Here is a 72,089-nt window from a genome sequence, read left to right as displayed (position 1 = left end):
CTTAAAGGGACCTCAACCCATACATCACTAGGAAATTATAAGGATTGTAGCAATACATTGTGTTCACTCAACATATCTTTTTCTCAACACTCTCCAGAATCTCTGCTGATTCCCTAAATAAGAAAGAAAATCTATAGAGTTGGATACTATGATAAATCTATATATTTAGATATATAGATCTAGATCAATTGAGCAATACATATCTCAAAGTAAGAAGATGAATGAGATAGAAGGGAATATTTCAAACTATTTTAATCTGGCTAGGAAAAACAAACAGATGAGAAGGAAATAAAAGAGAAAAACTACATAGGTTGTTGAAGTATATTGGAAAGCTTTTTAGTTCAATTGAAAATTTAAAAAATAATATATGTACATGTATAACATATCAAAATGCTTGCTGTTTGGGGGTGAGGGAAAGATAAAAGAGGGAAGAAGAAAAAAACTTGGAACTTAAAATCTTAGAAAAATAATTGTTGAAACCAATCTTTACACATAATTGGAAAAATAAAATACTATTGAGTAGAGAAAAAAAAAAAAAGAAATAATACACTCTCTAGGTCAAAACCCCTTCCCTTTATTTAGGTGAGTAGCACAAAAGATTAATTCATTAAATGGATCTCCCAGCTTGTTTAAATCTGAAGTGATTGACTACCCTAGGATTTAACCAAGGATAAATCTTATTTACCTATCTTATTATTCAGAAAGAATTATGATACTGATCTTAGGGAGGAGGCTCTTTCAGACTTTGAGAAGAATGATCAGGGAAGGAGATAAGGAATATGAAAATGACTCACATTTATAGAGCTCTTTAAGGTTTACAAAGAGTATTTTCTGTGGAAATACAGTAATAGAATTAGAAGCAATAGAATCTGAAGCCATCTAGCTAGTCAACCCCCTTTATGAATTCTGACCACAATTTCCACCAATTAGAAATTAGCCAGTTTCCAATGACCTTCAGTGGCAATGTAGAAGTCACTACCTGTCAATACCATTCAGCTCTTGGACAGTTCCCGTTAGTAGGAAATTGGTTTTTAAAACCCTTTCCAGAGTTATTTCATATTCTCTTTTATCCACCTTTGTTGTTCATCCTTCATTTTGAAAAGAACCAAAGTGATGTCTTCACTTACCCATGAACTGGATTTAAATGAGGCTAAGTTGCACAAAGTCATCAACCTCACTCCCTTTTTCAGTCATCAAAGTCCTATGGCAAGACAAAAGTCAGGATGACTGGCAATGGCCCAAGAGGCAGTGGATGACCTTGGTCTTTTTAATTTGCTGACCAAGCTCCAAGTGATCTACAGCACCTGCTTCAGCTGCCTTTGAAACAAATCGTTCTCTTCCATTCATTCCTATTAGTTAATCTAATAAGCTCCACTATGAATTTAGTGTGTCTGTATATGGGGTACTCATACCTCATAGGAGAAGCTTTCACATGCTTAGGGTAGACACTAATGGGTTTGAGGCTTATTGATTACATTCAACTAGGTTCACCCATTTGATGAGTTCTATCTGGTTTTGCCAGGGTGTGGTCACTCATGTTACAGCTTCTTAGAGCCACAGGTAAGAATTGGATGCCAGGTAGACATGCAAAGGTGGATGAGCAGCCCAGAAAAGGGTTTGACAAGCCCTTACACCAGAAGTGCTGGTCTTCCTTGAATACCCATTACCATGTCACACCCTTGCTCAAGAAGCTTGAGGACTCTCTGTCAAGATAAAATACAAATGCCTATTTGGTATTTAAAACCCTTCACTATCTGGTTCTGATCTAGTTTTATAAATGGATTTCATATCATCCTATTTCACATACTCTACATTCCAGTCCAACTGGTCTCGTTCATCACACTTATCTCTCCTGCTTATTTGCCTTGCTACATTGTCTTGAATTCACTTCTACCTCATCTTTACCTCTTAAAATTCATAACTTGACATGAAAATACATTTTACATGTAAAATATTAAATTAAATTAAATTATTAAAATATACACTGTATGTGTATAATCATTATCAAATTGCTTAATGTCTTAGGGAAGGGAGAGATGAGAAGTGAAAGGAAGAAAATTGGGAACTCAAAATTTAAAAAAAATGAATGTTAAAATTTGTCTTACATGTAATTGGGAAAAATAAAATCCTGTTTAAAAAAAAAGAAAGAAGAAATGCATAATTCGCTTTAAAAAGCTATTCCATGTCTTCATATGAGAGCTTTACCCAGAGCTATTAGTACAACTCCCTTCTGATCCAGTCTTGGAATCTTTCTAGGTAAGGGACCCTGGGGAAGTAACTCAATCTTTACTTGGGTCAGTCTCCTTATCAATAAAATGAGTATAAGAGTAACACCTATCTTCTAGTGCTATGAAAAATAAACTGAGATGATGCATGTAAAGTGCTTCTATAATACAGAAAAATTGGCTATTTGTACTAACTCTCAGGTTCAGTTCTTTTGTCATTATTGGAATCCTTATCTGATTCCCTCATTTCTCAGTGTTACTTTCCTCTTCTTCCAATTATCTTGTGTGAATGTGTGTATATGTATATATGTATATATATATATATTGTATATATCTTGTATATTGTATATGTTGCATCCTAACCACACCTTCCTCTCTCTTCCCACTGCTATTCTTTAAGAAAGAGAAAATAAGTTTTTTGATGTCATATGTTATTTTTTGTCCTTCAAGAAGACCATGACTTCAAAGATGATGACATGACATGCAAGTGAGTTGGTTTTAAGTGAGAGAGGATTATGTAAGATTACTTCCAGAGCCATCTGGATCCAGTAGCTGGAGATAGATCTGGACAACCTGATATGGTGCTAGATGCAGTGGGAAACCTTGGCCTTTGTTTTCTCCCCTAAGGCAATTGGGGTTAAATGACTTGCCCAGGATCACACAGCTAGGAAGTGTTAAGTGTCTGAGATCACATTTGAACTCAGGTCCTCCTGCCTTCAGGGCTGGTGCTCTATCCACTGCGACACCTAACTATCCCTTTGGGCTTTTTAATATAAGGTCTTCAACAGATGTCAGTTTAACTGAAGCTGCTCCCATTCAGTGCCTTCCCACCTTTCTTCTCTCTCTGTCCAGATAAGGATCATGCCCTTTCCTACAACTGCTCTTAAAAATTACTTTATTTTCTTTTAGATCTCTGAATCCTCCCAAGATATCTAAGGATTTATTGGCTATATTTCTTTCTTAAGGACTACGGCATAAACCAAAACCACTCAAATTCTCATTGATTGGCCCCATAGATCCCAGGCTAAGCCCCATTTGGTCATTGTTTAGATCCTGATTGACTCAGATTGAATGTAAATAGTCATTTCTGCTTTGGACAGAAACTTAAGGGTCTTCCCCTCCAAGATTTTATTTATATATATATATATATATATATATATATATATATATATATATATATATATATATATATATATATATATTTGGATTAGGTGAAAGAAGGGATTTTTTGCCTCACTTGTTACCTAATCTTAATCAGTGATTGCTGGAACTCTATCTTTCCAGAAATCAGCAGGAGTCAGGATCACTAAATGTCTTTATTCTAGATCTTTACTGTCGCCTCCAACGCCAGGTCAGGAGTGCAAGTGAGCGTGAGTTCCACCACCCAAGTTTCTCTTGCTCCTCCCACACAAGTCACTTCCCTCTCTTTGTCCCACCAATCAAGTCAGCACATAACAGCTGGGGAGGGTCAACCTTAAACAAGTTAATAGGGAACCATCCAATTGGCAATTAGTCTCACGTGCTTCATCATCCAAGTGCATTGCTCAGTTCTAGCCCTTTACATCTCCCGCTTTCTTTTGTTTTAGACCACAGGAGGTCGCGCCATCCCTGACTTTTCAGGGAGATGAGAACCCCAAAAAGGAGGTGATCACGCCCCCCCTGACTTCTCAGGAAGGGAGATGAGAAGCACCAAAGAGAAGTAGGGATTTGCTAGCGGGTTTCTGGATTGAAGGGCCTTATTAGAGACAAGTATGCACAAATCCATCAGCATGGGAGTTATTACACAAGCACATAGCAATAACGCAGAGGCAGTGCAGACTCGATGTGGTGTAACAAACAGGAATTGTACATGCAAGTAGTGATATAACAAACAATATAAATCAACATGGTATTGTAAGAGATTTCCAGAAGTCCTAGAAGGAGGGTATGTAAACATCAGACACACATACCCCTTCTTCAGCAACCAAGAAATAGTCCAAAACCAATCTATTGTCCATTGCTTCACTGTTAGGGAATCCAATGATCCCCACAAGTTTTTGAAGTCCCACATCAGTCTTTTTATATGTTAGGGAATCCAATGATCCCCACAAGATTTTGAAGTCCAGCAACAGTTTTATGATGCCTCAGAGAATCCATTGATTCCTGAGGACTTTCAGTCCTACAATAGTCTTATGATGTCTCAGAGAATCCAATGATTTCTGAGGATTTTCAAGTCCAACAGTTTTTGATGTCCATGGGTCAAACGCCATAACTGCCAGGTTCTTTCAGTGGTGGGCACAGTCAGCAACGGAACCACCCGATGTTTCTTGGGCCTTCTCCTTCGTTTCAAGGGTCTGCTCTGTCTCTCTCCGATGGACAAGGCGAATACGGCTCATTGGCACCCATCTGATTCCTTCTCCATCTGTAGAGATACAAGCAAACCCTCTCCCCCAAGCAGTTAACCTATCTGGTCCCTTCCATTCACCACTTTCTGGGTCTCTCCACATCACTTGGCGATTATCTAAAGACAGTGGAGCTGCTCGCACTGGACACTGCCCTTCTGGTGGGTTATAAAACCTGTCTGCCGGAGCCAGTGCATCTTTGTCAAAAATTAAAAAATTAATGGTATAGAGAACTAAATTTAGAAGTTCTCTAGGGTTACCCGTGGCTCCCCCTTTCTTTTGTTTTTGGAGGAGTGTCTTAATATCTCTGTTTCTTCTCTCTACTATTGCCTGCCCTTGAGGATTAAAGGGTATGCCCGTGGTGTGTAAAATCTTATACTGTGCACAAAAGTGTGTAAAATGTTTAGAAGTATATGCAGGTCCATTGTCTGTTTTTATTGCTTGTGGCACGCCCATAATTGCAAATGCTTATATAAGGAATTCAGTGACCACTCAGGCTGTCTCTTTTGCTGCTGGCATTGCAAATGTGAATCCTGAAAAGGTGTCTACCACGACATGGATAAAAGATAGACGACCAAAAGATTTATAATGGGTCACATCCATTTGCCAAATTTCATTAGGTCTCAAACCACGAGGGTTCTTCCCTGGAGGGAGTGTAGGAGCATGGAAAGGAAGGCAAGCTGTACAGGCTTTTACTATGCTCCTAGCTTCTTCTCTTGTTATTCCAAACTGCAAAGGTAAAGCTCGGGCAGCCTGATGATATTTAGAATGAGACTCTTGTGCTTCTTGAAATAAAGGAGTACTGGCCAGCATGGTTAGAAGGCTATCTGCCTTTGAATTACCATCAAAAATAGGACCTGGAAGTCCACTATGGGAATGGACATGCAAAATATAAATCTTACCTGGATGCTTTCTCACTTGCTCTTGAAGCTCTTTAAAGAGCTGATATATATTGGAGGCTACAAATTTTATTTGGGCTGTGGCAATTCTTTGTACCACACCTACTGAATAGGCTGAATCAGATATTATATTTATGTCTCCCGGATAATAAGCAAGAGCTAGAATGATTGCATACAATTCATTCTGCTGAGTGGACTGAAAAGGAGTTCTGATTACTTTCTTTATAGTTAAGTCACGAGAATACACAGCGCAAATATTATGTTTGGATGCATCTGTAAAGATAGTTGGTCCTTTAAGAGGAACTTTAGAAACCTTTTCTTCAAGAATCCATTGCCAATTATGTAGCAGTCTGGTTATCTTTAATGGAGACCCGTGTGCAAAATTTGGAGCCATGGTTAATAAAATCTGCCACTCTGGGATGGTTTTGCAGCACACATTAACTTGTGCATTAGTATAAAAGGTATATATCTTGTCAGGTCTTGTCCCAGATAATTGTACTGCTCGTTTAATGGCCTTTAATAAAATTCTAGCCACAAGCACTGGGTAAGGAATAAGGCTTTGTTCTGGTTGTGCTGGGAGGTTCACCCACTCTATCACACTGTCTCCTTGATGAAGGACTGCTGTGGGGGCCTCTTGTGTAGCAAAAACTGATATTTCCAAGGGTTTTTGAGTGACTCTTTCAACCACATTGGATAAAGCCAGTTCAACTTGTCTCAAAGCCTCTTGAGCTTCTTTTGTAAGCTGGCGTGGTGAATTTAAAGCACTGTCTCCCCTTAAAATGTCATATAATGGTTTCAATTGACAGGTAGTCAAGCCTAGCACGGGACGCATCCATTGGATATCTCCTATCAATTTCTGGAAGTCATTTAAGGTGTTTAGCTTCTCTGTTCTTAAGGAGAGTTTTTGTACTGTAAGCACCTTAGGATATACTTCATATCCTAAATATTGAAAAGGAGCATGTCTTTGAATCTTTTCTGGAGCTATGTGCAATTTATAATTCCTTAGTGTTTCTATGGTTTTTTGTAGACATGCTTCTAACATTTGTTCCTCAGGTGCACATCCCAATATATCATCCATGTAATGTAATAACATTACTTTTGGAAATGCTTTTCTTACTGGACTAAGAGCAGCAGCAACATACATTTGACACATAGTAGGGCTGTTTTTCATTCCCTGTGGCAAAACTGTCCATTCATATCTTTTATAAGGCTCAGCTAAGTTAACGCTGGGCACTGAAAAGGCAAATCTTTTCATATCCTCCTTATCTAGAGGGATAGAATAGAAACAATCCTTAATGTCTATAACCCACAGAGGCCATTCTCTAAGCAACTGAGTCAGAGATGGAAGTCCAGGTTGAAGAGTTCCCATAGTTTCCATCTGTTCATTTACCTTTCTTAAATCAGTCAACATCCTCCATTTTCCAGATTTCTTTTTTACAACAAATACTGGGGAATTCCAAGGACTTAGAGAAGGTTGTAAGTGTCCTTGATCAAGTTGTTCCTGTACTATATCTAGTAAGGCCTGAATTTTATTGTTATCTAAGGGCCACTGTTCTATCCACACTGGTGTATCAGTTTTCCACTGGATAGGAACAGGTGAAAGTGTTGGCAGGCCTTCAACAGCAGCCCTGCCTAAAAAACCGAAGTACTCATTTTTAACCCTAATTGTTGTAAAATGTCTCTTCCCCACAGATTGATGGGGATTTTTTCAACTATAAAAGGAGTAAAAACTCCTGTTTCACCTTCAAATATCTATCTTAAAGGGGTAGCACTAACTTCAGCTGCTATTGATCCTCCTACCCCAGACATGTAGGTGTCTGCCTTAGTCTTTGACCAGTGACTGGGCCAGTTGGCACCTCTAATGACTGTGCGATCTGCACCTGTGTCCACCTTAATGCTATGCCATTTATATAGATGGTGAGCATAGGTCGGTCAGCTGTCACAGCTGCTGTCCAGTATATTCCTGGATTTTTCTGCTTGGAGTCCGAACATGGGTGACTGTCACCAGGTTGCTTATTAGGGATCTGTATCAATAAACCCGATGCTACTACTTCCCCTGGTTGATAAGTCACACATTGTCTCCCTGTGTTAGTGACTGGGATATTATCTACACATTCCCCAGTTTCCCACATCAGTGTATGAATGAACACTGTCTTGTAAGTACTCTCAGGAGGTGAAATGGTCAAGCCTACTGTGCCTGGAGGCAAGGGATCCATAGGTTGGAGAGGAACAGATTTCACCTCTCCAGGGGGTATCTCAGTTGTCCCAGCTACATACAACTCTATCCTCCCTAATTGTAGTCCCTTTCTCCCATCATGTTGCTTCCTGGCTGACTGATTGTGTAATCCCTTTCTCCCCTCAGATGGCTTCCTGGCTGATTGGTCATGTCTGGGTATTGGACTTGGAGGCACTCTCTGGGTGTGGCATCGGCTGCCATCATGCCCCAAGTGTTTTTTGCCTGGGGCCTTGGAGCTGGGCCCCTCATCCCGTTTCCCTGAATCAGTCTACACTCTGAGGCCCAATGGAGTCCTCTGTTGCATTTTGGACATGGGGTTTTTGGGTCTTGTTCTCCCAGCCTGTTTTCTCACTCTGTCTCTATGCCAACATTGAGCTTTCAGATGCCCTACTTTACCGCATTGAAAGCATTGACGAGTCTCTCTGGAAACCCCTTGCCAAAAGGGATCCTGTCTCCCCATGTTGGGATCTTGGGAAGTCTGCATCATAGCCTGGCTATAAAAGGTATTTGTGCCCATTGTGGCACGGCGTCTTATGATCTCCTCTAAAGGAGCATCCTTACGTAGTCCTAGTATAATCCTTCTACAAACCTCATTGGCATTGTCTCTAGCAAGTTGCCTCACCAAAGTGTCTGTTACTTCATTTTCACCATTGGCCTGTATGACATCTGTCTGCAAACGTGCCACAAAATCAGCAAAAGGTTCATTTGGTCCCTGTACAATTTTTGTGTAGGTCTCACCCTTGTAGTTTTTACTGGGGAGAGAAGCCCATGCTTTGATAGCAGCAGCAGCAATTTGCTCAAATGCTGTTATGGAGTAATTAATCTGTACCAAAGCGTCTGCATAAGAACCTACACCTGTTAGTAGGTCATAGGTGATGGAAGTATTAGCTGCACTTTGACTATTTTGTTGGGCTTGAATTCTACAGAGCTCAGTAAATTCAGAAAACCACAACAAATTTTGTCCAGGTTCTAAGCACAACTTTGCAATGAGTTTTCAGTCACTGGGGTTAAGGTTTCATAAGCCAAATTGTGTATTAACATTTTAACATAATCTGATGTAGCCCCAAAGACAGTGCAAGATTTTTTCAGGTCTTTAAGGACATCCATATTAAAAGGAGCATATCTTCTACTCTCTTGACCTGCAGAATTACGCTGTTGAATCACGGGAAAAATTTGAAGTTTGAAATCATTATCTACTTCTTTTCCATTTTCAATTGCTTCAATAAGCCCTCTTTCTAATCTAGTTACAGGAGTGGGCAGTTGTTGGGAGGGGGGGCTCTGTGTGGGAGGAGGGGGGGCGCTGATGAGGTCACCGCCCCTCCCACTACTCCTCCTCCCTCCGTCCCTGAAGGTGGAGTTGATGTGGGCTGATCAATAATCTGTTCTCTAGGTGGGGTTGAAATTTCTTCAGGACAATCAGAGTCTACACCCTCAGATTCCTCATTCAAATCCCCTTGCCCTCTGGCAATGTCCTGAGTTTGCCTATCTTCTATCTTTTGTTCCTCACGCTTCCTTCTCTGTGCCTTTTTAGAACTCTTCCTTCTTCTAAACTCTTCTTGATAGCTTAAGTCCAATAGAATCAAGTTGTATAGATAAAATACCTCTGGGAAAATTTGACAATTCCCATTTTTTGAGTAAAATTCTTTCATTTCAAGTCCCACTAGCTTCCATTTATCTATACGTAGTTTTTCTTCATTTAAGAACCAAGGGGACGTGCAAATCAATGAGTGTAAGAGATTATTCATTTGTGGGATGGGAACAAGTAAACTTTTCTCATCAGTTATCTTAATTATATCCTCTATAGCATTGCTAGATGAGGCAGGGGCTGGGGTTGGAGCAGGGTCAGCTGAGGCCCAGGATTTACCTAACATCTGCCCCATCTCAGTTACTAGAGATTGCTGATTTAGTCCTTAACAAGGTAAGTTCCTTATTTCTATTAGAATACTCACCTAATCTCCTGGTCACAGGAGGACTTCGGTGGAAGTAGGGTGCCAGCCACACGTTGGACGCCAAATGCTGGAACTCTATCTTTCCAGAAATCAGCAGGAGTCTTTATTCTAGATCTTTACTGTCGCCTCCAACGCCAGGTCAGGAGTGCAAGTGAGCGTGAGTTCCACCACCCAAGTTTCTCTTGCTCCTCCCACACAAGTCACTTCCCTCTCTTTGTCTCACCAATCAAGTCAGCACAGAACAGCTGGGGAGGGTCAACCTTAAACAAGTTAATAGGGAACCGTCCAATTGGCAATTAGGCTCACGTGCTTCATCGTCCAAGTGCATTGCTCAGTTCTAGTCCTTTACAAGTGATGTCAGGTGATAAGTCAGGGTAGCAATTCCTAATTTGAAATAATGTCAAATTCACAAGAGCTTTCTCTTTACCAAAGGGTACATATATTTAGGAGAAAAAGTTGCAGACAAAATAGGCTCCAGAAATGGTAAATAGATGTAGGAGAGCAATAGGGTTACCATGGAAATGATTTAGAAGAAGCCATTAAAGGAATATGCCATGAAGTGTGAGTACCCATTTACTGTGACTAAATCCATAGTGGAACTCATAAGACTAACCAGTTAACTATAATAAAATGAAAGATACCATTAAAGGGAAGAAGCTATTAGGAGGGAGAGAATACCTTATTGGGGGCTTGGTCCAAAGAAGGATTTAGCAAGATCTTCATCATAAGCACATCTTTTATAGGGGAAACATAACCTTAGGGTCCCTCAGGCGAGAAGGAGAAATAAAAGTGGGAACAAGGATGTTAAGATATCCTTAAAGTTACTAACAAAGGTAGTCTGGGAAAGCCTAGATTTCCACCAAAGGTATCTTAAAGCTATAAATCAAAGTAGTCAGGGCATATTATGATTGCCTTATCTATGGTAATAAGACAATCTGAGAAACTAAGTTCCCAGGATAAGCATTTTAACATTTCCTGAAAAAGGGAAAGAATAAGCTGATTTCATGATTCACGTCATCAGGGACTATTTTATATTTGATTTTTGTATCTGTACTAGTATAGGGCCTTACACAAAGATACTAATAAATACTCCCCACACACTCTGGCACAGTGACATTGTATTCTTATTGGATATTTTTACTGGCTGTCCTTTATCATGGAATGCCATGTCTCTTTCTAACTCTTAGCTGATCTTCCTAAAAGGTTGGTCAGACCCTTATTCAATAAATCTAGTGCCTCCTCATACCTTCAGGATCAAAATGTAAATCTTCTTTTATGAAGAGCTTTGAAAGCCCTTCCTAATTTGTATCTTTTTTATCTTTCTAGTCATCTCATACCTTATTTCTTTTCATGTGAGGCATTTTGCCAATTACTAAGTTTACAAAAACAAGCAAAAAATAGTCCTGGCCTCCAAAGAACTTATAATTAATAGGACAGACATGAGACAAATAAATATATTACAAAGCAAACTACCTAAAGGATAAATAGGAAATAGTTAATGGAGGGAAGGTACCAGAATTAAGAGGGGAACAGTTCCAAACACTTTGTTCTACAGTTATCCCTTTCACATCTCAACTTTCCCCATTGCAATTGTGATATATATTGATATATTTGACATATTGTGATAAAAGTGGGTACATGATTTAGGCATAAAGTAAATGAATATAAGCAAATTAGGAGAGCAATGACTAGTTTACCTGTCAGATCTATACAAAAAAAGGGAAGAATTTATAACCAAACAAGAGATAGAGAGCATTTTGAAATGTAAAATGGATAATTTAATTTTGATTACATTAAATTTAAAAGGTTTTGTGCAAACCTGATTCAATAAAATTAGAAAGAAAGCAGAAAGCTGGAAATCAATTTTTACAGTCAGTGTTTCTAATAAAGTCCTCATTTCTAAAATATATAGAGAATTTAGTCATTCCCCAATTAATAAATGGTTAAAGGATATGAACAGGCAGTTTTCAGATGAAGAAATTATAGCTGTGTATAGTCATATAAAAAAAAAAAAGCTTTAAATCATTATTGATTAAAGAAATGCAAATTAAAATGATTCCAAAGTCCCATCTCACACCTATAAGATTGGCTAATATGACAGAAAAGGAAAATGATAAATATTGAAGATGTGGGAAAACTGAAACAGTGATGCATTGTTGGTGGAGTTATGAATTGACTCAATCATTATGGAGAGCAATTTGGAGCTATGCCCAAAGGCCAACTAAACTGTGCATACTCTTTGATTCAATAATAACACTAGTAGGTCTGTATCCCAAAAACATAAAAAAAATGAGAAAAGGACCCACATGTACAAAAATATCTATAACACATTTTGTTTGTTTGTTTGTTTTTTGTTTTGTTTTGTTTTGTTTTTGTAATGGCAAAAAATTGGAAATTGAAGAGATGCCCATCAAATGGGAAATGGCTGAACAAGTTGTGCTATATGAATATCATGGAATGCTATTATGCTATAAGAAATTATGAGCAGGTGGATTTTTAGAAAAACCTAGAAAGGCTTACATAAACTGATTCTATGTGAAGTAAGTAGAACCAGGAGAACACAATAACAACAACATTGTATGACTGTTGACTTAGCTCTTCTCAGGAAATCAATGATTCAAGATGTTTCCAAGACTCATGATAGAAAATGCTATCCACATCGAGAGGAAGAATTGTGGAGTCTGAATGCAGATCGAAGCAAACTATTTTTACTTTTTTTGATGTTTTTTAATTTCTTGTGGTTTTCTTTGTTCAGATTCTTTCATAATATGCCAAATGTGAAAATATCTTGAATATGATTGTATATGTATAATCTCTATCAGATTGCTTTCTATCTTGGGGAGGGGAGAGGTGAGGGAGGGAGAAAAAATTAGGAATTCAGAATCTTATATAATGTTGAATGTTGTAAAATAGCTTTACAAAAAATAAAATACTTTTAAGAGGGAGGAAAAGAGTAGAGTTGGTGAGAGATATACTACCCAGGTATAGCCAGACAAATCTATAATGACACTGCTGGTCAGCCCATACTATCTACTAGCTAAGACATAGGATCAGAGGTATCAGAGAGTGATAAAAAAAAAAAAAAGTATGTATATCTAATAGATTCATCCCTAGGCTAATTTAGACTTGACTAGTAGACTGGTCCTTAGACTAATATATTATATTTTGCATGTGTACCTGAAGAAATAGTGACACATACATATTTAGGCAATAATCCTAGAGATTGCTCATTTGAACTATGCTCTCTGTATAATTACATATGTGTGTTACTAAATTTTTAAATTATATAATATTTGAGTCTATTATTTCTGCTATTATGCTTATATTACAATAAGTCTCTTAATTGCTTTGTTCATTTTTTTTTTACATACATAATTAATGCTTCTAATTCAGCTTCACTTTTTATGTTTAGATCTTTTGATTGTTATAGTTAGCTAACTTTATTTTTTTTTTTTAGCTTTCAAAAAAATGAGTAACACTATAAATAAGCATGTAGGAGAAAACTAGGTGTTTCAGTGGATAGTCCACCAGGCTTGCAGCTAAGAAAATCTGAGTTCAAATATGGTCTCAGACACTTACTGTCAATAGTCAATTAACTGCTTTTTTGCCTCAATTCCTCATCTGCAGAACCAAAGGACCAAAGTCCATGGGATCACATAAAGTTGGACATTACTGAAGAAACTGAACAACAAAAAATATATCAAGTTATGTTACTTAGTTTTCCTTGGCTATAAAATAAGGAACTAAAGCAACTCTAAGATGACTTTTAGCCCTAAAATCTTATGAAGTGGGTGAGTACAGGCCTAAGAAGTGTCAAAGAACAAGATCTCATACTATTGATGGCCTATTGTTGGAGAGAGGAAAAGAGTTCTGCAGGGACAATTCCTTTACGAAAATCCGGAGCCAGATTGGAGTATGACCACTTCTTGGCCTCATGATAAGGGGAAAACAAGCCCCAAACAAAATAAACCACAATGAACTGAAGTCTCTTCCCAAGAAAGTAGATCATGTAATAATGTAATACCAGGGAAAATCTTTGGAAGGAAATAGTGTAATTGAGGAAGGCTTCATCTGCTCCAGAAGGAAATCTTCAGAGACTTTCTCATTGTCATATATCAAGAACAAAAGGGGACTATATCTTAAAACTAATGAAAGATAACTAGTATTTTCAAGTTAGTTTAAAGGAAGGTAAACATGAATCAACAGTATGAGACAGCAGCTAGAAAAGCTAAGATAAATTGCCTTGAGAAAGACATAATGTCTATGAAGGTTTGTGCTCTAATCAGCACATATTTGAAGCACTGTGTCCTGTTTTAGGAAGTATCTTTTAGGAAGGATATTGAAAATCATAGAAAAGAAGCCAAGTGGGTAGAGGGATTTGAGACTATACTATAAAAAGAATGGTTGAAAGGACTGAGAATGTGCAGCCTTGAAAAGAGAAGCCTTAAGGACTGGACAAACATTATATATCATATGCCTACTTCACTAATTAGAGAAAGAATAGGATCCATGTATTTTCAAAAACTATTATACTGTAACATCAAAATATGTTTCTAACTGAATCTGAATAAAATTAACCTTTCATTTTGTCAGACTCCAGCAAGTCCCCATACCAACGAAAGTATAAATCAGGACATAAACAAAACAAACACCCAATGTAAAAATCAAACTTAAAGCATTACATAAATGGGGAGCTATGATCTAGTCCAACTCACTAACATTCTTTTTGTATCAATGCTTTTTCAAAAGTCACACCATTTTCCAAATCTCTTGTCCTATTTCCCTAATTGAGCTCTCCTTTATAACAAAGAAAAATCTTATAAGCAAAACCAATTGACACAGTAACCATATATAACAAGTATGTGATTTTGTACTTAAAATCCAGCCTCCTACCTCTGAGAGTAGATATATTCTTTATTAAATGTATATACATTTTTTCATTACAATTTAGCTGAGTTTGGCTGCTTTTGAACACTATTTTTATTGTTTTTATTGAATTCATTGTGCATGGGGGCAGCTAGGTGGCGCAGTGGATAGAGCCCCAGCTTTGAATTCAGGAGGACCTGAGTTCAAATCTGCTCTCAGACACTTAACACTTCCTAGCTGTGTGACCCTGGGCAAGTCACTTAACCCCAGCCTCAAAAAAAAAAAAAAAAGACAAAGAAAAGAATTCATTGTGCATGTATTTCTCATGTTTCTATTTTCTTCACTCAGAATCAATTCATGTAACTATCAATCAAAATCCCTCATTTATTTTCTCTTATAGCATGGTAATATTCTGTTACATTCTCCTGTGATTAATTGCTTTTCATTTAGCAATTGATGGGCATCCATTTTACTTCCAGATGTCTGATATCATAAAGTGTTGTTTTTGGTAATATTTTGGGATTCTTTTTTTCACTGACCACTTTGGGATGTATGGCTAGTAGTAAGTAAGATTACTGGGTCAAAAAGTTCTGAATAGTTTCAACAGCATTTCTCACATCATTCCTAATTGTTTTCCAGGACCCTTGGAACAAATCACAATCCACCAGTTCACAATACGAACAAGGCTTAGGGGTAACTTCACAAAGTCCCTCCAGCATAGATTATTTTGATTTTATCTTTTATTAGTAGTGATTAGACAGCTATCTCATTAGACAAAAAGACTTAGGAGGTGCCCAGGGTCATAAAGTAAATTAGTAAGTTAGTGGTAAAGTCCCTTTCTTTCTAGATGGCATTTAAAATATCTAAGATATTGCTTGTTGCTTTGAAGTTAGTGCCAAAGTCCTCCCTAGAAAACTGTCCCCTGCAAGTGAATCAAGTTGAAGTCACAAAGACAAAGGGCATGTCATTAAGACTGTCTGGAATTTCAACCATGATTTCTTTTCTGGGCCTTAGTGTCCTCATCTGTCAAAATAAAGTAACCCCCTATTTGATTGTTTGGTTTTTTTTTTTTTTTAGATTTTTGAGATTTATCTTTTTATTTGAAATCCTAAATTTGCTATGCCTTTTTATATGATTCATCATGGTTCATTGAAAGAAGAAATGGAAAAAATTAGAGTGTAAATCCCAAGTTGGATGCTTTTGTAATTTTGGATAAGTAACAGATCTCAAAACTTTGTTTTTTATAATTATAAAATAATGGGGGACTGAACTAGGTGGAAGGATATCTGAACCTGGTGTCTGGAAAATGTGTTCATAGATATTTTGCTTTGGGTATGTAATTTGGGGCAATCATTTAACCTATGTTTGACTCAATATTTGTAGAATGCTTTTCAAATTTTTTTTTTTTGAGGCTGGGGTTAAGTGACTTGCCCAGGGTCACACAACTAGGAAGTGTTAAGTGTCTGAGATCAGATTTGAACTCCAGCCTCCTGAATTCAGGGCTGGTGCTGTATTCATTGCTACACCTAGCTGCCCCTGCTTTTCAAATCTTAAAAAAAATCCAGACTATAAATGCTATCTAATTGTAAGGGCCCTTTAAATGGGCGGACACAGTGCATCGGGAGATTGAGGCCCAGAAGTAATTTCTGTGGATATTAGGACTGCCCTTGGGCGGGATCCTGGCCATATTGAGATAGCTTCGTAATGGGTGACTCTCTCGCTGATTGGCTGTGTGTGTGACCTCACAGGCCCTATGTAAGCCCACTGCAGGCAGCAACTGCCCTCTTTAACCTGGTGCTCTTCACTCTGGCTCCCTAGCCTGGGTGGCCAAGCCAAGATGGGTAGCCAAAAGAGGTAAGGGTTTTGGTAGTGAACACATGGGTCTTCTGACCAGGTGTTCACCAGGGAACCAACAAGTCAGGGCATCAGTTAGGGCATTATGTGAGTAGGTATAATAAAGGCTTTTAAGATTACATGTGGTTGTTCTTGAGTGCGCTACCGGTTATTAAGCTATAGATTCAAGAGATTGTGGCCAGAGACCTTAGAAGGCCTCAGAGGAGGCGAGCCAGGTAGAGTTCACACTGCAGAGGACAGTGGTCAAAGGTGCTCTGGTGGGTCTAGGACAGACTAGTAATTGTAACTGCCAGGAGAGCACGTTACAAATGGCGCCCAACGTGGTGGACGCATCAGAAATTATCAGGTTTTGAAAATATTTAATATTCAGAATTAAGATTCTGAAAGATCCGGTAGAAACGCCACTTAAGAGGGAAGACAGAGAAGCAATATGGACCCAGGTAAATCTGGGATCAGACTCAAGGACACAGCTGAACATAATGCTTATATCAAGAGGTTAAAGAGCCAGATGGAAGATCTTTTAACAAAGATCACCACTGAAGAACAGCAGGAAGCTTGTAATCAAGCTCCCAGAAGGCTATCCCCACACCTATTTGATATAGCTCCGAGAGGGAGCAACCTAGAGCTAATGCGTATGTATGACAGTATAGAGTATAAAATGCCACAGCAAGAGTTGCTGGAATTGCAGGTTAAACTACAGATGGAGATAGAGAAAGAAGAAAAAGCTAGGTTACTACAGATAGAACAGGAAGAGTTCAAACCAGTGGCAGAAACTAAGGAAGGAAATAAAGGAACCACATGGACTAAAGTTGTAGAAATTCTTCTTAGCATTTTGTTGGTTTACCTCCTGCATTGTTGTTTTAAGGAATTTATTGATTACTCTTCCATTGAGAAGAAGTTTAGTTCTTTTTATGTGCAAAGCTCAGGTTTGATTTGGAATCAGCCTTTGGGGGATTTTCCAATTCTTCCCTCTGCCTCACCTTCTTGGGCCAAGGGAGAAGGGGGAGGAGGAAAAGGAAGGGCGATAATGCTATCAGCACTGCCCATTAATCCATTCAAAACTCCTGTGTCTTCTTTTCAAAGGACAGGAGTAGGCTTTATGCCCCAAGGCAAAAAGGAATTGTGGGGTATTGAGTATAATCAGAAAAGTTTTAAAAATACAGTTCAGTTAATTTCTAAGAAACCTTACAGGGACAAGACCTTGCAGTTAGAGAGAGTGGAGTTTTATACTTGTAAAACTGCTAGGATAGTCTTTGGAGAGTTGAAACTCCTCTTTTCTTACCTCGTGGATTTTCCACTTCCACAGGTGAGCTTGATTTCCCAACCCCCTACGGGTACTTATAAAACAGTGTTTATGTCTAGAATGGGTTGGAAAATTGTTGTTTTAATCACTAGAATAAATAGACAGTGTGTGATCTTTGACCCAGGAGGAAAAGTAATATCAGATTTATTGATTCACACTCCTAGAGTACAATTCGGTATCAGAAATTCAAACTTTGATTTTTAGGCAAAAGAATTCAGGGATATAGCCGAGTGTTCTAGTAAAGTCATTACTGCACAGACTATCCCCAAGATCTTCTCTTCTAAACAAGAGAAGGGAATTTTGGGATATGTGATTGCTTACAATTTTAAATTTTGATTTTACATTTTAAAACATTTTTGATTTTACATCTTCAAAGTATTTTGATTTTACATTTTAAAGTTATTTTGGTTTTATATTTTTAATCTATTTCGGTTTTACACTTTTAAATTATTTTGGTTTTACATTTTTAAATTCTTTGCATTTTACCTTAGCAATGCACTTCGGGCATACACAGAAAGTGCAGCTAAGTGACAGACTGACTTTTGTCTGACTTGTTAATCTTTTTGACAACAACTTTGTTTCCACTGTGATGTGGAAAGGCCTGGATGGCATTTGGAAAGGCCCAAGTTGGGCCCCGGGGACATTCCTTCCTAGGTGCAGATCCAGCAGCAGAGTTCATCCCCACCAGAGACATTTGTAACCTGGGGATCCAAGAGAAGGACCAGACAACTGGCCAGAGAGACCAGCCAGATGTCAGCAGCCCTTCAGACGCTGATGGCAGCGATGCCCCTCCTGACCGTGACACCAGAGACACCAGACACAGTTCCAGTGTTGCAGCTGAAATGGACTGTTTTGGGTGATACGCAATATAAAGACTGTAAATGGACAATGGGCCTGCTTGCTTCTCCCGTGGCCACTTGCCATATGGTGGCCTGGGAAGAGGCTTTGCCCTATGCTTTCTATTGAAGGACTATGCTTTTAAATTAGTGGGTGAAAAACCAACACACCCACCTGCCATTGTTATTGAGACAATGTTACTGGACATGACTGCTTATGTGCACCTGTGAAACTAGAATTGTTCTAGAATTGTGAAAAGTGCAATAGAGAATTGTGATAAGCTAGAATTGCTCTAGGATTGTGAAAAGTGCAATAGAGAATTGTGATAAGCTAGAATTGTTCTAGAATTGTGAAAAGTGCAATTGAGAATTGTGATAAACTAGAATTGCTCTAGGATTGTGAAAAGTGCAATAGAGAATTGTGATAAGCTAGAATTGTTCTAGAATTGTGAAAAGTGCAATTGAGAATTGTGATAAACTAGAATTGCTCTAGGATTGTGACAAGTGCAATTGAGAATTGTGATAAGCTAGAATTGTTCTAGGATTGTGAAAAGTGCAATTGAGAATTGTGATAAGCTAGAATTGTTCTAGGAGTGTGAAAAGTGCAACAGAAAATTGTAAGAAACTAGAATTGGTCTAGAACTGTGATAAATGTAACTAGAATTGTGACAACCTACCTACTGATATTTGTTAACTAGAATTGTGATGTTTTACCTTGTTGACTTCCCACCTCAGTGTTGACATCCTACCTCATTGGCATCCAACCTCTTTGGCTTATTATCTCGAGTATGACTTTGATGAATGGGTTGAACATTTGGGCCACTGTTGAGCCTGGTTCTCATTGTCATACTTCTGTTTACTGATCTGCTGCTTTGGACCTCCTTGGGCATAACACTGTCATCTCATGGATCAAGTGAACTACAGCTGGTGCTAAAAGTTTAGCTTGGTGAGATGTGCGGTTCCCGCAAAACAAGAGAAAGGGAATTGTAAGGAGCCTTTAAATGGGCGGACACAGTGCATCGGGATTGAGGCCCGGAAGTAATTTCTGTGGATATTAGGACTGCCCTTGGGCGGGATCCTGGCCATATTGAGATAGCTTCGTAAAGGGTGACTCTCTCGCTGATTGGCTGTGTGTGTGACCTCACAGGCCCTATATAAGCCCACTGCAGGCAGCAACCGCCCTCTTTAACCTCGTGCTGTTCACCCTGGCTCCTAGCCTGGGTGGCCAAGCCAAGATGGGTAGCCAAAAGAGGTAAGGGTTTTGGTAGTGAACACGTGGGTCTTCTGACCAGGTGTTCACCAGGGAACCAACAAGTCAGGGCATCAGTTAGGGCATTATGTGAGTAGGTATAATAAAGGCTTTTAAGATTACATGTGGTTGTTCTTGAGTGCGCTACCGGTTACTAAGCTATAGATTCAAGAGATTGTGGCCAGAGACCTTAGAAGGCCTCAGAGGAGGCGAGCCGGGTAGAGCTCACACTGCAAAGGACAGTGGTCAAAGGTACTCTGGTGGGTCTAGGACAGACTAGTAATTGTAACTGCCAGGAGAGCACGTTACATCTAATATTATTTAAAATATACTATTCTATAGTTTCTGAGATATTAGCAATCTGCATATGCTTCCATTCACCCCGCTGAGTTCTATGATTCTTGTCACTTTGGACTTGGAAAATGGACCTTCTCTCATCTTTTATTTAAGTTTTAGATCTAAGCCTGCTCTCTTATCTAAGGCTTATTAAGCTTTTGCATTATATAGACAGGGAATCCTGTATTCTCTTCTTCTAGTTCAGTCAAATCTTTTTAGGGCTAAGGAGAAAGACTCACCAGGAGACAATCAAAACTTAAGATTTCTCTTTTGGGCAGTACCATCTATTCTCAAATTTGGTTTTCCCAGGCAGAGACACAGAGAGACAGAGAGAGACAGAGACAGACAAGGGGAGACAGAAGTAGACTAGAACATTGTTTTTGATGATAACTAGGCAGTTGTCAGTCTCTGCCTTGGGGTGTCAAGATGCTGCAGCGTTCTCCGGACTACATTTCCCATGGGGCAATTCTTCCTCCCTCTAGTTTCTCGGCTGTTGAAAAAGCTTCCGATGTGAGCCACCGCCCAGTGTTGAAGGGATCCCAGGCTTCTGCGGACGCTCCCAGGCTCATTCTCTCGCTGGTCCTGGGGAAGAAACCTCTAGCGAGGAGGAGGTAGCTTGAGGGTCTGCGCGATGGGGAGCCCTTGGCAGCATCTGTGCGCGCTGGGAGCTATCCTTCTCTGCAGCGCTGTGGGCGAGCTGTCCGGGGAGGGCATCAATGAGAGACCGGTCATTGGTAAGAGGAGGGGGCTCTGGGCGCTGGGGTGTGTGCGTGTGCGTGTGTGTTTGTGTGTGCAGCCTTAAGTGCAAGTGCAAGAGTACAAAGGAGAATCCTAGGAACCTCACCGGACTGAGCGCCCCAGCCCAAGGACATCCTAGAGGGCACCCAGCTCCCTCTTCCCCCATCCCCGCCGAGAGTTTGGGTGTGGGAGATTGCAATGTGGAAGGAACTGTTACTGCTCCACCAACAGCCCCTCCCACCCCTTAATTCACCACCCTAGGAACAATGCTCTTGAAAGTAGACGAGGCTGCGTCGCAGCTGATTTATGGGATAGTTTATCACCTGTTCGCTCCCTCAGGAATCAGTCCAGGGTTTTCTTGTAGGAGGTGGTTATTATCTTCCTCTACCGTCAGGTCGGTCCTACAAGCATCCTAATAAGTGGTAACCGTGGTTGATATTGCAAGCAGTAGTTTGGTGTGAGGCTTTGGGCCCAATCATGGATCGGGAACTGGAGTTCAGGGGCCCTCTGGTCCAACCCTCTTTGTTTTACTGAAGGCTCAAGAATTTGAAAATCATGAATATAGCCCACCTTTAGAGGTGGGCTTTGCACGCCTGACTTTAGTGGTCAAAAATACATTTTCCTTTGCATACTGTTGGCTTTAGAAAATGTCAGAAAACTTCGTTTTCCCAGTTTTAGTTAATATATATGTCTTGTGAAGAGGAAGTAGTTTTGTACTACGTCATGAGGGATTCAAATACTAGCCCTGCCATGTGCTAACTGTTTGACCTTAGATAAGTCATTTAACTTCATAATTGAAGTTACATAATTTGAATTGAAGTTGTAAATAGAATTGGTTATACAATTTTCAATTTAATTAAATAATTAAATTAATGATAAATTGACTGACTTATTCATCTGTAAAATGAGGGGTTTGGGACTGGTGACTGTCAAGTTCTCTTTTGTCAAGAAATTTGTAATTCTCTGATCTATCTTGTGACTTGGAAACTGGACTCTTATGATCTGAATGCACAGGGGATCATCAGCTCAAGAGGCATGTTGGCAGTTGAGACTCAGGAAGTTTGGAACTTGCCCAGTTTATGAAAATAGTAAGCTCTAGAGGTGGGCTTTGAACTCTTAAATCTAAGGGCTAGAGCATTTTCCACTGTATCACCTTGTTGGGTTTAGGAAATGTAATGAGCACCAGCACTATTTCCTTACCTTCCAGGCCTCGACAAACAAACTAGGAAGTATTCTTGGTTCTTATATTTGGAGATGAAAAAAGACTCAAAATGAGTCAATGAGACCTAGGTCATGGAGAGCCTCAGTGAAAAGAGGGCTAGGACTCTTCTGGGAAGGGGGAAACAAAGGTTGGCAAGGCTCAGCAGATCACCTTATTGGGGAGAATTTCAATTTCTTCTTCCATATCCTTGACATCCATAAATTTGCCCAAATATCCTCATTCTTAATGGTCAGCACTGTTGGCACAGCAGAAACTTCATGGTTCTTGACAAGGTTGTCATCAATGTTCATTGTGGTCATCAGAATCTTCACTTTCTGCTTTGCCCTTCTGGACATTAAATGTAATATAAGAGTTCCTGACACTGGAATTTTCTGGCTAGTCCAGGTATAGAAGTTGGGCTATTAAGGTAGCTCTGGCTTCATTTGGAACAGCTTGTAGAACCTCAAAAGAAAGATGTGTTCAATGATATTAAGGGAACTTACTAGAGATATCAGAAGCCAATGATCCCTTGAGCCATCTTCCTACTGTGCAAACAAGGCCATAAACTCACTAGACTAAAGGAATAAGAACTCAGATCACTTTGCTTTCTCCCACTTTCTCCAGCTCCTCAGGCCTAGCCAATCTGGTTTAGAGTTTTGATCTGTTTGTCAATGTTGCTAGAGAGGACTGAGAACTAGGGAGGATTGGGGCTGGATGACACTAATGCGTTCTCTTAGTAGAGAGCATTGACTGATTTTTCAAGTAAAGGAAGTAGAACAGGAGCTTTCCCGATAGGGTGGATGACACTGGACTTAGAGGCAGAAAGCTGAGTCAAATCCTTTTCAGATGCTTGCTCTGTGAGACTGTTTGCTTTACTTCTCTGGCACTCAGCTTCCTCATCTTCCCCATCTGTCAAATGGTGAAGTTGGATTCAATCTGTAAGGTTCCTTCCCACTCTAAATCTGTTCTCATGATTCTTTCTTTGTGGTCAGAACAGCAGTGTGTAGGCTTGGCCTAGTTACTACCCCTCTCAAGGCCTCAGATTTTATTTTATTCATGACTTGAAATTGAACTAGGTGATCTTTCTGACCATTTTCAACCTTATGATTCTGTAAAGATATTGATGTTGATTAGCTCTTACCTAAATTTGGACCTCACTTTATTAAGAATTAGTACTCTTAAAGCTGTTGATTTCTGAAACCATTTATGTAATTTCTGGTAGGCCTCTCTTTGAATTTACCTGTTTGGCATACTTGAGACTTTATATACTTAGTTCTTTGAATAAAAATAGCAATGGGATTTGTCTTAAAGTAAACAAGTAAACAAAAACTGAGTTGCTTTAGCCAGACTGTTGTTTGAAATAACTTTTTTTTTTTTCTTTTGGAATACCTGTAGGGATATTGGCACAAGCTAACCACAAGAAAAATTTGAAACACTATGGAAACTATTACATTGCTGCTTCATATGTAAAATATCTGGAGTCTGCAGGTGCAAGGGTTGTGCCAATCAGGTAGAGTTTTTGACAACTTTATACCGTTTATATAGAAAATGTTACACTTCTAAAAATTAAAGTCATCATGTAATGGTAGCTTTATTTTTGTGACAAGAATGTGTCAGTTTGAGGCTTTTTTTTTTCTATTTCACTATTATATCATTTTGACTATGAACTTAATGGCCTATATTCTTTTTTTTTTTTTTTTTTTTTAATAGTTTTTATTTACCAGATATATGCATGGGTAATTTTACAACACTGACTCTTGCCAAACCATTTGTTCCAATTTTTCCCCTCCTCCCCCCTATCCCAGATGGCAGGTCGACCAATACATGTTAAATATGTTAGAGTATAAGTTAAATACAATATATGTATACATGACCAAACAGTTGTTTTGGCGAACAAAAAGAATCGGACTTTGAAATAGTGTACAATTAGCCTGTGAAGGAAATCCAAAATGCAGTCGGACAAATTTAGAGGGATTGGGAATTCTATGTAGTGGTTCATAGTCATCTCCCAGAGTTCTTTCACTGGGTGTAGCTGGTTCAGTTCATTACTGCTCTATTGGAACTGATTTGGATCCTCTCATTGTTGAAGAGGGCCACGTCCATCAGAATTGATCTTCATATAGTATTGTTGCTGAAGTATATGATGATCTCCTGGTCCCACTCTGGCCTACATTCTTTAACATTTTTTTTTTTGTTAGCTTCTAAAGATAGTGTGCAAGTAACAGAAATGGTTACATAGGCACACACATAGAAGATATAGAAAAGAAAATAATATCATAAGAAACACAAACATTAAAAAGTAACTTGAGTTTTATATAAACAATTCATTTGAAATGAAACAAAAGAAGCTACTTAAAAACATTCATATTAGAACAAAGAAATCATTCATTGAAAGGATGGCAGAGGACATTTACATGATTTTTTCAAATGACTAGCTTTTTCCTCCTAACTAGTCAAGGCTCTGATGATGCATAATGACCTGTATTCAAGCTGTGTGAAATTGGACAAGTCATTTAACTCTCTGTGTCTTAGTTTCTTCATCTGTAAATTCTCTACAACTCTAAGTCAGATTTATGACAGACCTTCCTAAGATGAAACTGACTTTGTGGTTCTATTGACTTGGTAGGGCTAAAGGATATTATATTAAAGAATAAAGAACAATTTCCTTATAGAAAATGCTCTCTTACATTTAATTTGCCTCATTGGTCTAAAATGTTCTGAAATCTCCCAGAATATACTAATTTAACATATATTCCCCTGGGTTATATATTACATTCCAAACATATTATATTGCATTATTTTTATATCATTTTTTGAGAAATGCTGTCCTGAGGAGAGTTAAAGTAATATATCTTATCTTTACATTAAAAATAAAGAATAGATTTTGTTTCAGAATTATGACATCATTGCCAACGCATTTAAAAATTTTTTGGTTCAGCTATGTTCCTACCCCAAGTACTCATTGCTACTACCCTTTGCTTTTAATCATTCCTTCCAAACTTTTCTGATATATTTTGTTTAATAATCCTCTTTCAGGTTATTAATAGTTTTATTGATGTCTTTTCTTAAGATTTTTTTTTAAAAGGACTTATACATAAGTTGCCATTATGAGAAGAGATATTATATTCTACATATATTATATATGTATGTATTATAACACATAAATGTACATATGAATATAAAAGTGTAAAACCTGGAAGCAAAAAAGAAACTCTTGAAGGGAAAATTCTGATCCATGACTCAGCAATCTGAAGCTCATTGGAAAGGGTGGAGTAAGCTCAAGAAAGGGTGTCCACTGTTCGGCCTGGGATCTCAGTGCATTTCTTATCTTTGATGACATATCCTGAAAATTTGCTGGAACAATCTTAATTACAAATCTCGTCTCTACAAACTTTCAAAATGTCCTCAACATTTCATTGTCTTATAATTTAAACATTAGACAAATAGTGACCTGAAGGTCAGCAAATATGGTAAAAATAAACAAGGGACAGAAGATGAAAAATCATGGTGAAAAAGTATTGAAATAACAGCTATGTGTGCATTCTAGTGTATATTATCTGTTGCTAGGTAAGTGGTCCATTTGTATGTGGTGAATGTGGTATGGTTGGAAAAATGTGGCCTATTAAAGCTAATATAAGCACTCACACAATTGTGGCTAAGCACGATCAATTGACTATGTGTCAGACTCTATTTTGCCATTACTGTTATCTACACCTTATTAATGAATTAGGGGAGGGAGAAGACTAGGAACTCCTTGAAATTCTGAGATAACTACCCACTTTGCTAAACAGAAAACAGAATTCTGAATGGAAAGAAAGGCCAGGCTGAAGTCTGAAGAGTGAAGATCCCATGTATTCTCCCCAGAGTAAATATCCTATATTCAAGTTTGCCTCTCTAGACTTCAATCCTCAAGAAACATTTCTTTTACTTGTTTTCATGTTCTGACCATAAAAGCTCTCTCATCTTTGACCTTTTCTCTCTGACATGAATAGTCTGAAGCAAGCTCTCTAGCTGTTTGTGATAGTCTGCCCTGGAATTTAGTGATGTAAACAATTCTATATTATTACTTTACACTGGGATATAAGAAAATAATTTCTAGAATCTTTTGTTTCTACAGAATGAGCATTCTTTATTAAAGTAAATATGCACTTACATATATTTATTCTGTAATATCTCAACAGAAATCTGGAAAAATACATGCAGTCCACTCATAGAATCCTGTGTAGTTAAAATTAACCCAAGTTTATCAGTGTGCTTAAATATTTACAAGACTGGGGTAATTTATTCATGTGCTCAAGGAACATGTACTTTCTAAATGTTAGGCAGCATAATGTAGGAGAAAGAATATGGATGAGGGGTCAGGAGAATCATGGGTAGTATATATAAAGATGGATTGAAGTAGACAGAAGTTGAAATTGGGGGAGTTAAATTGAAGTTTTTGGTAATAATTTAGGTGTGAAGTGATGAATCAGTTTAAGAGATGTTCTAGGGGAAAATCAATAGGAATTCCTAAAAGTATATAGGGGAAGCACCAAAAATAAGTTTGGGTTGACTTTAGACTCAAGCAGACTGAATGAATGAAAAAAAAAAAAAGGTGCATATTATTCTTTTAACTTCTGAGACCTATGTATGACTGGGGTTACAAATAAAAAAGCAATGCAGATCTTGCATTTAAAAAGATCACATTCCACTATATTAAATGTGATGATATTTTTCATAACAAGGCTCTGGATTCAGTCATTACCTGTTTGAAAGTGTGGGATATCCTTGACTTATTTGACTTTTTCATCAGCTTAGCAGACATCACTGCTGGTGAACAGATCTCAAGCTTCCTCTTATTGAGGTGATTTGTAAAGAACTGGGACTGTAAGCAGGCAAAAGTTCCTTTGAAGTATAGTGTTAGCCCTATCTGGACTTCCCTTTCCTTTTCTGCACTCTGGCCTTGACCTTGACTCATGCATCAAACTTGTAGGAAGATCTGTTTTGTTTTTGTTTTTGTTTTTGTTTTTTTTTGGCTGAGGCATTTGGGGTTAAGTGACTTGCCCAGGATAGATCTGTATTTTTCTGCTACTGTCACCAATCTTTGCCTAATCCAGTCTCATCACTTCTTTTCCTTTATCTCATCCTAAAAGAAAGGTTAGCTTTTTTTTTTTTTTTTTTTCTATTCTTTTTAACTAGCAGTCAAAGGAGAGATAGTTAAATAAAGCAACACTTGGTGCCTTTTCATGGCTGTCCCCGGTTACTATAATGCTTTCTTTCCCTCTTCAGCACTACTTATTGATTTCTCTCAAACCACATTTTCTGCAGGAGACATCCGTTGGCCCTTCCCACTGCTAGTACCTTTCCTATAATATTGGCTTTTTAATTTATTTAATATATATCTTAAAAGTATATAGTTGTTTGCATTTGTCTCTCCAGTTAGAGTATGAGCTTCTTGAGGGCAGAGACCATGTTTTTGTCTTGGTATTTCCAGTAGCTTGGTGCTTGATGCATGGGAAAGACTTAACAATATTACTAACATTTATGTATTTGATACTTTGTATCACATAGTGTGCTAAGTGCTTTATAATTATTATCTTATTTGATTCTCACAGCAACCCTGGGAGATAAGTGCTGCATTTTACAATTGAGGAAACTGAGACAAACAAGTGACTTGCCTGTGGTCACACAGCACTCTATCCACTGTGCTTCCCAGCTGTCCTTATAAATTTATTGTGGATAGTCTCTCTTCCTTTCCATACTAGGGAAACTTTTTTTCCCCCCTGAGACAATTGGGATTAAGTGACTTGCCCAGGGTCACACAGCTAGGAAGTGTTAAGTGTCTGAGACCAGATTTGAACTCAGGTCCTCCTGAAATCAAGGCTGGTGCTCTGTCCACTGCGCCACCTAGCTGCCTCAGGAAACTTTAAAAAAATATAACATTATTAGGTATGCAACAATGCAAACAGGAAATTTCTAATAATGATAATAAAACATTAATATACTGCCTTTGACTAGATAAAACATTCTCTGCATAATAACTTTACATGAAAGATAGGAGGAGCATTATTAGCTTCATTTTACATATGGGGAAACTGAGTCTCAGAGAAATGAAATGACTCATCTTGGATCACATAGCTGGTACATATCACTTAGGATTTGAACTCAGACTTCCTGAGTCCAAGTTCATTGCTGTTCCACCAAATTATACTATTCTTGTTTTTTACAATACTTAACACTTTTCTTTCTCTCTTTTTTTTTTTTTTTTTTTTTTTTTGAGACTGGGGTTAAGTGACTTGCCCAGGGTCACACAGCTAGGAAGTGTTAAGTGTCTGAGACCAGATTTGAACTTGGGTCCTCCTGAATTCAGGGCTGATGCTCTATCCACTGCACCACCTAGCTGCCCCCAATACTTAACAGATATTAACATCAGTATTCAAAAAAAATTTGCATGAGTGAACACACAGATAAGAATGTAGCATATATGATATTGGCTTAGGAAGAAAATCTTCAGAACTCTGCAAGTGGAGAGGAGTTAATAAACATCTTGCACTGCAAGGCGTTTTTTCTTAAATGCTTTAAATTAATTTTTTAATCTGGATTTTTCATATTTGTACTCTTCTTTCTTTCTTTCTTTCTCATACACACAAGTCTTGAATGCAGAGACCTAGAATTGACTTCTGGCATTGCCTCTTAGGCAATTAGCTTTATGATCTCTCTCAGTCTTAGTTTGCTCATCTGTAAAATGGAGATAAGAATAATTGGTGTTAATTTTTTTGCCTTGTATGGTTTTTGTGAAGCTTTGTGAATATCCAAAGGATTTGCGATTTGATGTGAGTGTGTGTGTGAGATTTCATTGAAATAGGAAATGCCTAGTATGGGGAGTTTCCCAATGCAGGTCACAACTTATCTGTGATTTGTTATATTAATTCTAGGGAGTTACCTGTAACATAGTTAAATGACTTGCTTATGACTTCTAAGTGTCAGAAACTGGATTTGAATTCAGCCTTCATGACTCTAATCCCAGTATTCTATCTCCTGAGAAGTGAATGAAATTATATATACACATATATAATATGAATTTTATTATATTCATATAAGTTATTAATTTCATTATAATTATAAGTTCACTGAATTATAAAAAATATGTATGTACAGACACACACACAGATACTACTTTGATCTTTTAAAAGGCATTATTTTAAGTTTGTAACTATAACATTAAGTTTTCAAACAAATTTACCCTGTCATTATTTTTGTGGTTGCTTTCAGATTAACACAATCAGATGACGACTACGATAATCTCTTCCATTCTATCAATGGGTAAGTTATAGACTTGCATGTAGCACACATACCTAAAGATTTACTATATATGAAATAATGATTGTATAAGTACAGGCATATACGTATAATGCCTGTATAAGGTTTCTTAGGAATAACATGGTATAATAATTAGAGATCTGGCCTCAGATCATTTCCAATTCCACTTCAGCAACAAAATGTCTGTGTGAACCTCTTAGTGCTCTCGGCAGCTTACTAAAATTAAAAGTTGCAGAGAAGCTTCTGATTTGCTTTGATAAAGGGAAGGAGTTTTTGACAGCTGCAAAATCACATATGTCCCCATGGTGTGGTTGCTATTTCCTTGATATTTCTTACAAGGCTGTTTAATAATGTTCTTTTTCTTGCTTTGGAGGGTTCTCAGAAGACAGTAATGATAGTATTTTTTAATTGCGTTGTAAAATTAGACTTAAATGCAAGATAAATTCTATAGGGGTTGATTTCTTTTTTTTAGATACCATACTTCTAATTACAATACCTGGTACCATTATTCAGATGTAGCTGAGAATAATGTGAATTATTAAGTTTATTAGTCTCATCTCTACAGATATAACTATTTGTTAATAATTTATACTGTTGCCATAAATTATAATTTTTTAAAACAAATTAAATCAAGATACATGACTAAGAAAAGAATACAAACGAATACAAAATAGTGCCATCTTTCATTTAACTTAATTACTAATAATCAGTATTTAAATTTTGACTTTTCTTTCCATGAGAAAACTTTTCATTTCTTTTTATCTATATAGAGAGCTTCCGGAATTTGAAATGTACTTAATCTACTACTTATCCAGGCCTCTCAATGAGATATTTGTGGCTTAAGTATGTAAAGCCTTCATAGATTTTTCTTCTTGTATCTGCATCACTTAAAAATCATTGGTAACCTGGCTTCCTTATACTGATGTTCATCTTCTTTTATTTATCTAGTCCCTCTAAGAGATCTGCCTTACCATCCTAAGGAAAGACCTCAAATGATTATTTCCTTTTCCTTCCTATTACTGAGTTAACTTCCTTTCCCTCTTCCTTTATCAAAACTCATTTATAATCAAGTCATTTTTATACTAAGCTCTTTGACTGTCTTAATATATTGAAGACAGTTCCTTCCTTAAAGGACTTAATTTTTTCTATGTTCCTATCTGGGAGGGATTATTTGAGCAGGCTCAGGATTATACATTCATAGATTTCATTTTCTCACAATATCAGTCAGGATTGGTAAGTAAGGAATGGAAGTCAGTCATAGTCCCCACCTTCCCATTTCTTGGACTAATATCACCCTTTGCCTTTGTCTGCTCAAATATGGGTAATGGAGACAGAAATTTATAGCTGGGATTTGTCTATGTTTTATTTATTTATTTACTTTTTTGCCAGGTACTGTCAGTGGCATATGAACTTGGATGGAGTACATAGTATTCCTACTATGGACCATAAATTTAGAGACAGAAGAGCCACCTCATTTTATAGATCAAGGAACTGAGGCCCAGACAATTGACTTGCCCAAAAAATCACTCAATAACAGAGTTTGAATTGAGTCCATCTCACTCCATATCTAGTGCTATCGCAGATAAAAATGATAAATAATTTCTAAATACTTTATTTAATCTTCCAGATTATACCTAATGTAATAAGTAGAACCTATAATAATAATAGTAATAATTTCCCCTTGCCTCTCAGACAATTCTTTAGTGTGGTATGCTGTGTAAACTGTAGCAATTGCTATGATTTAGGGCTATTACTTTAAAATATGTTTCTTTTAGTTATCTTCTAGACACTGGAGATGAATTGAAAACAATTTGAAAGTAGGCAGAATTAATTCTGCAAATAATTTATTTTAAAAAACAGTTCTAATCTCTTAAAGATAAACAAATATCATGAGAATTTACATCCTTTATAATTTTAGCCCTGTGACTATAAAAATTAATTTTGCTTTAGAAAATTAATCATCTGTTCCCTTCTAATATTTCATCAAGAATATTTTTAATATACATGTAAATCATTTGCATAACTATTTCCTGGAGATAACAAAGTTGATAATGTATGGATTATATACTACCAAAACTTCAAAGAAAATTTCAGGTTGGTTATAAGCTTAACAAGAATTGGGGAAAATAATGATTTTAAAAAGCCAAAAAAGAGTAGTAGAGGGAAAAATTGGAAAAAAAAGAAAGAAGAGATAACTGAGAAAGTTATAAAAAAGAAAAAGGATAGACAGCTTGGCAAAAGAGATATAAAGCATTAACTAAAGAAAATTCCTTAAAACTTTTGATTCAGTGGAAGCTAATGAATTCATGAGATATCAACAAATAATGAAAACGATTAAAAAGACTAAAAAAAGTGAAGGAAATATGAAAGATCTTATGACAAATACAATTAACTTGGAAAATAGATCTAGGAGAGAAAACTTAAGAATCATTAGACTATCTGAAATCCACTAAGAAGAAAAGAAACTTAGGAAATAGCAGTGGGAAATGGAGAGTGAGTTATATGTGAATGTCATCTAATTTGAACTGGTTCAAGAAGAAAAGAATATATGCAGGCACAGTAGGAGAAAAAAGGTTAAGAGAAGCAAGAGGATAGAGAATAAGAGGGAAGGGTATTTTAAGAAAGGTGGAGATAAGAAACATAAACTTTTAAAGAGGAGACAGAATAAAAGGAGAAGTTTATAAGGGTTATAGAAAAAGTTGAGAGCAGCTAGGTGGCACAATAGATAGATCAGTCCTGAAGTCAGGAGGATCCAAGTTCAAATGTGGTCTCAAACACTTAACACTTCTTGGCTGTGTGACCCTGGGCTGGACAAGTCACTTAACCCTAATTGTCTCAGAAAATTAAAAAAAAAAGAAAAAGATGGAAAATACAGTTGGTAATCTTAACTGTGAATGTGAAGAGGATGAGCTCACTCATAAAATGGAAGAGAATATCAGAATGGATTAGAAACCAAAACCCAACACTATGTTTAGAAGAAATATACATAAAATTGAAACACATACTACATAGATTTAAAATAAGAGATTGGAGTAGAATCTACTAAGCTTCAGCTGAAGATAATCATTTAATTTGTCTTATGATTTTTGAATTTTCAGATTTTCTAAGCTGACTTTTTCTAATTCTGAATTGCCACCTATTCCAATAAAAATATTTATTATACCTGCTATCTTTTTATCAAAGTATTTAAAAGACCCAGTCTAAAGTTTCTTTCATAGATAAAGAAATGGATATGTCATTGTGGCTCTTACATGAATAAGTTTCTTTAATAATCAAAGAAATTTTATATTAAGAGGCAATGTAAAATAGTAGATGGAGGCCTGGAGTGAGGAATACTTGGAATTGAATTCTACCTCAGAAACTCTATATATGGGACTCTTGATAAATCAGTTAATCTCTCTGGCCTCAGTTTCTTGATTTGTAAAATGAGGGGGTTACATTTGGTGAATTCTGAGATTAGTTCCAGTTTGACATCTTTGGTAATTAAAAAAAAATGCTGTTGTTTCTGAATAGTAATTATAAAATTAAATAGTATCAATGTATTCATTTTCATATAAACTTTGCTACACTGGGATTTTAATTTTACTTAACTTGTGATTTAATATTTCCTTTACTCCAGATGTTTATCCTTACTATATGTTTTACTTAGTAAGTAAATTGTCTATATTCTGTGGGGGGTAAAAAAAAACAAAACCAAACATTTGATATTGGTTTCAGGATACTTTTCCCTGGTGGAGGTGTCGATCTTCAGACCTCAAAATATAGCCATGTAGCCCAACTATTTTATGACAAGGCCCTGAAGGTAATTTGCAATTGTTCTTTTATTTCCAGATTATAATAGTCCCAACCTTTAACCCTCCTCTCCACTGGTATTTCTGCCTCTATCTTTTTGACATCTCCTCTCACCATTCCCAAATGGATTTTATATGTCATTTCCAGATTATTCTGTTGAAATACTTCTTTGATCCTGCTACTTACTTCTTCTAAAATATCCATTGTCTTACTATTGCTATCTGGGTTTATTTCAACTTTCTTAGACTTAACATTCAGTCTTTTTATAGTCTGGCCATAACTTTCCCTTTCCAAATTTAGTTCTTAGTATTTCTGTAAACTCCACGCTCTAGCCAAATAGTTGCTTGAGCTTCATGTACATTTCTCTCTCTCAGTGTATTCTCTCATGCTATTGTTTAATGCAGAAATATATTCTTTCTATCCCTCATCTCTTTCTAACCAAATCCTGCCTATTCTTTAAAGCTCAGCTCAATTTTTATCTCTTCCATGAAATTATTTATCATTCTTATGAAGTGCTTAGCTTTTCCTGACTTATATTGTACATGTGTCTCTTTCCCTTACAAGCTGCTTAAAGTCCCGAATTATTTTTATATATATTTCTAAATCCTTTAGCACTTTACATGTTTTAGATGCTTAGCAATTTATTGAATGAATATCCATGAGTGAACTTGAATTTTTTTTTACAAGTGCAATAATTTAAAATGTAGTAGAAAAAATTACTATTTCAAGGAACCCTATTGATAATCATTTTGTAAAGTAAATAATTAAGTTTGATTTTTCTCTTGTGAATATGAGAGGCCTGAAAACTTGTGATTTTATGTGTAAATATGCTTATGTAGAGACTTTTGATGTGATAATCAACCTTTTCAAGTATGAAGATTCTTTTTTTTTTTATGTAATTATATTTATGGATATTCACGTGGTATAGTATTTATATCAACTGATTACTAGATTACTTTCTAATCAAAAGCTCCTGAATTAAATATTTTTAAATGATTTACATTTTACTGTGAATCATATCAATTAAGTGGCATCTGAAAAATAACATGTATATATTATGTCACATTGTTTATTCTGTCTTTTGAAGATATGTTTGATTATTTATTTCACTGAATTACACAGTGGGATGGCCTCCTTATAGCTTTTCAAGGGTCTGCAATGTAAAGTTAAGACGAGGTTTAGAAATCATCTTGGAAGACATCTTATGTGTTTTATTGCTATTGAGGTCAGTACGTAAGCTTAGTTTCTTTTTTTGTTCTCTACATAAAGGCTAATAAAGAAGGAGATTATTTTCCCATTTGGGGAACATGCCTTGGATTTGAAGAGCTTACTGTCTTGACCAGTGGGAAATTATTACTCACTTTGACCAACACTAGTGGAATTGCTTTGCCATTAAATTTTACTAAAGGTAGGTTTTCTGTTGTTAAAGATTTTGCAATTATTTGCTAAAATCACTAAGCAAAAATTATCAAAAGCATCCTTTTCTACTCTCTGGTCACATGTTACATGAAGAAAGTGGTAAATTATTTTTTATAGACAAGTATCTGTGCTCCATTGGAAAAATTGTCTGACGGTCTTTAGAAGTTTAAAAAATCCTTGTTTACAAAAGGGGAGTATGATCTACTACAATAGATCACAACATTTTCAGACGTGAGGACCTCTTTTTAATAATGCCAAATTTTTTAAGCTCTCAAGTTGAAGAATCAATGACAAGAATATAACCTATTTATTGTCTGTGCATTGCCCCATAATTCCCACCTTCAATTAGATTTTTATATTTGACACATTTTGTCTTTTATTTTAACATATGAATATTAGTATTTAGTCAATTATTTATTCATACCAACCATATTTCAATAATGCCATTTCTGCTTTGAACACAAACCAGTAAGTTTTATTAATTTATCTTTTTTTTCCCCCAGCTGTAGGTGATAGTAGGATGTTCCAGAATATCTCTAAGGACTTGTTAGAGGCCTTTGCAAAAGAACCCCTTACTTCAAATTTTCATAAGTGGAGCCTTTCCTTGAAGGTACTCATTTTTTAAATAATAAAGATAATGAGTTTAGTCACAATTGTAGTAAAAAATAAATTGTAATTGAAAAAAATTTTTATGTCATAGAATTTTACTATGAATAAGAAGCTAAATGAATTTTACAAGGTTTTATCTACAAATACATATGATGACATCGAATTTATCTCCACAATGGAAGGTATGCATATGCATTTTATTTCACGTTATTCTACACTTAACACACATATTTTATTTCACTTGATATTTTTTATAGTTGGACAACATTATTCTATATTGGTCATGGATATTGAAGCCTGAAAAATAGACTTATCACTTTTAGAAGTACAAAAGAAGTGAAAGATGAGGTAGGACCCTGCTTTGGGGTGAGAGAAGAACTTGTGTTTGATATTTCTCATTGTCTTATCTTTCATAGTCATTTACTTGACTCAGTCTTTAAAAGGAGTGATGAGAGAGAAAGAGAGAGAGAGAAAGAGAGAGAGAGAGAGAGAAAGAGGAGAGAGACAGAGATAGAGAGAATGAAAATATGGGAGAGAAGAAGGGGATTAAGAGAGAGGGAATTGGAAGGGAGGGGGAAAGAGAGAGAAAGAGAAAGGAATGAAGACTAAGGATTGATAGAGAAAACAATTAGCTGATTAAGAGAAATAGAAAAAAGGAATAAAATGGATGATGTTTGTGTTTTTGAATAGTGCCAGGTAAAGAAGTATGTTAACCTCATTTTTATACTTATTTTTCTTGGGTCTTAGAGTGGGATAGAGTAGGATGACATAGGAAGCAGTTGCATCTCAGTTTGATTTTAAGAATGTAATACATATACTTCAATTATGTTATTTATTTATAAACTCTAAACACAAAAGCCTACTCTGAAACCTCATTTTAGCCTGGATTCTTAAAGGCTGTACCAGTGGATGGCAAGTTCTGGCAGGCCTGCCATTTTGCAAAGGCTTCAAGTACAGGCCCAGTGATGGGATTAAATGTTTGTTTTATGATTATTAATCCAAGTTTAGAAAAGCTTATTGTCAGAAAGTTCATTATTATTAGGTGGGAAAGAACCATCATTGGGGTGAATCAGTAGAGGGAATAATTATGTTAAGAAGATATAAGTATTGAAATTTCCATAACATTAGGGTATAGGACTTTGAACTTTCTGAACAATAGTCAACAACAAACATTTACTGCATTTCAGACATGTGCTAAGCACTGGGAATACAGTGAAAGGCAAAAATAAACAACATGTACAAACAAGATATCTATAGTTGGGAAGGAGCTAGCATTGCTAGCATTAGGGAGAATTAGGAAAAGGCTTCTTATAGAAGGTTAAATTTTAGCTGGTATTTTAATAAAACCAGGGAAGCCAGGAGGTAGAATCAAGGATGGGGAGGATGGATAGAGGTGGAGATGGACAGATGGTGAAAATACACAGAGTTGGAAGAGTTTTTGGTACTAGAAACATCAAGGAGGCCAATGTATGAATGGTATGAAGCTCAAATAAGATCATGGATGCACAGAATTTTGCAGAGCTTAAAATACTATGAAAATGCTAATTATTATTATTAACTTCCAGTTACCAGGTCTCCATCTCCAATCTGGAAATAAATTCATTCCCTGAGCTTTCTATTAGACTCCACTGAATACAGGCAGTGTGCTTATAAAGCATTGTAGAGTATGCTGGTAAATGTTTAATAACCAGGCTAGGGAGGAAATGTATGCATTTAATATACACTTTTAAGTTCAGTCTGTATTATCAATACTTTCGTAAGTCTAGACAACCAACAAAGGAATAAATCAAGCCTTGATTTGTAGTAAGTGCTGATTTCTGAGGTGCAAATGCTCATGCAGAGCATTTGGGTTTTCACTTAGATTTGGATCTAGCATACTTCTGGGCCAGTGTTACTGTCATTGGACTGCAGAATATATAAAGGTGAGGAAGGTGTAAGTAGATTAGAAAGATGGGAGATACAGTTAAGATTAGGTTTAAAAGTCAAGCAGAGGATTTGATACTTTAACCAGAAGGTAATAGGTAGCTACCGGAGTTTATTGAATGAAGTGATGTATGTATGACATGTGCTTTAGTAAGATCACTTTGGTGAGCTAAGTGGAAGATAGATTGGGGTAGTGGGAGACTTGAGGCAGGTAAACCAAAAAGAGAGTATTGCAGTACTTCAGATGCATTAGGGAAGTGACAGAGAAGAGAAGGCAGATTAGAGAGATATTAAGTTAGGATTAACTGTGAAGTATATGTGGAGGAGGTGAGAGTGAGGAATTGAGGATGATCCCAAGATTGTCAGCCTGGGTGAATGGGAGGATGGTCCTTTTGATAATAAGAAACTTAGAAAGAGAGAAAAATGCTAAGTTCAATTTTAGACATTCTGAATTTAAAGTGTCTTTAGGACATCTAGAGTTCAGATAGCTAATTCTCTCTTTCCTCCCTCTCCATTTCTTTCTTCTCTCCCTTTCTCTCTTTTATGCTCTCTCCTTCCCCCCTTCTCTCTCTCTCTCATCTTTCTCTCTATATCCTTCCTTTATCTGTCTTTCTCTCTTTGCCCCAATCTAATACACATATATGTGTATTATTTATATACCATGTGTGTATATATCGGTATATATATATATATATATATATATATATACATATAATATATTATATACACACATAGTATGTATGTGTGTATATGTGTACATATATACACATATGTAAATGTATATATATATAATTAGTTAATATCATTTATGATAAATCAGTTAGAAAGAAGTTACCAAGAGTGTCTAGCACAGCACTTTGCAAGTAATAGATGATTAGTAAAATTTATTCCTTTAATTTGACTTAAGGGAATTATACATGTAGAGCTGAAAGATAATTTAAGAGATTATAAAGTTTAACCTCTTTATTCTTCCAAAGAAGAAATTGAGGTTTAGGGATTAAATCATTTGTCTTACACAACTAGTGTCAGAGGTGATTTTGAACTTACAGCTTCATGATTCCAATATATATACTTTATTTTTATGTAAGTAGCTGAAAAGATACAAAAGTAGACAGTGAGGAGCAATAAAATGTATTTGTGTGGATTGAATGAAATAAATGATTAGCTCTCATATTGAGATATAATCTAACCATTAGAGTTTATGTGTACTTTGCTTATCAGTAAAGGAGCACCATACTAAATTGTAAAAAGTTGCATTTAAGTAAATTATTTTATTGTTAATAGCAGTTGGTCTTTTATTTAGGGGAAACTTTCAAAATGTAATATATCAGATGATTGCAGGCATTCTGTTTTATGTATTAAAGTCTGCTTCTTTAACACTTTGAAAGATCCATGTGGTATATGTATTTTCTCCTATTCTTTAGTAGACATATTTTGAGTTGCTATAATCTTAAAAATACATTTCTTGGTAGCCAAAGAATTGCCATAATGAGCCACTTCAAATTTTACTAGGATGACCTTCAGAGGGCAAGACAGACCATTTGACTCTAAACCTGAGTTTGAAAATCTTCTAAATTTGGCAATCCCCAGCACTTACACTGACATAGCCTTCTACAGTCACCTTCATGATATCGTGAAGCCTTGATTGGAATAAGACTTCATTTACTGCAGGCATATGTAAAATAATGACTTTTAGAGATTAAATCTAAGATAAATGTAGATAGCCTCTTAATGCGGTTACTTCCAATTGTGTGATTTTCTTTTTTTAAATCTAGCATATGATTACCCCATTTATGCTGTCCAGTGGCATCCAGAGAAGAGTGCTTTTGAATGGAAGAATTTAACGGGCATAGTCCATTCACCAGCAGCTATTAGAAGTTCATTCCACATGGCATATTTCTTTGTAAATGAAGGTAAGAAAACATTAGTTTTGTCATGCTATATTTATGGAAACTTATAGGTAGAAACAGAAATGTGCTGGAACTAGTTTAGAACAGGTTAAAAGAGATGATTGTTAAATTTTCAGAGTGAGTTTTTACACCTTGGAAATTGGCCAAAGCTATAAATCAGGGCTTGGTTTATTGTTTGCTTAATTGTCTAAACTTAAGGAAGTGATGGAGAAAATTTTGCAATAGCCTTTTTTTTTTTTTAAGAGAGCTAGCCATTAAACATTTATCAGCATCACTGGATCAAATGCTTCCTTTTAAGAAATATTGAAGTTTCAGAAATGATCTAAGTAGAAAAAATCCGGAGTAATAATTGAGTAATGCAAAAATTCTATATTTGAGGAGTAGACATTATAATAAAAGTAGGAAAATTCATTTTGTTAAATGGCATTAAATCATTTTCCAAGTTTAGCTAATTCCTTGATATTGAGTCCTGTTTTGTTTGTTCCTTACATATGAGTATAGGATTTAGAGGTACAAGGGATGCTAGAACTATACACATACTTTTTAACTTATGTGAATAAGATGAACTTTTGTGGGCCCTCTGAAAAACTGAATATTAATCTTTTAAGTCATTACATAAATTGAATTCAGATACAAATGCTGGTATAAGACTTTAGAAGTCTTTCCCAGAAGGCCCTAGAGAAGAGTTTTTAAAACCTATTTTGAGCATACTTCCCCTTTGATAGTCTGGTGAAATCTTTAGATTTGCTTTCAGAATAATGTTTTTAAATACATAAAAAATATAGATTTACAAAGGAAACTAATTAAGTAGAAATTAAGATGTATTTTTCTCCCTTGTATAATTTCAAGCGACTTGTGGGATCTAGCCTAAGAACCTTTGACTTAGAGAAAATTAATAAGAAGCGGTTTTTCAACCTCCTCTGGAGTTGTGTATATAATTGTAAATGATGATGGTATTTTGGGGTGCAAGTAGGTGATTATGTTTTTAGATTCTCTTGTATACTATGTACAAAGCGACCTTAAGGTTTCCATCAATAATTCTGCTTATTCACTGAGTATATGAATTAATTATACTTAGCTCTGGTGTATCTAGAATTGTGCTAAGATGAATTGAAAGTTGTTTTAATACAAAAAAATACAACTCTTAAAAAAAGTGTATTATTCCAAAGTAAGTGGTATAGATAATGTCTTTTTTATCAAAGAAAGACTTCATTGTTAATAAATATGAAAGAGCAAAGTGAAGGTTGTTTAGCAAATACTTAGGATAGAATAATTTACTTGTTTTCAAATTACATTACTTCTTGATAAGAGAATTTAAATTTTTATACTCTTGTGTTTTTCCTAATGGTAGCATACTAATGAAAAACAAACTTGAATCTAGAGACAAGAAAAATCAGTTATTCTATATATCTGTAATAAACAAATCAATAGATGAGAGAAAAAAAAAGGAACTCTTTTATTGGGAAAGTTAACAAATTTTTTTCCACTTGAGAAGTGATGTGCTTAACAATGTACTAGTAAAAGTTCAACAATTGATGCTGAAAAAAATACAATCATGACATACCTTTTAAGTTTAATCAACTTTAACATTTAACTTTAATATCTTTAGATCTAAATAATGAAGTAAATTCTAATTCAAGTCCTGATTCTTAGTGTTTGCTGATTTCCAAAGTATAAAGCTTGTACTGAAAATTTAATAATTGTTTTTCTCAAGCTGGCTTGAACTGGTGCCAGTATACTCCTGGATATGCTAACTTTCTTTAAGAACAAACATTGCAAGAAATATTGTGGGATAAGATAGCTTTTTAAAAGTTATATTGATAATTGACATGTTCTCTGTGTATATTTCTTTTTTGGTATAATTTTTAGCTCGAAAAAGCCATCACCATTTTGCAAGTGAAGCCGAAGAAGCTAAGGCATTGATTTATAATTACACCCCTGTTTTCACTGGGAATACATCTTTATTTCAGCAGTGTTATTTTTTTGATTGAATGTCCTTGGAAAATTTTGTAGAACCACAGTGATTTGTTTATGGAATCATTAAACTATTGTTATTCATGTCAACGACAATAAAGGAGCCAGATCATTTTTTTCTTGTTCTGTTATGTTATTCTGTTTTTTGGCTTTGTAAACTTTCTTTGGGTTTCCATTCAATGTGATGAGATCATACTTGACTGTACTGAATCTTTAGATGTAAAACACCATTACATTTAAAGAGATGGCAGTATTCTTCTTGCCTTTTGCAAATTAGGAAAAAAAAATAATATGGGTTATTGAAAATGTAGAAAAGTTTTTTTTCCTCTTATGAAGGCGAAATTCTGTAAAGTATCATGTGATTTAATCTTTTAATTTAATAATAATTCAAGCTTTAAATATAATTAGTCTTACTAAGAAGAAGAGTACTTTGTTGGCAAAAATCAAGTTTTCTGGTTTTCTTTTTTTTTTTATTTTTAATTTTGATACTTAAGCAAAATGGAAGTAAGTTTAAATTAGCCAAGTAAGTGCTTGACATATCATGGAAACCAATGATATTATCAAATTTTTTAGAGTGATTTTAGATGAGATACTTTGCATTTCATATAATACTTTTGACCAGATACCACATTTCCCACTGGTAAAGAAGGTGTAGAACTTAAAATTTAATAGTTTATAGATGACTTAGACTTTATTTTTTTGAAGCTAATAAGTATTTAAGGATCAATTTGAACTCAGGAATTTCTGGTGCTTTATCCACTGTGTCACTTAGCTATCCTGATGATTTTGGCTCATTTTTCCTTTAGAAAATTATTTTAATATTTTACATTTACAATTACATGTAAAATAATTTAAACATTTTTTTTTTCCAATTTTGAGTTCTAAATTGTCTTTTTCTCTTCCTTCTTCCCTAACAAGCAATCTGATATGTTATACATGTGTAGTCATGCAACCACATTTTCATGTCAGGATGATATAAACTTTTAAATAGAGCAGATGTGCCAGCACTCTGTCTAGGAAATCATGAGCCTGATTTTTCCTATCAATTTTCTATTAACATGTTATAGTCCAGCTAATAAAAAATTGAGTACTCATTTTCCTTCTTCTTCTTTTTTTATTTTTTTGCTGAAGCAATTGGGGTTAAGTGACTTTCCAGCATCACATAGCTAGGAAGTGTTAAGTATCAAATTTGAATTCAGGTCCTCCTGACTTTAGGGCTGGTGCTCTATACTCTGCGCTACCTAGCTGCTCCTTGAGTAGTCATTTTGATAGCAAACAAAAAAAAAGTTATTGCTGATTTCTTGAAATGTACCATCTTATCCTTTCATAAATTAAAACTAATGATTTAACTAGTTTTTTTTTTTATGGGAAGTATTTTTATGGGAAGAACAAAAATTTCATGAATTCAAGTTGTAGGGTTATAGATAGACTAGCTGAGGAGATCTTAATGTCCTTTTCCTATTTCTACTATTAAGGATAATTGTTGATTATAGCTTTTATATTTTGCTTCTGTTGAACCAATGTGATTAGGCTTCTAGATTATACTTTAATGTATTGCATTAGCAGATATGAAATGCCATTATGGAGAGGGCAAATTCTTCTTGCTTTCTGCAAATTAGCAAAAAATATGGGTTAACCAAAATTTTGAAAATGATTTTTACTCACATGAACAAAGGAGAAAAATCTATAAGATGTCACAGGTAATTTAATATCACCTGGATAGGATAATTCAAGCTTTAAACATAAATTAGTTTATCCTTAGTCTTATGGATGAATTATTAGTGCTTATCAATGTACATATAATAATAGATTCTAATGCAGAAGGTCAATTTCTGGCATGTCGCATTTGCCTTGAAGAACACTGGGTCAATCAAATGTTTTTATTGAGACAACTATAAACAATGTATCAAATCTTCCCTAAAGGAACAGATCATTTATCCTTTCTAAAAGAAATATGTTTCCAATCAAACATTTTAATTTATGCTGCTGCTAGTAGTTCTATTTTTTGAAGATATATGTGTGTGTGTATATACATATTAATGATAGTGATCTATTGAGTGTCTTAGAAAAATTTTAAAGTGGAGATATAGAATATCATTGAATTTCTTATAATAAAAAGCCCAAGAAAACACTCATTTAACTTATTATCTGGTTTCACTGCATAAGGGTCTGATCTGAAATGTAACTATTTGTGATTTAATATTTACATTCTCTATTTAAATTAAAGTTCTCCAAGCTTCTGTCAAGGTCTAAGTCTTGAAGTCCAGGTCTTCTTGATAAAATAGTAAGTTCCAGGATACATTAGTGTTTGTCACCACTGCTTGGGTCAATGAGATATTTTTGGGAGACCTACCTGATTGTCTTTTTTTTTTTTTTTTTTTAAACCATTCATGTATAACAGGATATTAAAAGCCTAAATGAATAAGTGAACTATGAACTCTTTGTATTATTTTTTTTTAAAGAGAAAAAGCAGGTGAGTGGGAATTGAGCAAACTGAAAAATATAACTAGCTCTGACACTAAATTGAGGTAATCATCAAATTTTTAACTTTCTTTGTTTTTCGTTCTCCCAAACTTATATGGTAATAAAGATTTCCTAACCTGTTTACCTTATGGAGAGGTTATGAATATCATTCTTTCTGCTTGGCTTAATACTGTCCTTCCACTAAGTCTCACCTCCTCCATGAAACTTTCCTTTAAGCATCTCAGATGACAGTGATCTCTCCCTCTCAACTAATTTTTTTCTGCCCCTCATTTAGCATTTACTAAGTGAGCCCTGTACCATTTTTTTGCTTTTTGAATTGGTTTGACATATACCCCCAATTTGCCTGTAAACTTGAGGATAGCTATCCTAGGTTATCATTTGAATCTTTTGTATGTTTAATACAATGTCACATAAAAAATATGTGGACTAACTATGTATTAAACACTTTTTCTCCAAGATGTAGAGCTATATTAGGTCAGATAGTGCCTGTTTAAAATCGCTTCCCAGTTTGTCTTGTAATACTATCATTAAGTTCCTGAATTGTTAGGATCTAGCTGCTAATGTTACATGGTATCTTATATGTAAGAATTGCCAGTATCTGAATTTCATTTCCTTTTTGTTTTAAGTAAAGTATTTTCTAGATGCTCTTACTTTTATCTCATTCTCTAAATAAAACCCTTCCTCCCAGTGAAGAAGTACAAGTAAGTAAAACAAATCAACACATTAAATGCAAGAAATTCCCATGAGGCTTCACTTTGTTAGTCCTCATAATCAGGAGGTTTTGTCAGGAGAGGATACTTTGTGGTAAAGAGTAGACATTGAAAAAGAAATTCTGAATGCAGAGCACTTGTTTGCAGCATGAAAGAAGAAACCATCAGTCTTAGGTTATAAGGAATAAAAGGGGATATCCTTGAGGATATCCTTGACAGAAATTTGAGAACTGCTAACTTGGTGTGCCTACAATATACATAGGTAATGTACCTTGAACATTCAAAGTTGTAAAAACTTTGCAACATAATATACATTGTGCACATGAAATGTAATAGTGATAGATTTGTAAGTAATACTTTTGCTTTAAAACAGTATTTTCTTTTAGTTTTATTTGGTAAATCTTCATTAATTGGAAATTAATGAATATGCAACATTGAAAATAAAAAGTGCCAAAGCTGTGTTTTTTTTTTAAGCCAATAATCCTTCCCAAATGTGAATACATTCATTAAACAGATATTTATTAAGAATCTTTGTGAGTAGTTTTGTGTTCAGTTCAGTGTGTGTGTGTGTGTGTGTGTGTGTGTGTGTGTGTGTGTGTGTGTGTGTGTGTGTGTGAATGTGTGAGAGAGGGAGAGAGAAAGAGAGAGAGATGAAATATATGACATCTCTTTTTTGAAGGAGTCTAGTTAGAGAAGTTGGACACCTAAGTTAAATAACAGTACAAGGCAAGGTAAATGTCAAAAAAAAAAAAAAAAAAAAAAAAAAAGAATAGATAATAAAGACAATAGGATTTCAGAGTCAGGAAGGTAACAGGCAAGCATTCATTGAGCACTAACTTTGTGTTTTTTGCCTGAAAGATAAATATATGGAAAAAGAATTACAGTCTCTCCCCTTAAGGAGCTTACATTCTAGTGGCAGAAGATAGCACAGAAAAGAGAGCTAAAAATCTGTGTGTGGGGAATATACGTACTGGGAAATGGTGGTATAAAGTCCAGAGAAAATCAGAAGCACAGGCATGAGAGGAATGAAGCAAGGCCATTCTGGGTCTACTCGCAAATGGTAACTCTGGAAGGAATACACTAGTGAGAAAGGGAAGCCAGCATTGTAGAAGGAACTTCAAGGGTGAGAAGGCAGCTGAGTCATGGTGGAATTAAAGCACTCTTGGGAGAGATCAAATAACAAGCAATTACGGAAGTGTCCTCAAGGAACCTACATTTAATATACCTCTGTAAGTATATATAGAAAAGAGAGAAAATTCCTGAGGTGAGGGAAACATTAGCAACTTGGGCAGATCAGGAAAGGCTTTATGTACAAAGTGATACTTGCATTGAATATCCAAGGGAACCAGGAATTCTACAAGGTAGAGGTGAGGAGAAAATGCTTTCCAGGCATGGAGGCTAGCCAGTGCAAAGGCATTGAAGCGGGAGATGAGAACCTGTCAGAAGGTCAGTTTGGTTGAACTATAAAGTGTGTGAAACAAAGTAATATGTAATAAGTTTAGGGAAATTAAGGGCCAGGCTATGAAGAGCTTCAAATATCCAATAGGAATTTGTATAAGATCCTAGGAGTGATAGGTTACCACTGAACTCTGTTAAGTAAGATGGACACATAGTCAGAGATACACTTTAAGAAAATCACTTTATTTTATTTTATTTTTCTCTCTATTTTTGGATGGCATTTTCCATCCAAAGTTTATTGGAATTGCTTTGGAACACTGAATTGCTGAGAAGAAGCAATAGTTGATCATCACATAATCTTGCTGTTGCTGTGTACAATGTTTTCTAGTTATACTTGTTTTATTCAGTATTAATTTATGTAAATCCAGACCTTTCTAAAATTAGCTTATTCATCATTTTTTATAGAATAATATTCTATTATTTTCATATACCATTATTTACTCACCATTCCCCAACTGATGAGCATCCACTCAGCTTCCAGTTTCTTGCCACTACATAAAGGGCTGCCACAAACATTTTTGTACATGTGGGTCCTTTCCCCTCTTTTATGATTTCCTTGGGCACAGAACCAAAAGTGGAATTGCTGGATTAAAGGGCATGGATAATTTTATAGCCCGTTGTGCAAGAACATCATTTTTACAGCTGGATGGAGGAAGGATTGGGAGTGGTGGGTGGGGTTGGATTTAAATGATGAAGGTCTGAACTAAAGAAGTAACTAGAAGGGAAGAGAATGGGATGAATATCAAAAGTGTTGTAGAGGTAGAAATGACCAGAAGATGAGGAATGAGAAGACTTATATTTGGTGGTTAGGAGGCCACTAGTTACCTGTGAGAAAGTTGTTACAATAGGATAATAAACCTAGAATCCAGACTGCAAATGTTCAAAGAGTGAATAGGCAATGAGGAAATGAAAGAAAGATAATTATTTGAAAAGTCTAGTTACAGGTAAATGGAGGAAGAAATATGGTAGCTATAGGGGCAAAACAATGTCAAGGTAAAGTTTCTTTCCTCAAAATATCTTTTCCATTCAAAATACATTTGTTGAGAACATTCTCTGTGTTAGATACTGACTTGGACCTAGGCATAGATGGAAAGTTAGTCATGTTTGCAGTTTTATTTCTTTTGACTTTTTAAAAAAATTATCAAGCTTATGTTTCCTTGATCAGTGGATTAGGTTAGGTTCAAAGGAAAAAAAAAAACAGCCAATAACTTCAATAATCTAGTGTTTGACAATTGAAAAGAACCTAGCTTTTGGGATAAGAACTCACTGTTTGACAAAAATTGTTGGGAAAATTGGAAATTAGTATGGCAGAAACTAGTCATTATCACACAGCACCATACACTAAGATCAGGTCAAAATGGGTTCATTACCCATAAAGAATGAGATTATAAATAAATTAGAGTAACATAGGATAGTTTTTACCTCTCAGACCTGTGGAAGAGGAAGGAATTTATGACCAAAGAAGAACTAGAGGTCATTATTGATCACAAAATAGAAAAATTTGGTTATATCAAATTTAAAAGTTTTTGTACAAACAAAACTAAGCAGACAAGATTAGAAGGGAAGTAATAAACTGGGAAAACATTTTTACAGTCAAAGGTTCTGATCAAAGCCTCATTTCCAAAATATATAGAGATAATTCTCTATTTTATTCTCTAATTTATAAGAAATCAAGCCAATCTCCAATTGATAAATGGTCAAAGGATATGAACAGACAATTCTCAGATGAAGAAATTAAAACTATTTCTAGCCATATGAAAAGATGCTCCAAGTCATTATTAATCAGAGAAATGCAAATTAAGACAACTCTGAGATACCACTACACACCTGTCAGATTGGCTAGAATGACAGGGAAAGATAATGTAGAATGTTGGAGGGGATGTGGGAAAATTGGGACCCTGATACATTGTTGGTGGAATTGTGAATACATCTAGCCATTCTAGAGAGCAATCTGGAATTATGCCCAAAAAGTTATCAAACTGTGCATACATACCCTTTGATCCAGCAATGTTACTACTGGGCTTATATCCCAAAGAGAACTTAAAGAAGGGAAAGGGACCTGCATGTGCAAGAATGTTTGTGGCAGCTCTTTTTGTAGTGGCAAGAAATTGGAGAGTGGCTGAATAAGTTGTGGTATATGAATGTTATGGAATATTATTGTTCTGTAAGAAATGACCAACAGAATGATTTCAGAAAGGCCTGGAGAGACTTACATGAACTGATGCTGAGTGAAATGAGCAGGACCAGGGGATCATTATATACTTCAGTAACAATACTGTATGATGATCAATTCTGATGGATGTGGCCTCTCCAGCAATGAGATGAACCAAATCAGTTCCAATAGAGCAGTAATGAACTGAACCAGCTATACCCAGTGAAAGAATTCTGGTCTATGAACCACTATATAGAATCCCCAATCCCTATATTTTTGTCTGCCTGCATTTTTAATTTCCTTCACAGGCTAATTTTACACTGTTTCAAAGTCCTATACTTTATGTGCAGCAAAATAACTGTTTGGACATGTATACATATATTGTATTTAACTTATACTTTAACATATTTAACACGTATTGGTCAACCTGCCATCTCGGGCAAGGGGTGGGGGGAAGGAGGGTAAAAGTTGAAACAAAAGGTTTTGCAATTGTCAATGCTGAAAAATTACCTATGCATAACATTTTTGTAAAAAAAAAAAAAAAAAGCTTATGTTTTCGTTTCCATTTCTCACCTCCACTGGAAAAAGACAAAATAAAACAAAATCCTAGTAACAAACTTGCATAGTCAAAGCACATTCCTTCATTGTCCATGTCTAAAAATCGATTTTTCACTCTGCACCTTGGATTTATCGTATCACTGTTAGAAGGCAGATACCACACTCTTACATTGGCCCTCTGGAATCATGGTTGCTCATTGCAAGAGTTTTTACATCCTTCAGAGTTGTTGTGTTTCATCATTAATCCTCTAGAATATTTATCATAGTTTTTGTAGCTTTCAATGCTGTTTGTTTTTACAGTATCAGATTATTGTATAAATCATTCTCTTGTTTTTGATTATTTCATTTTTCATGAGTTTGTAAATGTCCTCAAAATTGTTCATTTAAAAAATGTGATGTTTTATATATATATATATATATATATATATATATATATATATATATATAAAATGTATGTATACTTATATAATATAACTTGTTCTTTGGGTTTTGCTTACTTTATTCTGCCTCAGTTCATACAAGTGTTACACATGCCCCAAAGCCCATTGTTATTGGACTTTCCATCAATGCTCCATGCCTGCTTAAGATTTGGGGTGGAGTTAGTGAGAACTAGAGAGAGGAGAACTCTAGTCTTTAAGTATTGGTTCTATTTCGAGTCTCTTCAAGTCTCTTCAGGGTCTATAATTCTTCAGGTCCTTATGGCTTCCATTTTTGAAGCAGAAGATGGAAGATAACATACCCACTTCAGATTACTTAAGGAAAAGACTGAGAAGAAGCTGATATGAGTTGGTAATCTCCATTAGTCTAATATCCCCTCTACTAGAGACTCTAGAGATGACACTTTGGGAGACTTTCATTTGGCTGAGATCTGACACTATTTCTTTTGGTTGAATTGAATTATTTCTGTTAAAATGGGAGCAGTCCTTCATTTTGTATTGTTTGGTATATGTTCTATGTATACTTTCTCTGATTTCTGTTTTGTTAATGAATTGAATAAATTAGTTTCTTGTCTATCTTGTGTGTTCATTGTGGTATTGACATTTGGAATATAAAACTTGAGCCCTTCTCCCCATTAATGAAATAGTGAACAGATGTTACCTTGAATCAGAAAAATGTATCTCTTAAACTAATAATATTTCAGAGAGCAGATAAATACAATTCTCTGAAGAGAGCAGAGTGGTCAAACTTAGTTCCAGTATCCTCTTTCCTCTTTTGATAGGAAAGTCTCCTTTGGAAAAGGATGGGGAGAGAAAAAGATTAGAGATGTCTATATTACTTCCCTTGTAGGTATGATGACAGTTCTTGTTACATAAGTTCTTCCATGTCTTTTGGAATAGAACAATAGTATACCATTACAGTCATAGACTATAGGTTATTCAACCATTTCTCAATGGAGGCACATTTCTTTAGTTATCCTTTTTTGTTTTTCTTACAAAAAATCTGCTATAAAATCATTTTATAGCTAAAGGACTTTTTCTTTCTTTGATCTCTTTTAAGTATAAAGAGCTAGCAGGAAAATAGCTGGGCCAAAGGATATATAATTTTGTATATAATTCCAAATGGCTTTCCAGAACTATACCTATTTAAGTTAATCAATGGTGCATCTATATGTGTACTTTTTTTTTTTTCCTTTCCTTGTTTCTTTTTGGGGAAAATGAAGGGAAATGTTAACATTTTCTTCTGTAGCTACTACTCCTTGGTTCTAGTTCTGTCTTCTGGGATTAAACAGAATGTTCTAATCCCCTTTTCATATAACAGCCCTACAAGTATTTGAGGTTAGCTGGTATGATCTTTAGAATATTTCTTCAGGCTAAACAATGCCAATTCTGTACTCAACCACTCTCACTATCCTTTTTATTTTCTAGATGTACCTCAGTTGGCTAATGGCCTTTCTGAAATATGGTGCCTAGAACTAAAGCAAAGGGCAAGGGATCAATAGAGAAACAGATATGAAAGCTACAAGAAAGAGGAGATAGTGGAGGGTACAGAATCACAAGTCAAACTGTCCTATGATGTTTTCATAGCAGGTAAAGTGAGCTGTATATAGTAAGTGCTTTACATTTGTATAATTGTTCAGTTGTTGCTCCAAGGAAGATATGTTCACAGAAATGGTTTAAAGGGACCTATTAAAAAAATCCATTAGTAAAAATTAGATTGATTTGTCAAAGAATCCTATCTATGGCAAGGAGGGTTAGATAGATTTAAACTGGTCTAGAACTTCAAGTTCATTCCCACCCTCTTCTATGCCCCAAACACACTCTACAATAGTTTGAAATGAAATCTGAGTGAGTGAATTTACATATATATGTATATGTTATCACACTTTTAATGGGGTAGACTTAACCTGATTAGCTCTTCTGTAGAAGCCACTGCAAGTTAATTATTATTTGTGGCCTGGAGGAGTTGTGGAACTTCTTGCTTGCAGAGTTTCTGTAATTTATTCTGCTTTTTCCCAATCATGTCTAGTGAATAGAAGGTTATTGTTGAAAATGAGTAATTGTGCACATATGGCTTATTGGTTTTAGAATGGTGACCTGAGACTAGAGAATGAGATTAATCCACTCTTGATGGCTTAACATATTGGGTTTTTGTGTCATTTCTGGTATAACAGATGCATTTATACTTTAAGAATACTCTCATGTGGAAGAAGTGAAAAGAGAAAATCATTTTGATCTCCTTAGACATAGGAGCTTTTTAAAAATATTTGACATAAAACCTATAATGGCAAAATCCCTTTAAAGTAAAGAATTTCTTTGTTAAAAGTTACATTTTCATTATAAAGATGGTTTTTACATTAATGGGAGTTACACTGTAGTAGCATATAAGCAACACTAGGTGTCAGAAGAGAACCAATTTATAATTTAAAGTTTTTTTTATTCAATAGTTTAGAAATATTAATGTAATTTTTAATAGACTGTCAAAAATTTAAAAATATTTAATAGTACAGTTATTATAGAAGTTATTTTAATGCAAATTGGTTGCATAAAAATATATCAAGAAGTGCACTGGAAGGGAATAGTGGTACACACCAGTAATTCAAGATATAAGACTGGAGGATCTTTTGACCTCTAGAGTTCTGAGCTGCAGTAGTTTGGGGAAATTTTGTGTCTGAACTAATTTTGCAAATCAATATTGTGAAACTCGGGAGTCAGAGACCATTAGATTGACCAAGGAGAGATAAACTGGTCCAGGAAACAGTGCAGGTTAAAGCACCAGAGTCAGTCATTGGTAAGAGCAAGCCCTCCAGTAGTTCCTCACTCCAACCTGGATGACATAGGGAAACTTAATTAAAAAAATAAATAAGAATAAGACTGGATGTGTGTCCTCTAAGTTATAGAATCCTAAATTGCTTGATGCAGGTGTCCTATATCTCCTAACGGAACAGCTAAGATCAGGGCATTTCTTCTAGCAGGAAATGAGAAAGGAAAAAGATCAACTTTTTTCTTTTCTTTTCTTAATAATATTTTATTTTTTCCAATTACATGTAAAGACAATTTTTAACATTTCATTAAAAAAATTGATTTGTGTTCCAATTTTTTTTCTTTGCTCTTTTCTCCTTACTCACTAAAATAGTTATATATGTACTGACATGTAATACATATTTCCATTTTAAAGACCAACCTTTTCTAGGCCATGATGAGCTTTCCATCAATATTTCTCTTTCTCACTGAATGCTGGCAAAGGAAGACAATGTCAGCAAACTGTTAAACCTCCTCATCTCTGATAAAAACCAACTAACCAGCATAGATATGAATTAGTGTTTGGTCTGAACTACTATGAATATACAAAAAGGATTTCATGGACATCCGACTCAGTTTTAGAGTATTTCATTGAGTGGTGGAGATGGCAATTCTTATACAATCAAGTACCTGGACATTTCCAGTTGTATTTAAAGGAGAGGAACAAGTACATTCCAAGCATTCCAATGCAAAAGATCTAGAGATGGGAGAGAAAGTGTCCTATTTCCAGAATGCAAGATGGTCAGTTTGGCTAAACTACAGAGTATGAAATATACTAAAAAAGTAGCTTGGGGTCAAAGCTTGCTTAGAATAATGTCACTTGGCAGGATGACAATAATTCATTCAAGTAGGGTAGATAATTAAATAACCAATATATCCTTATTGAACAACTATTATCTGTTGAGAAAAAGACCATTCTATTTATTTATTTTTATTTTTGAAATGTTAAACTTTATGTTTTAAATTTTTATTTATATCTTTTAATGATTTCTTCATTTCCCAGTTTACTCCCATTTAGAGCATAGTTTTTACAGTAAAGAATAAAAAAAAGAGGAGAAAAAAAACTAGTTCATCAGAATTAGCCTACAAATCATGCATGACTGACAGCACTAATAATATTCCACATCCACAGTCCCTTATCTCTACAATGGGAAGGAGATACATTGTCATACCTTAAGTATAAGAATGATGTGTTTGAATGAAGTGAACTGTGAAAGCTGTCTCACAAGATGGAGACGGTATAAAAATTGAGTGAAGGTTGGCTGTGCCCCGAGCCAGGTTTCTTTCTCCAGAAATCATGTGGTTTACAAGGAGTGGGAACTTTTCTTTTTGAGGCTAAGTTGGGTCCATCTTGGCACTGACACTTCCATATAAGGTAGTTTATTAATCCTAAAGATATGATTGGGTTGAAAGTTTTTCCTCATTTATGACTTAGAATGTGAGGTCATTTGTCCTGGCCGATCAGGGCAAAAACCCAGCCTATGGGGAGTGTTAGCTCAAGCCCTTATATAATTCTTGCCTGTTAACTGGGCGTTACTACTCCTTTTATGGGTACTTGTTGGGAGGGAGACACTCTTTTTCATGAGATCATAATAAAATTCCTTTCTGTTTTTGCCTTGAGAAATATCCTTAATTTATTTGACTTATTTGAGCCAGTGGTCTTGTCCCACACATGTTGAAATCCGAAGTCAAATGATAAGATCCAGTTTTTCTTCTATCACACTTTATTATTTAATATTTTGTTTTCCCCAATTACATGTAAAACAATTTTAAACATTTGTTTTTTAAAAGTTTGAATTCCAGATTCTCTCTCTCCCTCTTCCTTTCCCATTCTTCCCACCCCATTGAGGAGGCACAAGAGAATATGCAAAACATTTCCATAAAAGCCAAGTTGTGAAAGAAAACATAACTCTCCTCCCCCTGCCAAAAAAAACAAAGCAAAACAAAACAACAATAACAAAAACCCCCAAAACCAAACCCTTAAGAAAAATTATGTAAAAAAAAAAGTATGCTTCACTCTGTATTCAGACACAATCAGTTCTTTCTCTAGATATGGATTTTTCTTTTTTTTTTTTTTTTGGATGTTAATGTAGATTTTTTTTAAAAATTAATTAATTAATTAATTTTTACAAAAATTTTATGCATAGGTAATTTTTAAGCATTGACAATTGTAAAACCTTTTGTTCCAACTTTTACCCTCCTTCCCCCCCACCCTTCTCCCAGATAGCAGGTTGACCAATACATGTTAAATATGTTAAAGTATAAGTTAAATACAATATATGTATACATGTCCAAATAGTTGTTTTGCTATACAAAAAGAATCGGATTTGAAACAGTGTACCATTAGCCTGTGAAGGAAATCAAAAATGTAGGCTGACAAAAATATAGGGATTGGAATTCTATGTAGTGGTTCATAATCATCTCCCAGAGTTCTTTCGTTGGGTGTAGCTGGTTTAATTCATTTCTGCTCTATTGGAACTGATTTGGTTCATCTCACTGTTGAAGATGGTCACATCCATCAGGATTGATCATCATATAGTATTGTTGTTGAAGTGTATAATGATCTGGTCCTGTTCATTTCACTCAGCATCAGTTCATGTAAGTCTTTCCAGGCCTTTCTGAAATCAATGGATAGTGTTTTTCATCATAAATCCTTCAGAGTAGCCTTAGTTTTATCACACATTTAAAATGTTTTGAAATGAAATATAAATTTTGTTAAACATTGGTTTTCTTTTAAAATGCAAGGGGCAGTGTTAGATACAGTCATTGATGATGACAAATTATTAAATTTTTCATAATTATCAAGACAATTTATGTAATGAATATACTAATAATTTAGATTTCTCAGAACTGCCTTTTCCAGTTTAGGAGTCAGAATCTTTCAGTGCAACTTGAAATGATCAATCAATTCTTGACAACACACTTCTATGTATGTTAAGCAACATGATTCAAAGATTGTTGAATATGTTCTTGTCACAGAACTCTGGTCCTGTTCCTCCACCACATAACAATCCCCATGATTTGAAACAACCACTTATAAACTGTTCTCACAGGTTTAGAGAACACGCATATTGTCCTGGATTCATGAGCCTTTCATGGGTCCTGAAACAGTTTTCCTTCTCATTTATGATCTATATATAAAATCTCTGCCTTTTTTGCAACAGGAAGAGGTCTTCTGCCTAGGAGAACTTCCAGTTTGCAAACTGTATTCCTCTCTGAAAGCAATTTATTAAATGCTATTTGATCTCTAAAACCTGTCTCTGCTTTTTGTGGCACCAGCTATCTATGGTTAGAGACCAAGACAGCGAAATTTGATTAACACTGATTATTCCGCCTGTCCTTTTATCTCAGTACTGAGTTCTTTAAGCATCAAGAATGCATGCAATTCTCCCTCTCTAAATTATTATGTTCATTCATAAAACTAATCTGAAATCAGAATTAATAAAACTATTTGTCTTTAATTTTTTCAAAAATTGATTTTCACAATAGATCATATCATCATTTTATCATCTTTTGATATAGAGAACATTCAACATAAAGCTAATTCACTTTGGGCCTCTTATGATTCTGAAGAAGAAGAACTAGCTAATTATAAAGATAGTATTGCCCATAAGCAAGCCTTTCTCTCCCTATCATTTATTAGTTTCCAACAAAATAGTGTGATCTTTCTTTCACATTTAAATATTTGACAATTATCATGTTCTCTCCATTTTTAATTTTTTTCTGCTCTAGCACAATTCAAATTTATTTAGTAATTCCTTATATACCATAGTTTATGGACCTCTAAGGGAGGACTCATGGCATAATGTTACTCTTTGGGGTGAAGAATTGACCTTCACCATCTTGGTCACTCTCATCAGGACTTATTACAGTTTGTCAATCTCCCTTTTAAAAAGTGGTATCCAGAACTGATCTTATGATCTTAAGATAGGGAATGTGAAGAAACAAAACTATCCCTCTTTGCAGGTGATATTATGATTTTCTTTAAGAATCAACTAAAAAAACTACTTGAAAGAAATAACTTTAGGACAATTGCACAACATAAAATAGATAAACATAAATCATCAGCAGTTTTATAAATTGTCAAGAAAATTCAGTAAGGAGATAGAAAAAGGAAGTCCATTTAAAATGCATACAATATTAAATATTTGGGAGTCTTCCTGTTAAGCCGAACCCAGGAGCTATATGAACACAATTACAAAACACTTTTTCCCCTCAGTAAATTCTACCCCTAATCATTAATATTATATCTGTATATATCTCTTATTTTCTAACCTTACTAATTCTTTTATTTTACATCTACCTATTGACTTGCCTTGCTGTTACTTAACCTCCTCCCATTCCCCTTCATCATAGATCCCTCCCTTAACTTCTTCCCCCACTTTCTTCCTCCTTCTTTATCCCATTCCTATTAAAATTTACATCTTATCCCACTCCTGTTAATCTAAACACTCTTCTGTATCCCACTTTATCCTATGTACTTTCCCTCCCCCTTTATCTCTTTTCCATTAACCTACACATCTTATTCTACTTCCACTGATTTACATACCTCTCTATACCCACCTTATCCTATTCCCTTCCCCCTAATTTCTTCATAACTTTTGGAGGATGTTACACCTTTCTTAGAATATAGTTCCTTTTTTAACTCATTTCTGATACAAATAGGTTTTTAGGATTACCATCAATTTTCTATTGAGTTCAGATTTGTTTGAAACAAAATCCTAAAAATCTGACAGTTCATTGAATGTCCATTTTTCCCCATTCAATATTATATTTTATTTTGTTGGATATATTTTTGGTCTCAGGCCTAATTCTTTTGATTGTTGATATATAGTATTCCAGGACCTGTGGTCTTGTTTTATAGCTTCTGATAAATCATTTGCAATTCTTTTTAAAGTTAAATGTGTGGAATTCTTCTAAAGATATTAGAAACCCCACCCCCTCCAAAAGGGAAAAAAGACAAAAAAGGGGAAAAATCCCAAGCAAACAGAAAACAACAACAAAAGGTAAAAGTACTCTGCTTTGATCAACATTCAGTTATCATAGTTCTCTCTTTGGATAGCATTTTCCATAACAAGTCTATTACAATTGCTGTAAAACATCTCTCTTTTTTTTTATTAATAGTTTTTATTTACCAGATATTTGCATATTTGCATGGGTAATTTTACAACATTGACAATTGCCAAACCTTTTGTTCCAATTTTTCCCCTCCTCCCTCCACCCCAGATGGTAGGTCAATCAATACATATTAAATATGTTAGAGTATAAATTAAATACCATATATGTATACATGACCAAACAGTTGTTTTGCTGAATAAAAAGAATCAGACTTTGAAATAATCATCTCATTTAAAAAATTTTATTTAATACTTTCTCACAGTTACATTTAAAATAATTTTTAACATTTTTAAAAACTTTTGATTTCCAAATTCTCTCCCTTATCCTCATTCCCAGTCCCTATTAAGAAACCGCATGTGAAATTAGGCAAAACATTTCCCAAAAAGCCATGTTGTGCAAGAAAATATAGATCTCCCACTAGAATAAAAAAAAAAACAACCCTCAAGAAAAATAAAATTAAAGAGAGAGAGAGAGAGAGAGAGAGAGAGAGAGAGAGAGAGAGAGAGAGAGAGAGAAGGAGAGAAAGAGAGAGAATGTGCTACAATCTCTATATATAGATAAAATCTGTTTGTTCTCTGGGTATGGATAAGATTTTTCATCATAAGTTCTTAAGAGTAGTCATGGATCATTGTACTGCTGAGAATATCAAAATCATTTATAGTTCATAATCCCAGAACATTGCTATTACTTTGTATACAATACAATTCACTTTTCTTGGAGGACTTCCTGGGTTTTTTTGAGAGCATCCTGCTCATCATTTCCCATAAAATAATATATTCTATGACAATCACACACCATAATTTATTCAGTCATTTCCCAATTGATAGACATCCCCTCAATTTCCAATTTTTGTCTGAGAAGAGAGATGTTACAAATATTTTTGCATATGTAGGTCCTTTTCCTTTTTTTTTTTTTTTTTTCCTTTTTAAATCTCTTTTAGTATTCATGCCTTATAGTTGAATTGTTCGGTCAAAGGTTACACATGAATTTATAGCACATTTGGGCATAGAGCATATCTTTTGATTATCAGCTCTTATTAATTTTTTTAAAAATAAATTTTCCCTATAAAAATTCCTTCTATGTTTAAAAAATAAGGCCTTATGTTGGAATCCAGCTCCTGTAGTGAGATGAGAGCATATTGGGGCCAGACAGAGAAGTCCTAATTATGGACTCTTTGAAGTTTATTGATCAGAGAGTCAAACATATATATATATATATATATATATATATATATATATATATACCTCAAATGCTCATAGGTTGATACAGAGTACACTCTTAAAATTCCTAAAGCCTAACACAGTCTATTATGATATAAGCAATTAAACCCCTTAAGCCCTAGATCTTGGTTACTTAGATAGTAAATAGTTGAAATACACATCAGAGTAAAGTTTGTTATACCATTATCTCAGGTATCTTTCTCCCAAATACTTTTAGTCTCCTCTTGGACATTCTTTCCTATCCTAAATTCAAAGGGTTAGCTTTTAATCCAAAGAGTAATGTTTGCATTTTGCTTCAGTTGCTAGATTATTAATTTATTATATTGACAAGCAGTCTCTGATATTTCAATAAGGGAGTTTTGGTGAACCAAGTTACTGTAAGACTCAAAACCTTGAATAGAGTCTTACACTCCTGACCCTCTTCAGCCTTATCAAAGAAACTTGCTTCAAAATTCTTTTTACAGTTACTATTGCTCACTGCATTTCCTCTCATTTATTCTATGTCTCTCTCCTTTCATGCTATTTGTCCTAAAAAGTGTTTTGCTACTGACTACTCCCTTCCCCAATATGCCCTCTATTTTATAATGCCCCCCCTCATATCCCATTCTTTTATATTCCTGAAGGGTAAGATAGATTTCTATATCCACATTGAATGTTATTTCCTCTTTGAGCCAATTTTGATGAGAAAATTCACTCACTCTCTCTTCTCCTGTTCCCCTTCACTATGAAAGTTTTTTCTTGCCTCTTTTTTATGGCAGATAACTTACAGAATTCAATTCTCCCTTTTCCTTTCTCCCACCACATTTCTTTCTCACCGAGTGTGCTGGTTCCTTCTCTGCGCCTCATCTCAGCAGATTCCCTCAATCTTCGAAGATTCAGATTTCTGACTCCCCAGGTTGTCTGAGAGGGGAATGTTCCTATGGTTCCAGCTGAGATTACCTCTGAACTCAGCTATCTCCAGGACTACTCATTGTGAGTCCCCATTACTCCCCAGCAGAACTATCCTAGAGGTGTTTATGCTTCACACTGGCCAACTTGCATCTTGGGGTTTTTCTTCCTATTTTCTTTCATTGTCCCAGGAGGAGCCCTATTCTGTACCAAATCTTAGTTTTTCACTGCCTTATGATGCCTCAAACCACAAGTTTATTTTGTTTGTTGGGGAAGTCTAGAGAGCTTGGGAATTTTCCAATTTATTCCACCATCTCCCATAATCCTCCCCCAGCCCATCAATGTATTTTAAGCCCCAAAGTGTACCTTGGCCAAGTAAATTAGTCTATAACACTTTCTTAGTCTACCAGTCAAATTATGTTTTTAGAAAAGTAAATGAGGTAAATTTGACATGATTTGTTGACATGTTGATTATATGTTAGAACATTTCTATTTATACCCTAATGTATAAAAATTTCCTCTAATGCTCTAAGAAAAATAGTAAAAGAATTTTACAACTCTATGGGGAACAATATTATATACTTTCCAGTTTCTGATAATGTTGTATACTGGTGTTTATTTGTTTTTGTTTTTTTTTAATGTAAACAGTATACTAAAAATTCATAACATTTTGAATGCCATTTTCATTTCAGTTAATGGAAGTAGTTCCAGGATACAGGCATTTTTAACTTTTGCTAATTAAATGTGATTGCCCTAAGCCAAATTGGATGCCTCTGAAATAGTTATTTTGTTTAAAAAACCTGGAATATATCACATATAAAGCCTCCTTTCATATGTAAATATTTTATCAATTAAAATAAATGTTATTTTTCTAAAATGATATTATGTTTGACCTCTAGATACTGGCAAAGGAATAACTAGCTGAAATAGCAGCTATCTAAACTGTTTAAAAGATGGTATTACAGTTTCCAATGTGGGAATTCCCTCTTCCCAACATGCAAATTTTAGCCCCTCTATAATATAGGAAACTTAGGAAGTTTCCTGAGGCACCAAAGGTTTCTTTGCTAGAATCCTGCAGTTAGGAAGAATGAATGGTGAGATTTGAAGTCGTTTTCTTTAGTTTAACTAGACCAAGAATTCTTACCCTCTATCTCCACATTGATTGTAGTATTTAAAAATAGTGGTTTAGAAAACCAGTAAGGATAGAATAAGATTATTTATGCTATTTTTTGCCATATGTTTTACACTTTCAGTGTAATGATTTCATTTTCAGAAAGAAAGGACATTATATTAATAAGAAATGAACCAGATGGTGATATGTAAATAGTATAATTAAATTATTGTGTTTGAGTTTCACAATCTTCTCTGCTGAGTATTTAAAAAATCTTTTAAAATAGTGTCAGGAATGACTGTGTTATTTTTCAGTGATATTTTAAGTTTTTCTGGTTGTAATTTGCTTGATGCTTTCCCCCCTTTATAGGCAAATATTTTTAAGTTCAGTTTTGTCAATTATGTTATAAAAATGAGTTAAAATAAGACAATGAAAATATGTTATTACAACACAATCTTAGGTTTTGTCATTTCTAATTTGGATCACTGGAATTCTTGGAATTTTATTAATTTACTGAATTATGTAATTTTTTTACACTTTTGAATCTAGACGATGGCTATGAATTATGATTGATGAATTCCCTTTTTCTCTGTAGATTTCATGAATGATTTGAAATGAATGCAATTTAAACTCTGTCTTGTATTTCATAATGGAAATGCAAACTTCATGATAATTTCAATTTTGCAACATTGTGTGACCTGGAATATTCATTTAAGCATCTTTGAGTCAAACATTTTCAATATACAACAAAAAATTCTAGATATCCTCAAGAAAAAATGTGATGTCACCCATTTAAACTCAGAATCATGGGTAAATTCTGAAAAATGTCTGAAAAAGTAGTCATTCAACCTTTGCTTGAATATTTCTAATGACAGGATCAAGAAACAGCTCGTTCTATTTTCATGCAACTTTAATTATTAAATTGTTCTTCATAATAAATTAAAATGAACTTCCCTGTAATTGCCACCAACTGTCTCCTAGTTCTGTCTTCTGTAAATAAGAATTAATCAACTTTGTTACACACCTACTGTGTGCTAGAAACTACACTAAGTGCTGATAATACAAAAAGAGGCAAAAGATTGTCTTTTCCTTAAGAAGCAAATAATAAATTGAAATAAAAATAACAATAAACTAATAACATATGTTGAAACATGACTTTTCCCTGTTTCATAAGATAACAAAGGGAACATTTGCAATATGGATTTGCATACTTCTTGCAAGTCTTTCCATTTATTGGATATTTCCAATCCTTTTGTGAATTCTCTGAGCTCCTTCCAATTTTTATATCAAAGAGAATACAAGAATCATAGATAAAGGGAAATTAATTTTCAATGTGGGACAGGAGAAAGTGCATTGGATTTGTAGTCAGAGGACCTAAGTTCAAATTCTTGTTCCACTTGTCTCTCTGTGATCATAAGCAAATCATTTTATCTCTCTGGGTTTCAGTTTTCCCAGCTGTAAAATGGGAACATTGTACTAAATTACCTGTTAACTTTCCTTCTTGATTTTCTTCAACCCCATCATTTTTTTGATAATGTCTTGTTATAGCCACAGTGCTGGGCTTGTAAAGGATGGACATTATATGAAATATATAAAGGGACCTTCAAAGTATGAAACCTTCAATTACTTTGTTACTTTTTATATGTTAGAGACTATGACAACTTAAAAATTAAAGTAGCAGTAATTAAAACATCTTTAGAATAGAAAAAAACGCCATTCTCAAAATATGACAAGCCAACTGGAAATAATGGATATAGTCTGTACTATATCTGGAGAAAGTTAGACCCTGGGTAGACCCCAGGGCTCAGAGTCATAGAAACCTGAGTTCAAATCTGAAATCAGACTCTGATCATGGACAATTTCCCTCAATTTCCTCAAGTATAAACTGGGATTAATAAAGTTAACTCCCAAACTGTTGTGAGGATCAACTGAGATAATATTTGTAGAGTTTTGAGCACAATTCTTGACACATAATTGGAGCTTAATAAATACTTTTTACCTTCCTTTTTTTTCTTTTTATGTGACAACCAGGTTCTGTTGTCTTAGATTTCTTTCTTATATGATCAATTTCAGAAAAATTAAAGGGAACTAGGAAGCTAATGCCTAAACACTGTTACTTCCATTTCTGTATTTAAAAATAAAATTTGTGGGGAAATTTTGACAAATAAAATAGTTAAGAAATTCCTAATAATTGGAAGTGGTTATGTACAATACAGGCTTATTCTTTTTTTCTTTTCTTCTGGGTTCAATTCAAGTGTAAAAACCTTTACACTTAAAAGGTCAGCAGAAAAGGTGTTTTCATCACTGCCCAGAATTGAGTAATCTTTACACACACACACACACACACACACACACACACACACACACACACACACACACACCCTCACTCATCTCACATTCTCACTTGTACCCCCTTACCTACATTCTCACTCACATACCCTACCCTATTGTTCTCACAAACCATTTTAACTTCCATTGCTTCTTAGACACACATCCAGATCATGCCCCACAAAGAAAAAAGGTCTTATGATGCACATATTTAGCTATTTTTAGGTTTTATTCTTTCACTATTTCTTGATGTATAATATAGGAAGGAGAGAAATATGGCTGCTTAGCATCATGGAACATGATGGAAATGATGTTCTAATATAGCATTAAAGAGAGCTATATTAAGACCCCTGATTTTTATTTTTAAATGAATCCTTTCATGTCCTTTGCTTAATGATGTATCCAATATGCAGCATCTGTCTCCTGGAAAAGTAGAATAGTTATCTGTGAGTATAGTGAATAGAGAGATAGGAAGTTACTGAGTTCAGATGTAAGCCTCAGACACTTACAAACTGTATGACCATGGGCAAGTCAATTAATCTTGTTTGCCTTAGTTTCCTCATTTGTAAAATGAGCTGGAAAAGGAAATGGCTAACCATTTGGGGATCTTTGCCAAAAAAATGGGGTCATGAAAAATCAGACATGACTAAAAATGACTCAACAATAACACTATTTTAAATGTTTGTAGGAATCCTGACTATTTCACAGTCTACTTTCTTTTAGGCTGCTTCTGACTTATTTCAAGCCATTGCTTCCTGGTTAATGCTGTTCTGCACAAATCGCAAAAGATTATAGGAAATAAACATTTGGAATATCCACTTTGCATGATTAAGCATTCAAAAGGATATGCCTTTGACACTCCCCTCCAATCTTCATTTATTTGGTTAATATTAAAATTCTCTCAGATGTCCATAAGCCATCTGTCTTTTCCTTCAGATTCATTGACCCCTGCTGTTATTAAGCAGCTGCTTAAAGAGTCATTTCACTTGATACCACTAAGTATGGCAATATGCTCATGTAGGAAAGCCTGTGTAATTTCTCAAAATTTCTGATCATGCTATTTGCTATATTACTGTGTTGGATTAGTATACCACAGGTGCAATTGCATGGTATCCGTGCAACCTCATTTCAATATTTAACATCTAAATGGTACATTTAATGGTCTTGATTAGCATAAAAATGATTTGGATTTTTTTTTTTTATTTTGAGTAGTCAGCCTCTTCCCCTCTGCCCCCTTTTTTTCCTGTTTATTAGTCTGAATTTGAGCATGCATCAAGTATATATAAGAAGAAGCTGAGCTTGACTTGTTTCCAGATCACTTTTCATAGTTTGATGACTTAAAGTTTTATTTTCTTTCCTTCAATTAAAAAAAGAAGAGGGGCAGCTAGGTGGCGCAGTGGATAGAGCACCAGCCCTGAATTCAGGAGGACCCGAGTTCAAATGTGATCTCAGACACTTAACACTTCCTAGCTGTGTGACCCTGGGCAAGTCACTTAACCCCAGCCTCAAAGGAAAAAAAAAAAGAAGAAGAAGAAAAACAAAACCCTTCTAATAAATATGTATAATCAAAGAAAACAAATTCTCATCCTGGCCATGTCAAAAAATGTATGTATTATTCTGTATATTGAGTCCATTATTTCTGTGTCAGAGAATAGGAAGCATGCTTTTTCATAATTTCTACATAATGGAATCATGTAAATCATTGCATTGATCAGAGAGCTTAGGTCTTTCATGGTTTCAAAGAGGAAGGAGGACAATCAAGGTCAAGATAAATGAGGGTTAAGGAAAGAGATTTAAAAATCAGGTCAAATGAACAATCACTTATTAATTACCTGGTAGACACTATTATAAACATTGGGGATAAAAAGAAAAGCAGGAAAGTCAGCCAAAATGACAGCAGTGGTATTATAGATCAGTATTGCTAGAAGTCTAGGCTGAGGCATTTGCTGTACCATCTAGTATGGTTATCTGCACAGTCTACCAAATTTTTTGCTTCTATACCTGGCTGCTGTTGATACTTTTGCTGTCACTTGGCTCCAAGAGCAAATAACATACATACTCAATAGGGATATAGAAATCTATCTTATCCTGCAGGAAAATAGGAGGGAAATGGATGGGGGAGGGAAAGGGAGAAGGTGATAAAACAGAGGGCATATTGGGGGAGGGAATGGTCAATACCAAAACACTTTTGAGGAGGGATAGAGTGAAAGGAGAGAACAAAGGGGCGGGGGGGGGGGGGGGGGGGAAATACAGTTAGCAATAGTAATTATAAAAAGAATTTTGAATCAATTTCTAAAATAAATAAGTCATACACTAATTGACAAATGATTTAATGATATGGTTAATGATATAACCAAAAGGTTATAAATTCATGCATATTTTTTGACTTAGAAATACCAATATTTGGAATGAATACTAAAAGAGAATTTTTTAAAAAAGAAAAATTATCTATATGTACAAAACTTATTCATAATGGTTCTCTTCTCAGGGAAATAAAAAAAGAAAAGGAAATTGAGGGGATGCCTGTCAATTGGCGAATGGCTCAATAATGGGGAACGGACCACTAATACAATCAGAAGTCCAAGTATGAATGCAAGAAAAATGTTTCTTTCTTATGAGAAAGTTGGCTCATAGTTTAAGAGAGACACATACACAAGCCAGGAACAGTGTCTTTTTATGCCCTAATTTAAGCTCTACTCAACCCTAAACTCCTGGCTCCTTTTCCCATTGCCTGGGCTTTGCAGCTCATACACATAGTTTTCAAGAATGCATAGCAGTTTTCTTCCTGGAGATGAAGAACAAAGAAGTTTTGAAAACTATGAGGTAAGAAAGCCTGAGCTATCAAATGCTTACAGGGCAAAGTGTTCCTTCAAGCAAAGCAGATACCCAAGGGGCCTGGTCTGCACAGCTGACTGTAACTGAGACAAGGCCTCCTGTCCCTTAACCCCTGAGGAAACTTTATCTCAATAACAAATCTCTCCCTCTAGACAAAGCAAACAATCAACATATATTAAACACCTATTACTTTCCATGTATTGTGTTGTGATTAGAATACAAATACAATAAATACAATGCTCACAAAGCATTTGCACTCTAACTCCAACTCCAAATTGCTTTCGCATCTCTTACATCTGTTCCTCCTCTCAAGCCTGCCAAGCTTTCCCTCTTAAGATCCACCTCTTAGAACCACTAGCTTCAGTCATGGGTAAACTCAAATATTATCATCTTCTTTTCTAGGTTTTCTGGATACCACTTTCTGCTGGTTCTCCTCCTACCTAATTGCTTCTTTTCAGTCTCCTTTGCTGTATCCTAATCTAGATCACCCCTCATCAAGTACTATTCAATCCAGTGACATTAGTTTTCTGGCTTTTCCATAAAAAAGATACTCTATCCCTTGGCTCTGGGCATTTTCTTTCTTCTTTTTTTTAGGTGCTCTTTAAAATAATAATAATAATAATAAATTTTTTTACAAAAATTTTATGCATAGGTAATTTTTCAGCTTTGACAATTGTAAAACCTTTTTTTCCAACTTTTACCCTCCTTCCCCCCACCCCTTCCCCCAAATGGCAGTTTGACCAGTACATGCTAAATATGTTAAAGTATAAATTAAATACAATATATGTATACATGTCCAAACAGTTATTTTGCTGTACAAAAAGAATCGGTCTTTGAAATAGTGTACAATTAAGAAGGAAAAGGAAATCAAAAATGCAGGCAGACAAAATTAGAGGGACTGGGAATTCCATCTAGTACTTCATAGTCATCTCCCAGAGTTCTTTCACTGGGTGTAGTTGGTTCAGTTCATTACTGATTTATTGGAACTGATTGAACTGATTTGGTTCATCTCATTGTTGAAGAGGGCCACATCCATCAGAATTGATCATCATATAGTATTGTTGTTGAAGTATATAATGATCTTCTGGTCCTGCTCATTTCACTCAGCATCAGCTCATGTAAGTCTCTTCAGACCTTTCTGAAATCATCCTGCTGGTCATTTCTTATAGAACAATAATATTCCATAATTTTCATATACCACAATTTATTCAGCTATTCTCCAATTGATGGGCATCCACTCAGTTTTCAGTTTCTTGCTGGGCATTTTCTTTAGCTGTTTCCCATCCTTAGAAGCTTTTCCTTCCCATCTTACTTTAAGTTTTAACTAAAATCCCATCTTCTTCTGGAAGCCTTTTCACCTCCTCTTAATTCTAATTGATGGGCATGTGAAACTGTGTTCCCTTTTGATCTATAAAATTAACACTCTGAAATTCTGTCCCCTTTTTGATTCCTGATCCTCCCAGGCTCATGGAGTCTGTGAGAGCTTCTCAGGCTGAAAAGCCTTCAAAGTAATTTCAATTGGGAGATCATAGTCTGATCAGTTCAAACTGCCCCCAGCACCCCCCCCCCCACTTTCTATCCCCCACCAAGATCTACTTACAAAATAGATTTTTCTCTCTCTCATTTTTTTTTTTTTTTTGGCAGAATGTCCAAAGTCTGCCAGGACTTCTGCCCACTGGGGAGAAACCCTCTTCTCAGCAGAAAAAAACTTTTGTTATTTCCCTAATAGAACTTTGCCCCTGAAGAAGTCAGTTTTTCCTAGCAAAGTTGACTTCTCATCCAACAATAAACTTCCATTTTTGCCACTTAAAACTCTTTGGGTTGGTGAATTCTTTCACAAAAGACCTGCCCTGACCAAAAAGGGATTTCCACAACTCTCTGACTGCTGCTAGAAACCCCATCATAATGACTTTCTTCTGTTATTTCCTATTTATCCCAGCATAATTTGCTTTGTATATATTTGTATGCATGTTGCTTCTTCCTTTAGATTATTAGCTTCTTGAGAATAGGGACTGTCTTTTTTGACTGATTGAAAATGAGCTTCCAGTTCCCAAAGTTGTAGGTGTCTCCCACCCAAATCACTTCTGTTTACTTTGCATATACCCTATACAAAGTTGACTTGGGACCACTTACTACAGACATCATCAATGATATCAGGATTTTAGAATTCAGTGTTTACTTGCAGAGTGGAAATTTCACCACCAGAACACAACTTGTTTACATTTCTCTCTTGCTTACATTGCCACCACTCTGACAACAGACCATATCATCTCAAACTTACACTATTACAGTAGTGTGTGGTACAGAAATGGTGAGGGGTCACCATTTAATAAAAAAGCTGGAGAGAGCTCTAGAGAAAAGCAAAGTTTCTCTCGAGAAGGGCGTCCCACCCTTCGATCAGACAATCAAAGAGAGGAAGCGCCTCCTGTGGGCAGGACAGCCCCTTTAATCCCTAACGCAAAACACCCTCCCACCACTGACCCTCATCCTCATTGGCTGAGTCTTACATTCTTAACTCGAGATCTGCCCATGAAATTGAACTTGACCAATAAGTACGTAGTTGCCCATATTTGGCTGAAATAGGGAGGAGATATCATGGGAGGGGAACGCAATTATGCCCTTGACTCGATGTTCAGAGTCCTTCAGGCCTACTCAAACACTGAAGTAGATGACGCTTTACTCGATTTTCACAACTGTCTTGAAAGATCTCACCTCATCTCATTCAGTAGCCTTGTTGATTGGTCTCCCTATCTCAACTTTCTCTAAAACAATTTATCCTCCATTCTGATGTCAAAATAATCATTTTAAATTAAAGATCTGACTATATCACTCTTTATTCAATCAGCTACAATTTATATTCCCTATGATTTATAAAATCAGATCTAAAGCAGGGAGTGACCTGCTACAGAGGACCTGGGATCTTTAATTACCTCATCAATGTGATATCATGACATGCAAGTGGATTGAATTTAAGTGAGGGAGGGCTGTGCAGTCACCCCATTACAAGCTAGGCCAAGACAAGAAATTAGAAACTGAGTGGATGCCCACCAGGGAATGGCTGGATAAGTTATGGTACGTGAATGCTATGGAATATTATTGTCTATAAGAAATGACCAGCAGGATGAATGCAGAGAGGTCTGGAGAGACTTACATGAACTGATGCTGAGTGAAATGAGCAGAACCAGGAAATCTATTTCAGTGTGTGTATCGAATGTCTCTTGCTGAACACTGAATAACCATCTTTATTCTGTGAGATATATCATTGCTCAAATTATTATTGGGGAACTTCTAACTAAAAAATGAACATATAATGATTCATAAATACTTAACAATACTTTAAGCTTATAAATTATTCTTTTAAGGGAAGTTATAATGGGTTATATGCCAGTTCTAGGCCTAATAGGCCTTTCTTGACCATAAAGATACATGTAAGAAAGTGAAAACAAGAGAAGAGTAAAAAAGAAACATAGAGGTGGAGCAAAAGGAGAGAGAAAGATTGTGTGTGTCTAACTAGCTAGATGATAGAATGATGTAGAGAGTGCTTTGTGTCTCTCTCTCTCTCTCTCTCTCTCTCTCTCTCTCCTCTCTTATGCCCCTTTCTCCCTCCCTCTCTCCTTCTCTCTTCCCCCCCCCCCCCCTCTACCTCTTAGGAGTAGGTTAGGGCTGTTTTGTTTTGCCCATGTAGATTATTATATGTCCACATGTATCTATTTAGATGAGACTTAGAGAGAGGCAAAACCAGATATTTCTAGACTTTTCTTTCTCTGTACCCTTTTTGAAGGTGATTGATTCCTGCCAGAAAGGTAAGCAGGAGATTGGGAGGCTGGCTATTCTGCTCTCCTCAGAGGAATAATCTTACTGGAATTATGTCTCTTTATCCCTTTAAATATTGTTAGTCTAACAGAAGTAATTTTTAGGCCTAAATTATATTCTTGATTGCTTAATGAGAAAGGAGGGTCCCAAGCTATATATTCAAAACTTGACACCTTTACTACCAATTGTCAATTCCACAGTGAACACACATAGAAAACAGCAAAGACATAGACATAGTGAACAGAAATCAGAAAGTGTGCATATGAGACAACATTCCAGACTATACACATAGAGTAAAGGAACTTTCCCTTTTGGAGAGAGAGAGAGAGAGAGAGAGAGAGAGAGAGAGAGAGAGAGAGAGAGAGAGAGAGAGAGAGAGAGAGAGAGAGAGAGACACAGAGACACAGAGACACAGAGAGAGACAGACAGACAGACAGAGAAGGGAGGGAGGGAGGGAGGGAGGGAGAGAGAGAGAGAGAGAGACAGAGAGAGAGAGACAGAGACAGAGACAGAAACAGAGAGAAACAGAGAGACAGAGACAGAGACACAGAGAGAGAGAGACAGAGACAGAGAAAGAGACAGACAGACAGACAGACAGAGAAGGGAGGGAGGGAGAGAGAGAGAGAGAGAGAGAGAGAGAGAGAGAGAGAGAGAGAGAGAGAGAGAGAGAGAGAGAGAAACAGAGAGAGAAACAGAGAGAGACAGAGAGACAGAGAGAGAGACAATCCCATATTTCCCAAGTCTCTGTATATATAAAACTGGCAATAGAGACATAATTAAAGAGCCAGGCTGTACATGTTGACTTCTTCTCAAATTCTTCCTTTCCCTTCAGGTTGAAGAGAGTTCTGTGTCTTCTCTCTCAAAACTAGAAGCTGGAAGATCAGTACATCTTCTCACCAACTCTCAGCATCTCTGCTGCTAGTGGAAGCAGGGAGATTGAGCAATCAATCTCTTCCAAAGAAAAATGAGACCGATATCAATGGACTTTAGGCTTCAGTTACATATTATACACATATACATGTATATGCATGTGTATATATATATAGGTAAATTTGCACTTTTACTTAACTCTAGGTCATACAAGAGCCAGATTGGAAAGAACAGTTGAAAACCACTTACTTTTCCCTTATACTTGGTCAGAGGCCATGATCCCAAGAAATATCTCCCTTATCTAGAGTAGAATGTTCCCTGAGGTACCGTTCTTTTTGCATGAGGCATTCTGTGATGTCCCTGATGCATTCATTCTCTTCTTTCTAGGAGATCTTATTTAAAAGACCTTATAGCATCTCCTTTCCATTGGTGGAATTTAAGTCCTCTCCCCCCACCCTAGCACTCTCACCCCCAGTGTTCTCCTCTCTAACACTTTCCTACTCTCATATAGACTAATCATCCAAAATAAGTTCTCTTTGAAGGTTAAGAATTATTAATATGTGTATTAACATTATATAGGTCACCTGTGCATTTTGTAGCATCCTTTACTCTCCTTTCTATTGCTTTGCCACCAAGAACTATGGAAATGGAAGGGTCTACACACAAGTTAGAAGCATTCTGAATTTCTGTTTTTTTCATGGGTGGCAATGGCCAAAGAATTCATCATCTAGTATACAATCTATAGGTGACAGGCCTTTCTTTAATTAGCTACAATGGTACTTAGAAAACAGATTAAATCTACTGGGTATATACTGAAAAATAAATATACACATATATATGAATTATCTTATTCTGTATATTTACTGTAGCGGGGAGTTAGGGAATTTACTCACTGAGAATCACCACAAACCAAAGGAATCGTGAATCTCCCTTTCCCAATATAAAAATTTTATTTTGATTTAGAGTAAAACATTTTCTTTTTTTTAGAAAATAACTGTAAAATATTGTAAAGAAATATTTATCATTTCTTTTTAAACTTTTCTTTCAGTTCAAATAAAGATATTTTCCTAATTTTCATCTTTACCAATCTCTCTCATTTTATTGTTATTTAGCATATACAAAAATTGCATTCAGATTTCAAATAAAAATACTTAGGAAAAAAGCACAACCTATTAGCTATTTGATATTTAACCATTTTGAAATTTAATTTTGAAATTCTGATATTTCAGAAGATCTTTTGAAAGTCAGTTTTCAGAGGCTCTAGATAAAACATTTATCCTCTTAGATTCCTTTCAGCTGCAAATCATATGAGTCACTGTCTAGAGTTTGGATTTTTGGACCTTGGATTTTATTAGTATAGTTATTATGGTGGTAAAAAATACTAACTTGATTTCTTGGTTTCTTGAAACCTAAAACATGAAGAAATCATATGTTTATGTTGGATTCAAGAAGCCTAGATTGCAGTTCTTTCTTGAATATCACCCTTTTGTTCCTTGTTCTTCTTATCTTTAAAATGGAGGAGGTGAAACTATATCTCTGCAGAGCTTTTATGAGGAAAACTTTGTAAATTTTAAAATCCTTTATAAATATAAAATATTATTATTACTACTAATTTATGATTATTACTAATAACATAAAAAACAAAGTAATAATAGTGAATAAGAGAGCTAGTGCATGCTATCAATAAGACCAAGGTTCAAATCTCACCTGTAATACATAGTCACTTGAGGCACTTTTACTGCCTTAGAGAATAGCACTACTCTCTATGATCACAAGATTGAGAGCAATTGCTAATCTGCATTGGTAGATGGGAATTAGGGGGTTTCCTCACTGAGAATCCCTACAATCCCCACAAACAAAAGGAATCATGGATCTCCTTTTCCCAATATATAAAACTTATTTTGAGGCTGGGTCCTTTTTAGAAAATACCCAGGGTGGTGAAAAACATCAAAATACAAATCATTCTTCTGTTATTTAAGTAGTTGACTATGGGTTGTGTTCAATTTCTGCCCCAAACATTTTCCATTCATCTAGCAACAACAGCAACAATGCATGTGTGAACATATTGAAAACAGCAGCAGCCACTTTCTAGTTCAATGTAGGTTTTATTCATAGTTGAAAAGAATAATTCTGTTATTCTAACTTACTGTTCCATTGTACCCAGAATCAACGGGTCCATAGAAACATAAAAATATGTACATAGTATTTCCATACATAGCATTTTCTGGTCATATTTGAATGTGAGTATAATATGCATGGTATTAAACACATACATATATACACACATACACACACAGATAAAAAGG

General features: G+C 35.3%; 1 protein-coding gene across 2 annotated transcripts; it reads left to right on the top strand.

The window, feature by feature from the left end:
* Positions 1-20,640: 20,640 nt before the first annotated feature.
* Positions 20,641-41,113, top strand: GGH (gamma-glutamyl hydrolase). Of its 2 annotated transcripts, none has more exons than XM_074278764.1 (9): positions 20,641-20,868; positions 23,469-23,583; positions 29,325-29,375; positions 33,090-33,174; positions 34,434-34,608; positions 35,057-35,193; positions 35,284-35,374; positions 38,891-39,028; positions 40,895-41,113. In XM_074278764.1, exons 1-9 carry the CDS (start codon positions 20,766-20,768, stop codon positions 41,014-41,016), a joined length of 1,017 nt encoding a protein of 338 aa, XP_074134865.1. In that variant the 5' UTR covers positions 20,641-20,765; the 3' UTR covers positions 41,017-41,113. The 2 variants fall into 2 exon arrangements, with proteins under 2 accessions (XP_074134865.1, XP_074134866.1); XM_074278765.1 differs by having other exon boundaries at positions 20,643-20,868; positions 34,434-34,572; positions 35,087-35,193.
* The last annotated feature ends 30,976 nt before the right edge of the window (positions 41,114-72,089 follow it).

Source organism: Sminthopsis crassicaudata, chromosome 1 (genome assembly GCF_048593235.1).
Source record: "Sminthopsis crassicaudata isolate SCR6 chromosome 1, ASM4859323v1, whole genome shotgun sequence".
In the NCBI taxonomy this organism is placed as follows: domain Eukaryota; kingdom Metazoa; phylum Chordata; class Mammalia; order Dasyuromorphia; family Dasyuridae; genus Sminthopsis; species Sminthopsis crassicaudata.
The sequence above is the reverse complement of the archived record's forward strand: the minus strand, read 5'-3'. Positions and strand labels throughout refer to the sequence as shown.

Excerpts from the sequence above, each read along its gene's own strand:
- GGH (XM_074278764.1), top strand. The coding sequence starts at position 20,766 with ATGGGGAGCCCTTGGCAGCATCTGTGCGCGCTGGGAGCTATCCTTCTC. Across the intron at positions 33,175-34,433 it reads TTTATGACAAGGCCCTGAAG|GCTAATAAAGAAGGAGATTA; the intron begins GTAATTTGCAAT and ends CTCTACATAAAG. Across the intron at positions 39,029-40,894 it reads ATATTTCTTTGTAAATGAAG|CTCGAAAAAGCCATCACCAT; the intron begins GTAAGAAAACAT and ends TATAATTTTTAG.